Source organism: Gossypium arboreum, chromosome 6 (genome assembly GCF_025698485.1).
Source record: "Gossypium arboreum isolate Shixiya-1 chromosome 6, ASM2569848v2, whole genome shotgun sequence".
In the NCBI taxonomy this organism is placed as follows: Eukaryota; Viridiplantae; Streptophyta; class Magnoliopsida; order Malvales; family Malvaceae; genus Gossypium; species Gossypium arboreum.
In genome coordinates, this window is record NC_069075.1 from 133,613,200 (window position 1) to 133,684,616 (window position 71,417).

At 34.1% G+C, this 71,417-nt stretch overlaps 6 protein-coding genes and 3 long non-coding RNA genes across 19 annotated transcripts in view; 6 read left to right on the forward strand and 3 right to left on the reverse strand.

The window, feature by feature from the left end:
* The window catches only part of LOC108454759 (uncharacterized), a 6,808-nt gene extending 2,288 nt beyond the window's left edge, over positions 1-4,520 (forward strand). For 2 of the 3 annotated variants that reach the window (XM_017753329.2, XM_053029772.1), the window contains 5 exons: positions 186-272; positions 871-1,053; positions 1,150-1,236; positions 1,317-1,388; positions 2,118-4,520. In XM_017753329.2, coding sequence (XP_017608818.1) covers positions 186-272; positions 871-1,053; positions 1,150-1,236; positions 1,317-1,388; positions 2,118-4,067 — 2,379 coding nt within the window. In that variant the 3' untranslated portion in view covers positions 4,068-4,520. The remainder of the gene's footprint in view (positions 1-185; positions 273-870; positions 1,054-1,149; positions 1,237-1,316; positions 1,389-2,117) is intronic. The other variant, XM_017753336.2, reaches the window with a different exon arrangement.
* A 22,614-nt stretch (positions 4,521-27,134) lies between these two features.
* LOC108482641 (vesicle-associated membrane protein 711-like) lies at positions 27,135-28,577 on the forward strand. 4 transcript variants are annotated; one of them, XM_017785767.2, is made up of 4 exons: positions 27,135-27,648; positions 27,735-27,925; positions 28,024-28,205; positions 28,344-28,577. In XM_017785767.2, exons 1-4 carry the CDS (start codon positions 27,423-27,425, stop codon positions 28,477-28,479), a joined length of 735 nt encoding a protein of 244 aa, XP_017641256.1. In that variant the 5' UTR covers positions 27,135-27,422; the 3' UTR covers positions 28,480-28,577. The 4 variants fall into 4 exon arrangements, 3 of the variants coding, with proteins under 3 accessions (XP_017641256.1, XP_017641264.1, XP_017641273.1); XM_017785775.2 differs by having other exon boundaries at positions 27,762-27,925; XR_001870915.2 differs by having other exon boundaries at positions 27,136-27,648; positions 28,024-28,259; positions 28,344-28,529.
* A 2,636-nt stretch (positions 28,578-31,213) lies between these two features.
* On the reverse strand, positions 31,214-32,964 carry LOC128294000 (uncharacterized). The gene is made up of 2 exons (XR_008284167.1): positions 32,856-32,964; positions 31,214-31,467 (listed from the first exon to the last, which is right to left on the reverse strand). It is a non-coding gene; the product is annotated as an uncharacterized LOC128294000 (long non-coding RNA).
* Positions 32,965-35,471: 2,507 nt separating this feature from the next.
* On the forward strand, positions 35,472-40,193 carry LOC108455712 (uncharacterized). 6 transcript variants are annotated; one of them, XM_053029850.1, is made up of 6 exons: positions 35,472-36,053; positions 37,337-37,457; positions 37,860-37,919; positions 38,026-38,500; positions 38,597-39,184; positions 39,281-39,729. In XM_053029850.1, exons 1-6 carry the CDS (start codon positions 35,923-35,925, stop codon positions 39,406-39,408), a joined length of 1,503 nt encoding a protein of 500 aa, XP_052885810.1. In that variant the 5' UTR covers positions 35,472-35,922; the 3' UTR covers positions 39,409-39,729. The 6 variants fall into 6 exon arrangements, 5 of the variants coding, with proteins under 5 accessions (XP_052885810.1, XP_017609762.2, XP_017609754.2 ...); XR_008284279.1 differs by adding an exon at positions 39,767-40,193 and having other exon boundaries at positions 38,026-39,502; XM_017754273.2 differs by having other exon boundaries at positions 38,026-39,184.
* Positions 40,194-59,981: 19,788 nt separating this feature from the next.
* Positions 59,982-64,483, forward strand: LOC108474991 (uncharacterized). Its single transcript, XM_017777014.2, has 7 exons — positions 59,982-61,149; positions 61,374-61,826; positions 61,912-62,201; positions 62,311-63,144; positions 63,228-63,389; positions 63,469-64,266; positions 64,346-64,483. The coding sequence occupies exons 1-7, from the start codon at positions 59,982-59,984 to the stop codon at positions 64,481-64,483; spliced, it is 3,843 nt and encodes a 1,280-aa protein (XP_017632503.2).
* Positions 64,470-65,450, forward strand: LOC128293836 (uncharacterized). Its single transcript, XM_053029385.1, has 2 exons — positions 64,470-64,813; positions 65,040-65,450. The coding sequence occupies exons 1-2, from the start codon at positions 64,553-64,555 to the stop codon at positions 65,448-65,450; spliced, it is 672 nt and encodes a 223-aa protein (XP_052885345.1). The 5' UTR covers positions 64,470-64,552.
* Positions 65,451-65,528: 78 nt separating this feature from the next.
* Positions 65,529-67,007, forward strand: LOC128294120 (uncharacterized). Its single transcript, XR_008284383.1, has 2 exons — positions 65,529-65,753; positions 66,283-67,007. It is a non-coding gene; the product is annotated as an uncharacterized LOC128294120 (long non-coding RNA).
* On the reverse strand, positions 65,720-66,214 carry LOC128294119 (uncharacterized). The gene is made up of 2 exons (XR_008284382.1): positions 66,184-66,214; positions 65,720-66,080 (listed from the first exon to the last, which is right to left on the reverse strand). It is a non-coding gene; the product is annotated as an uncharacterized LOC128294119 (long non-coding RNA).
* LOC108449899 (uncharacterized) lies at positions 66,628-70,057 on the reverse strand. Its single transcript, XM_017767875.2, has 3 exons — positions 69,189-70,057; positions 68,365-68,549; positions 66,628-67,329 (listed from the first exon to the last, which is right to left on the reverse strand). The coding sequence occupies exons 1-3, from the start codon at positions 69,709-69,711 to the stop codon at positions 66,796-66,798; spliced, it is 1,242 nt and encodes a 413-aa protein (XP_017623364.1). The 5' UTR covers positions 69,712-70,057; the 3' UTR covers positions 66,628-66,795.
* Between the last annotated feature and the right edge of the window lie 1,360 nt (positions 70,058-71,417).

The following is a 71,417-nucleotide window of genomic DNA, read 5'->3' on the forward strand; positions in this document are numbered from 1 at the left end:
ATTTAATCAGAATGGGTTTTTATTTTATCAATTTTGTCAGCATGAATAAGTTCAGCTGCGGAAGGATTTGTAAGCATGAATACATTAATCAATAACTTCACTTGAATAGCTTTTTACTTCTTTTATAAGTTTGCCCTCTCTGTGGGTGCCGTTAAAATATTTTGATCCAATTGATTGTTCAACAGGTTCTTCATAATATTGCAATTGCGGAATTTTTTCGGGATGGTTGCTCAGATCCAAAGAAGTTGCTTGAAGTCCTTAACAATGTCAAGGTACACATGATTTTTTACCTCCTGGTTTCCTTGGCTGTGCTCTCCCACGAATTTTCTCATTATTAAACAAGTTATGTACCTTCTGTAAAGAATGATTTATGTTTTCCCCAGTTGAAATGGAAGGTGAGTGGAAATCTACTGCTACAGATACTATAGCAAAATTTTAAACAAATACGAAAAACTTATTTTCATCTTCTACTTGATTGAAATATTTTTTGTGAAGCAATTTTCCTCTGTTTAAATGAAAGTTGTTTGTAGGTTGTTTTTCAATTGCTATCACAATTGGGTTAGACTTTCACCAATATGAACTGTGATTACCATTATGAAATCACCACTAGTTAGTATTTACTCTAGGAGATTTGCTATGACATTTATGTATTTGATCACATTTGGTTTGGGCTTGAGGCTCCTGTAGTTGAGTCTTGTGATGAATTCATTTTATTTCTCCCAGTCGCTCTAAATAGGAAAAAAACAATTTTGAGTAGGAGATTTATTGCTAGTTGGATAGAGACTTGCATTGCTATGTCCATGATTTATTTTAATTTAATCTATTCCTGCAATATTTTTTTGCATCTTTCTCTCATTTCTGCTGATTCAGAAGAGAAGTGAGGAGCTTGTTCATGCATCTGGGGAACAGGCAGAGTCTGGTAGCAACGATGGTAATAAATTTACTTCAGGCTCAAAAGGAAGTGGTACAACTATTCAGCAGTTTTCTTCTTCAGATAGCGCCAGTGTTATCTACACAGTTGAATCTGATGCCTCTGTGGCTGCACTAAACATAGTATGCCCTCTTTTTGTACTTTCAAGAGCTCAGGAACAATTATCTTTTCATCAATGGCTTGCAGTAACATGTTTGTTGTGAATTGATTTAATATAGGCAGTCATTTGGTTCCACCTTCATGAATACTCAAAGGCATTATCAGTTCTTGAACCTCTGTATCAAAACATTGAACCAATAGATGAGGTATTTATTTTTATTTATTGTCATTTTGTTTAAACATTTGTTGGTTTGTTTTAATTGCTTCCCTTTTTCTTTATATGCAGACAACAGCCCTTCATATCTGCTTATTGCTGCTGGATGTTGTGTTAGCTTGCCGTGATGCTTCGAAAGCTGCTGTAAGTTCTAAATATTTGTAGTGTTATTGCTTGGAATTCCTTCCAAATTGAAAATTCCTTGCTAATATCTATTGGACCAATTTAGATACGACTGTAAGATAGCTATGACTAACTGTTAGCCTTGTAATTGGGGGTTGAGGAAAGTAAAAGATGATAAAAGACTAGCTTGTGTATAGTGATGTGCAAATTTGTCTACTTAAATGTCCCTAGAGAAATGGAGTGATTTAGCTTAAACTTCCTTGTCCCATGAAAAATGCTTAGTCTTTTCTGGTTGTGAATTTAGGATTCTATAGCTGTACTGCTTTTCATTGGTTATTTAGATAATTTGGGGCTAAATTTTTAGTATATGGTATTGGCTTTTGGATTTCTTTCATATTTTAGGTTTCCATTTCAGCATAGCTATCTGACTCTGTTCAGAGTTCAGATTATTATAAACCCGGTTTGTACTCTGTTCAGTTCTTATGTGATACACCTTATGTTGCTTATTGTTTGAAAGTACTTTGTAATAAATTGGTGACAAGATGTTTTAACATCTTGTAGGTCATACTTGGTTTGAAGATGTAAATAGGAGATAATTTCTAGCATCTTTGCTGATCTTTTGAAAACTATCATTTACGGCATCCACTGTTGGTCTAGATGTTATGGGAGGTTTTACCATGTTAATGTTTTGTTTAAAATTAATGTTTGTATCTTATACACTTGACACTAAGCAGCTTTAGTTATGTGCAGGATGTTTTAAATTATTTGGAAAAAGCATTTGGTGTTGGCAATGTGAACCAAGGGGAAAATGGTAACATGACCACCACCCTGCAATCCACGAATCTAGTTGGAAAATCTTCCTCTGTTCCTAGCAGCTCTTTCGTCTCAGATGCATCTAGTTCAGACTTAGCTGCTAGTGTAAATGCCTCTGAGAATCCTCTATCTAGAACTTTATCAGAAGACCGACTGGATGAAATGTTTTCAACCCTGGATATTGGTGGACAGAACTTACCACGGCCTACTGATCTTACATCTGCAAATGATCATGCCCGGATCACGGTTGATAGATCAATCTCTGGTGTTGATTTAAAGCTGATGTTGCAACTTTACAAGGTTCGGTTTTTGCTGCTCACTAGAAATGTAAAGCTAGCAAAACGCGAAGTGAAGCATGCTATGAACATTGCTCGAGGGAGAGATTCATCTATGGCTCTCCTTTTGAAGGCCCAGCTTGAGTATGCTCGTGGAAACCATCGAAAAGCCATCAAGTTGTTGATGGCATCAAGTAATCGGACAGATGCAGCAACTTCAAGCATGTTCAATAACAATCTAGGCTGCATTTACTATAAGCTTGGGAAGTATCATACATCTGCAGTTTTCTTTTCCAAGGCACTCAGTGTTTGTTCATCTCTTCGTAAGGAGAAGCCTCTAAAGCTATTAACATTCTCACAGGACAAATCTCTGTTCATAACATATAACTGTGGGTTGCAGTACTTGGCATGTGGGAAACCGATACTTGCTGCTCGCTGTTTCCAGAAAGCAAGTTCAATTTTCTACAAAAGACCCCACTTGTGGCTTCGGCTTGCTGAATGTTGTCTAATGGCTGTAGAAAAAGGACTTGTAAAAGGAAGTCAAACTCCATCAGACAAATCAGAAATTAGAGCCAATGTTATTGGCAAGGGTAGGTGGAGGAAACTTCTAATAGAATATGGGGTTTCAAGAAATGGACATGTAGATTCTGTTGAAAAGAATGGTTGGGCTTTAGGTGGTGATGTGCAGCCTAAACTTTCATTATCCCTTGCTAGGCAGTGTCTCTATAATGCATTGCACTTGCTGAACCGTTCAGAATGGAGTAATTCTAAATCTATTTTACCCTCCAATTCATCCGTGGAGAAGAGTGAATCAAGAGATGGTGCATCTTCCAAGAACCTAATCCATAAGAAGTTACCTGTCATCGAATCCAGGGCTTCAACCATGTTAGTTGGTCTAGTTAACTCAAATGGAGATTTGAAAGAGTCAAAGGGGGGAGCTAATCAGGAGATTGTTCAGAACTCCATCTCCTATTATGAAGATATTCACAGAAGAGAAAATCAGATGATTAAGCAAGCTCTTCTTGCTAATCTGGCATATGTAGAGTTAGAACTAGATAATCCTTTGAAGGCCCTCTCTGCTGCACTATTGCTGTTAGAACTACCAGGTTGTTCAAGAATTTATATCTTTCTTGGTCACGTCTATGCCGCAGAGGCTCTTTGCTTACTGAACAAACCTAAGGAAGCTGCGGAGCATTTGGCCATTTATTTGTCTGGGGGCAATAACATTGAATTGCCGTTTAGTCAAGATGACTGTGAGCAGTGGCGAGTAGAAAAACCTGTTGATTGCGAAGAACCAATTGGAGGAGCGGCAGCTGCCAAGAATCCTTCTCATGAGGGCTTGCAGGAATTCATGTTTCTGAAGCCAGAAGAGGCACGTGGAGCGCTTTATACTAATCTTGCCGCTATGTCTGCAATACAAGGTGAACTTGAGCGGGCCCACCATTTTGTGACACAAGCGTTGTCCCTGGTACCAAACAGCAGCAAAGCCACTATGACTGCAATTTACGTCGATCTCATGCTCGGTAAGTCACAAGAAGCTCTGCCCAAGTTAAAACATGGTAGTCACGTCAGATTCCTTCCCAGCAGTCTACAGTTGAATAAATCCTCTTAATTGTTGTGTGGGTGGTTACAAATTCGACCGGGAGTGGACCACCACACAGTTGGTAGTTTAGCCAGATAGATCATCAATCCTTTTAGAGGATTTGTATCATATATAATATAGTTCAAATTCAGATAATAAGTTTTTTGGCTTTTTCTTCTCCCTTTTAATTTTTCCACATCTAGGGTTCATTTTTCAGTGGTGGGGCTGATTTTCCACCTGTGAATTTGAGATTATGTAGTAGTTCCAATTCAGGCTTATATTGTGTTCTAGTGGCTAATCCCCTCTGGTATTGGAAGAAAAGAGAGATTTAAACGGCATAGATTTTTGTTCATTTTGGATTTGAAATCCTGAGTCATTCATTCAAAACGGGTTATTGCTTTGGCTTCCAATTTTCTTAATTCTTAATTTATGTAATACCCTGTAATCATTTTAGAATTCAAAAACTCATTTTCCATGTCTAAACACTCTCGATATTGGATTAATTTCTGGACTTGACAAATAATTCAATCTTTCGGCTCTGCGATACGACTCATATATATATCTTCCAAATTCCAACTATAATCCTTCGCAGTAACCATTTATTATATTATGAAAGGGGGATATAATTAAGTTGGGTTTGGTTACAAGACAATGTGAGATTTTGCATAAGACAAATATTATTTTGAATCGGTACTTTTATCTTGCTAACTATGTCAAAGATTTTGGAATATAGGGGTAATTTCGACACTATTTATTTCGACAGTCTTACATTTCCCTGGTAATGTTTCTTTTTTTTTTTTTTATGATGATATGATAAAATAATTTTTGATCCCTGAACTTGAACAATCTAAAAGTTTGATGATATAGCACTCTGAGTTTGAAAAATAATTTTTTTATGATGATATGATACAATCTCAGAGAGTAACACCCTCACCCGACTCGATCGCCGAATTTGGGTATGGAGTGTCGCAATTGAACTGGACTGCTCCTAACCACAAATTTCCTACTCAACTATTTTTGGAGAACAAATTTCATTACTCATCAATAATTATTCTTATAACTGAAGCCTTAAATGAAAATATAACTTACTATCTCTAATTTCAAACTCTAAGGGAACTACTTGATTACATTATATCTGTCCCCATGGCGAAGTTCCTAAAGGTGCCCCACTTTCTTGATTCCACATGATCTGGATTAGTCCCTTCTTGAGTTCCTTATCCAGCGAATCCTGCAATCACAAGTCAACCATTGTAAGTTCAAATGAACTTAGTAAGTTTCTTCATTGCGCAAAATGTTCCCTACCTTGTCGGGGTTCAATTAAATAATAATACATCAACTCCCTACTCGTTTGAGATATTTCTTTTAAACCGTCGTAGTGAACTTTTTACTATTCCCAATCCCATCCTCTTGCGGATAGATTGTTGAGTGATTTCCTTCCGACCATTCTACCAGCCTTTGATCAACCTTTATAGATCTTCTGAATGTATTGTCATCTTTGCGGACTCTATCCTTTCTTTTACTTAAATTAGTTCCTCACTTATTCCTATTGTGGGTTCTTCCTTTCACCGTATTCTTATAAGGTTGTTTTTTGGCCTTTCTACTAATCCTTAAATATCCCCCTTGGACAACCATTTCAATCTTGCTTATCTTAAGGTGACTCCTCTTCTTACCTTAATTCAAAGGACTTATTGGCATTCTAACTGGTGAGATAACTTATTGTAATCCCTCGCCACTTGGCGAATCAAGGTTAGCTTAGTTTCCAATTTGGTCAGACTAGTTTTTTGTAATTCACTTTAATTGTATAAATTACCCTGAAATGTAACACGCCCTCATGTTATGAGTTGCTATGACCTATCGTACTTAACCAACTATCATGGAGTGGCCATCTGGTTTCACGATTCTTTTTTCATATTGCATTCCTAAGTCTTTAACGGTTCCCCCTTAAAGAGGAATAGTCTTGACAGTCATACCTGTCATTGGTGTTGTCCCTCATAGTACTCTTCTATCTTGGGTCTCCAACCAAGCCCTCTTGTTCTATGACCCTTTTATCCGGGGTGCTTATGATCTTGACTCTAACCCACAAGTTTCACTAAGCATCTCTCAGCGGTTCTTAACGGCGGATCCTTACTGCAATCCTCTATTTACTCTATCTTTCACATACTTATACACCAAGCACTACGGGCGCAAAAATTCATACGTTTGGTTCCCATCGGTTACCCCCTTATGCCTTTCCAGCTTCTATGACTACTGTTTTAGCGGATTGTTTCCCTTTCTACTTATCTATTTCCTTATTCAACTGATTCCCCCATAGTCTACTAGCTCACTATCGTCGTCATTACTTACCTTTTTTCTTACCCTTTTTTCTTTAGTAGTGGAATTTTCCCACAATTTTTGTCTTGATTTTCCACCCATGTTTATTGTCCTAGTGGACTATCTATACTGCCATAGTCGAGCCATGGTCTTACACAGTACACCCCCATGTTTAATGTCCTGGCGGACTTCATTGGTTGCTATAGTCTAACTATGATCTTACACATTGGGATCCTCGTGTTTAGAGTCTCGGCGAACTATCATGTTTTTATTGTCACAGTGGACTATAATGTGTTTATTGTCCCGATGGACTATCAAAGGATGTCATAGTGTCTTTTAGCTATGGTCTTACTAACTTCTATCATGATGTCATAACATCTTTTAGCTATGGTCTTACTCATCTTTATCATAATTTCATAAACATCTTTCAGTTATGGTCTTACTTATTTTGGCGTATAGCCTCCGATGAAACCCATGGCTTATCCATGATCTTTTTTATATACCCATTCCATTGCATTCCTTCCATTCTTCTATTTCACTGTTCCTAACTTTGATGATCGAACATTGTAGTTTCCCCTCCGCAAGGCCTGGAGCTTCGTTCATCACGGGTGCACTCAACAACTATGTATGGCGGTATCTAACAAAATTACCTTTTTTCCCATTCTTAACTTCGTCTAACCCGTCAATAATTCTCATTCATATGATGCTATGATATTCATGCAATATATGTATTTCTTAGATGAACTAACATGAAATAATGTTAATTCATGCTTACTGAACTAGCATGATGAATACTCATAGACCCATGAAGATTTTCAACATACTTAGCATTTCAGGGTTGGAGTACAGAAACTCATCTGAGACTTCCTCGTCTCATCAGCTTAGTTTTTCCGAATGTTGGAGCTTCCATCCTCCTAATAGCTAAGTATGACAACCAAGGTCATGAATAAAAATCAATATTCACAGCTTAAAAACTCGATTTTCCAAAATCATGCAAAATCCCTTTAAAGGTTTTTTAGAAATCCTTATCTTCGTTTTCTTAATCTAATTGCTTCAGAGAGACTAAAAACCTTACCAGTTTACTAGATTTTCTACTTTTTTTATTTAAACCTTATGATTACCGCTTCATACAGAGCTTCCTTTAACCGTCTCTTCTTCTAAGTAACCAAGTATGAAGATGAAAAAAAAAAAGAGAAAATGAAACAGAACAGAGAAGAACCAACCTGAGGATTCACCTATCAACCCTTATATAGCCCATCACGCACGGTCTTCAGCCGTTTAGAAACCTTCCATTTGAAATCATTTTGTCCCCCACTAAGGGACCGACTAGTTCTAATCCAACCAAACTAGACTTGGATCTCAACCTTGTCCAATTTCAGTTACTAACTTTTCTTGATTTTCTAATTGAAGCCACCAACTCACTGTTTCTTTCAATTTAACCCTTAAATTGTCCCTAATTTCCAAGTTTAAAGGAAATCCAGGCGTGACACAGAGTGTCATATTTAGTGTTCTAATAACCGAACCCATGGTTGAACAAGTTAGACCACCAATCCTCGATTCAACCAGTTTGACCGTCAGACCAACAATAATTAAAAATTTATAAAAATTTAAAAATCAAACAAAACTGGTTTTATATTTAATTTTGATTTATTTATTATTGGTTTGACGGTTGAACTAATTGAACTAGTGGTCTAACTTGTCCACCTGTGTGTTGAATTATTAAAACACTGAATATGACACTCTGAGATTGCACCACATCATCATTTAAAAAAAATTATTTGTCAAACTCAGAGTTTCATTCACCAAAATTTTATATTTTTCAAGTTTAGGGATAGACCTAGTTGTCAAGTTCAAAATGGGCCAAAAAAAGGTATAGGTATCAAAGTGAACCTAGTTGTCAAGTTCATGGGTCAAAAGTTACATTATCCCCTTTTTTTCACGATCATTAATTGAATAGGCTTAAATGAATAACGATTTTCAAGTTCAGAGGTCTAAGTGGATAAAAAAAAAGTTTAAGGACCAATGTAGACCTACTTGCCAAGTTCAAGGGCCAACAGTTACATTATCCCTAATGAAAACTAATAAAATAAGTTATCAAATTCTTTGATATATTCCTCAAGTAACATTTCAACTATATATTATCTTTGGCATATTACTTTCATAACAATTTTACCATTCTTTCTTCTTATCATTTTGGTCAAATTTACCCTTATACTATAACAAATAACATGTTTTAACCAAAAAAAAAGAATCTTCTTTCTTTCGCATCACTTTAATTAAAAGAGAAGTTCTAGTTGTTTTTTTTCCCAACTTCAATTTATTTATTTGAGAAATGATATGAAATAATTCCTTAAAGAGACATGTAAATAAAATATTGTAAGTCTCAACCTTTGTGTAGAAATTAATAAATGGAAAAAAAAAAACTTAAAGGATAAAAAAATGGCCTCGGTAATAAAAAAATTCAATTGATCTCTTTTGTAAATGAAAATTATTTTCGATTGATTTGACCGTTAACAACTATTGACATTGTTGACAAAATTCACTAGAAGCTTACACGTGACATGACACGTAAAAATATGATGATGTGGGAAATAAAATATAAATAAAATGCACATTTGAAATGATAAAAACAAAATGATTGTCCAGATTCATTTTAGATGAGTGAAAAACTATAAAACATTTTAGATTTTACAAAAAATATTAATCTAAAAATATAATAAAAATTTAAAATGTACATTTGGAATGAGTTTGGACGAGTGTCAATCTGTAAAAATTCTTAAAATTATAAAATTATTAATGTAATATCTTATCATTAAATGAATGTCCATCAAAATCAAGTTTAACGTATTTTAGAACTCTAATAGTCATTAAAAGTAGAGTTTTATTTATTCATGCTTTTTATGTCTATAATTACTTATTCTCTTTTTATTCTTTATTTCATAAACCCACTTTTTGAAGATCTCTTCCCTCTTTTCAGGATCGAATATCAATTACAACGATTCGATAAATAGCTCATTGGGATAATTGTAATTAAATAATACTCCCTAGAAATGTATAAGAAGTTTTCTCCTCGTATGGCTCCCAAAAAAAAGAATTATTGATTAAAAGTTATGTCTATGTATGGAATTATAATGCATGAAATTAAAATGTCAAAAAGATCCATAAACCAACAAATCAATTAGATATTTAACCCTATCTTTTTTTGAAATAAAAAGAAGAAAAAAATACTCTTATAACTGAAGTGAAATAACTCTCAAAATGCTAAAAAAAAAAATCCTTCTTATTCTCTTTCCATTTTTTTTCACGATTGTTCTTCCACGAAAAAAATTCTCTTATTTTTTACTTTTGTCAAGTCATAAACCTACACACCCCTCGGAATCTCTAGTTTCTAACCTTAGCCATTTGTCCAACATAATTCAAATTCTCTTAGGAAATTTATAAAACCCATTATTGTTGAAGAAGAAAAGAACGACAAAAATTCAACAAAATAAATATTTGAACCCACTCATTTTCTTAGCTTTTGTTGCCTTCTTACCACTTGGCTACTTAAGAATTCTTAAGTAAATATGCCAAAAAATATATAACTAGTTTTTCGTATTTGGTATGTATTGTCACCTGTCTTTTTAAGGTTTCTTTTAACTTTCTATTATCAAATATATTGGTTCATTGCTATCATTTTTTTTTATCTTACAAAAATTCTTTTAATTTTTGTTTTGTTTTGTTTTGTTTTAGTAACAGTTATGTGAAATGTTGCAAAACTCGAGTTTGTGGTTCTTGATATAACTAGAAAAAACTATTTGTCATGGATATTTGATGCTGAAATCAATCTACTAGCTAAAGGTCTTGAAAATACAATTATGCAAGGAAATAAGAAATTTAAACAAGACAAAGTCAAAGCTACAATTTTCCTCCGTCATTATTTTCATGAATGGTTGAAAGAAGGATATTTGACCATAAATGATCCGCTTGAATCGTGGAATAATCTGAAAAAAATATTTGAGCATAAAAAAAGGTAATCCTTCCTAAAGCTAGTTATGATTAGATGCACCTCAGGTTGTAAGGTTTCAAATCAGTGAGTGAGTATAACTCTACATTATTCAAGATAAACTCTCAACTAAAGTTGTGTGGAGAGAAAATTACTAATGCACACTTATTAGAGAAAACTTTTTCAATCTTTCACATATCTAATATACTCCTGTAGTAGTAATATTTTAAAAAGGGCTTTAAAAATTACTCTGACTTAATCTCATGCCTTTAGGTGGCAGAGAAAAATAATGAACTGTTAATTAAAAACCATGAAAGTCGTCCAACTAGTTTTGCTCCACCCTAGATGTAAATGTGACATTACACAGTAATTCTAAAAGTGAAAGAAATTATGATCGTGGTCGCGGTTGTGGCCATAATTATGGAGGTGGTCAATGCATAATAATTATCGTTATCATGATGGTAATATTGACCATCAAAAGAAGAATAATATTGAAAAGAAAGAAAAAGGTGGTCTAATCAGTCCTTCAAAAAGTACAAAAATTTTGTGTTATTAATGTGGTATAAAGGACATTGGTTGCATACTTGTCGTACACATGAACATCTTACAAATTTATATCAAGCCTCTCCAAAAAAGAAGGAAAAGAATATTGAAACAAGTTTGACAAATCAAACTGATGATTTAGAGGCCCATTTTACACACAAAGATGATAATCTCGATTATAATACTAAAGCAAAATATGCTTATAATGATGATGATTTCAAAGGCCTTGTCGATTTTATCCACTTGGATAGGGAAGATTTTTTGAGAATGACGGTGAAAAAGTTTGGGATGAAAAGAACATTTGAATTATTATTTTCTATTTAAACATTTGATATATTATTTTTTAGGAAAATTTATATTTCCATGTTATTCAATTCTAGAACATTTGATTTATTGTTTTTAGGAAAAAATATTTTTCATTTTATTCCATTTTAATATTTTCTTTTGAATAAATATTGTTTTTTCTTGAACATCACTTATGGTGTATTTTCTATGAAGAAAATGAATTTTCCCATATCTTTGGTTGGTCCCAAGATAAAAAAAAAATGAAAATATGTCTTACAGACTCTACTACAATGCATACAAGACTTAAAAATAGGACATATTTTTCTCAATTAATAGAAAGTGACGCAAATGTTAATATCATACCTAGCAGTGCAAATCTAATTGAAGGCGTCAAAAGAGCTACAATATTATTACCTCGAGGGACAATTTATACATGATGCACTATTTTCATCTAAGTTTCAAAGAAATTTATTAAGCTTTAAAGATATTTGACGAAATGGATATCATATTAAGACTACAAGGGAGAAAAATATTAAGTATTTGCAAATCATTATAGTTGTATTTGGAAAGAAATATATATTGGAAAAATTGCATGCCTTGTCTTCTGGTTTGTATTACAAAACTATTAGGACAATTGAAACACATGTTACAACAAACCAAAAGTTTATAGATCCAAATTTATTTACTATTTGGCATGATCGATTAGGTCATCCTAGATCATTGATGATACAAAAAATCATTGAGAACTGACATGGTCATCCATTGAAAAGCCAAAAGATTCCCTAACCTAAAGAATTCTCATGTGTTGCTTGTTTTCAAGGTAAATTAATTACTAGACCATCACCGGTTAAAATTGGGTTAGAATCACCTACATTTCTAGAATGCATTCAAGGTGATATATGTGGACCTATTCACCCACCATATGAACCTGTGAAAATAAAATAAAATAAAATAAAATAATAAAAACATACAAATTTTTACGTGGAAACCCTTTCGAGAAAAAAACCAAAGGCAGAGGAGAAGAAAATTCACTATGTTGAATTCGATTTTTTTACAAGAGGAAAGACTATGTCTATTTATAGGCTTGTAAAGCCATATTCTAGTAAGACTGAAACTCCTTATTCTAATCAATATAAAATAGACGGAGTTTATTAAGGTTTAAAAAACCTTATTCTAAAATAAAATAAAAGAAGTGTAATTCTATATGGATTCTTCTTTTATTTTATTTTACCACGGTATTTTATTTAAATAAGGATTCGGGTCACTTAATTCTAACAATCTCCACATTGACACCAATTCTCAATGAACAAGTTCTTCATCGTGAACTCTTAACGAACAAGTTCTCCACCTCTTCCATAAAATCCCTTAAGGGTTTAACTTCAACAATGAACACCAACCAAGTCTAAGCAATGCTCAAACTTGGTTATAGGAAGTGACTTAGTCATCATATCTGCAGGATTTTCATGAGTACTAATTTTGCTCACAACTATATCACCACGAGCAATAATATCACAAACAAAATGATATCGAACATCAATGTGTTTTGTTCTCTCATGAAACATTTGATCTTTGGTAAGAAAGATGGCACTCTGACTGTCACAAAATACTGTACTGATTTGAAGGTCTTCATTGAGTTCACTAAAGAGTCCCCTCAACCAAATAGCTTCTTTACAAGTTTCAGTAATCGCCATGTACTCAGCTTCAGTGGTAGACAAAGCGACTGTAGTTTGCAAAGTGGCTTTCCAACTGATTGCACAACCTCCGATTGTAAAGACATAACCTATTAAAGATCTTCTTCTATCAAGGTCTCCAGCAAAATCAGCATCAACATACCCAATGACTCCATCTCTAGTTCTTCCAAACTGTAAGCCAACATCAGTAGTACCTCGTAAGTATCTTAAAATCCACTGAACTGCTTTCCAATGTTCTTTACTGGGATTCACCATATATCTACTAACTGCACTAACTACATATGATAATTCTGGACATGAACGAACCATAGCATACATGAGAGATCCCACTGCACTAGAGTATGGAACATGTGACATGTACTCAATCTCATCATCTGATTGTGGAGACAAAGTCGATCAAAGCCTGAAATGGGCTGCTAAAAGAGTACTAGCAGGCTTAGCACTCTACATATTGAACCTGCAAAGAACTTTCTCAATGTACCCCTTCTGACTTAGGTACAATTTACTTGCTTTTCTATCTCTGAGAATCTCCGTACCAAGTATCTTCTTTGCTGGTCCCAAATCTTTCATCTCAAATTCTTCACTTAGTTGGGCTTTGACCTTTCTTATCTCTCCTTTATCTTTTGCTACTATTAACATGTCATCAACATAAAGAAGTAGATACACAAAAGAACCATCACTGTTTTTCTTAAAGTAAACACAACTGTCAAAACTACTTCTTTTGAAATCATGAGAAGTCATAAAGGAATCAAACCTCTTGTTCCACTATCTTAGTGACTGTTTTAAACCGTAAAGGGACTTTTTCAGCAAGCAAACATAATCCTCTTTTTTTGAGACTGTAAAACCCTCTAGTTGTTGTATGTAAATATCCTTCTCAAGTTCTCCACGAAAAAACACAGTTTTTACATCTAACTGCTCAAGCTCCAAATCATACATGACCACAATACCAAGCAAAGCTCGAATCAAACTATGCTTAACAACTAGGGAGAACACATCTGTGAAGTCCACTCTTGGAATTTGACTGTAACCCTTTGCAACAAGCCTTGCCTTATATCTAGGTTCTTCAACTCCTGAAGTCCCTTCTTTCTTTTTAAACAGACATTTACAACGAACAGTCTTCTTACCTTTAGGAAGTTTCATAAGATCCCATGTTTTGTTTTTGTGGCGTGATTCCATCTACTATTAAATAGCAAACATCCGTTTTTCTAAGTTTTCACAACTAACCGCCTCAGAATAATTAGATGGCTCTTGATTCGCATTTATATCTTCAGCCACATTTAAAGCATGAGCAACTAGATCAGCCTCAGCATACTTCTTTGGAGGTTTAATTTCTCTCTAGTTCTGTTTTTGGCAATAGAGTATTGCGGTGAAGAAGCAACTCTATTCTCAATTTTTGTACTGGCTTGAGGAGTCGACTCTGTATTAATCTGATGCTCCACCTACTTTTGATTTTCTTTATTGGAAGAGTCTTTAAGAGATAAGTTAGGTAGCATAGCAGTTTCATCAAAAACAACATCTCTGCTAATCATAACTTTTCTATTTTCAGGACACCATAACTTATACCCTTTTACACCAGCTTTATAACCAAGAAAAATACATTTAATGGATCTCGGTTCCAATTTTCTATTATCAACATGAGCATACACAGGACACCCAAAAATCTTTAAAATAGAATAATTAGCAGGATTACCAGACCATACCTCTTGTGGAATCTTTTTCTCAATGGCAACGGATGAGGATTGATTGATCAAAAAACATGCAGTAGAGGCTGCTTCGGCCCAAAACGACTTTAGTAAGTTGGCATTTGACAACATTCATTGAACCTTCTCCATGATCGTTCTATTCATTCGTTCTGCAATGCCATTTTGCTGTGGAGTATGGCGAACTGTCAAGTGTCTCACGATCCCTTCTGACTTGCACAATCTATTAAACTCATCAGAACAGAACTCTAAGCCATTGTCTGTGCGAAGGTATTTTATTTGTTTTCCCGTCTGTTTTTCAATCATAATTTTCCAAGACTTAAATACAGAAAACACATCGCTTTTCTGCTTTAAGAAGAATGCCCAAACTTTTCTGGAAAAATCATCAATAAAGGTTAGCATATAATTAGCTCCACCTCTCGAAGGCACTCTAGATAGCCCCTACAGATCAGAATGAATATACTCCAACATTCCTTTTGTGTTATGGATTTCTTCGGTGAATCGAACTCTCTTTTACTTCCCAAAAACACAGTGTTCACAAAAATTCAGTTTGCAAATTCCTTGCCCATCAAGAAGTCCTCTTTTGCTACCCTAGGCGCATATGCCAAAGTTTAGTAATATCATCATCTGACAAGGAAGAGGAAGCGACATCTGCATTACCAGTAATAGTAGAACCCTGCAAAACATATAACTTGGCAATCTTTCTCTGCCCTTTCATCACAACAAGGGAACCTTTGGAAATCTTTAAAACCTCACATTCAGCTGTGTATATGTACCATTTTGAATCAAGAGTACTCAACGAAATTAAATTTCTTTTCAATTCTAGAACATGTCGTACGTCACTAAGTGTTCTAACAACTACATCAAACATCTTAACTTTAATTGTTCCAACACTTGTAATTTTACACAAAGCATTATTTCCCATCAAAATAACACCTTCAAACATTGTTTCGTAAGTTTTAAACCAATCTCGATTGGGACTCATGTGGAAGGTGTAGCTTGAATCAAGTATTCACTTCTCTCTTACTTTAGAATCATTGACAGAAGCAACTAGAAGTTCACCATCGTTGTAGTCTTCTACAATATCAGCTTCACCAGAATTTTCTGGTTGTTTTCCTTTTTGATTCGCAGCTTCCATTTTAATCTTATTCTGTAGCTTATAGCACTCAGATTTAATATGTCATTTCTTCTTACAGAAGTTGCAAGTTTTACCTCTATTTGACGACTTTGATCTACCTTTAGATTTATTGCGAGGATTCCGTTCCTGTGTCCTTCCACGATCATCATCAGCATCCCGATCTTGTCTTCCACGAACAATGAGACCTTCTCCCTGAGAGTCGGTTTTAACCACAAGATGCTTCATCTTATCATACAAGGTCAAAAAATCATAAACCTTATCAACTGTGAGAGACTTGCGGCTATATAAAATCGTGTCTCTAAAGGTTGAATAAGACGGGGGCAACGAACAAAGTAGAATCAACCCTAAATCTTCCTTATCATACTAAACCTCCATAGCCTCCAAGTTTGAGAGAATTTCTTTAAACACTGGTAAGTGTTCGTGTACAGACGCACCTTCCTCCAAACGATGAGTATAAATACGTTGCTTCATATGCAACTTGCTTGTTAGAGTTTTCGACATACATATTTGTTCTAGTCTCTTCCATAATGCAGCGGCGGTCTTTTCTTTCATCACATCTTGCAAAATTTCGTTGGACAAATGCAGATGTAATTGTGTTAACGCCTTTCGATCCTTACACTTCTTCTCTTCATCTGTTAATGTCGAAGGCATCTTATCTATCCCTAGCAGGGCATCCTCCAGATCCATCTGCGCAAGAACTACTTGCATCTTAATCTTCCACAATGCGAATCTGGTGTTGCGATCCAACAGCGGAATTTCATACTTCAAAGACGTCATTACCATGATCGAGATGAACAACCTGAAAGCTCGGATACCAATTTGTGAAAATAAAATAAAATAAAATAAAATAATAAAATTTTCACGTGGAAACCCTTTCGGGAAAAAAACTACGGGCAGAGGAGAAGAAAATTCAGTATGTCGAATTCAATTTTTTTACAAGAGGAATAGACTATGTCTATTTATAGGCTTGTAAAGCCATATTCTAGTAAGACTGAAACTCCTTATTCTAATCAATATAAAATAGATGGAGTTTAATAAGGTTTAAAAAACCTTATTCTAAAATAAAATAAAAGAAGTGTAATTTTATATGGATTCTTCTTTTATTTTATTTTACCACAGTATTTTATTTAAATAAGGATTCGGGTCACTTAATTCTAACAGAACCATTTAAGTATTTCATGGGTTTGATAGATGCATCTACAAGATGGTCACATGTGTGTTTATTATCAGCTCATAACCTGACGTTTGCGAGATCACTTGTGCAAGTAATTAAATTAAGAGCACAATTTCTAAATTATTCAATATAGACAATTCATCTTGATAATGCCGGTGAGTTTACATCTCAGGCTTTCAATGACTATTGTATGTCAATTGGAATAATAATTGAAAGTCCTGTTGCTCACGTTCATACATAAAATGGTTTAGTAGAATCATTTATTAAATGCCTCCAATTAATTTCTAGATCGTTACTTATGAGAACAAAATTTTTTGTTTCAGCATGTAGATATGTTGTTTTACATGCTACAACACTTGAACGCATCAAACCAATAAGTTATCATTCATTCTTCCTATTGCAATTGGTTTTTGGTCAGGAGCCAAACATTTCCCATATTAGAATATTTGGATGTGCTTTATGTATCTCAATTGCTCCACCACAAAGCACAAAGATGGGCCTTCAAGGAAGATTAAGAATATGTATTGGTTTTGAATCTCCTTCAATAATTAAATATCTTGAACAAATGGCAGGAAATCTATTTACGACACGATTTTTTGATTGTTAATTTGATGAAACAATGTTCCCAACATTAGGGGGAAAAAATAAAAAGCTGATAAATGAAATTAAATGGAATGCATCGTCATTATCTCGTATAGATCCTCAAACAAATCAATATGAACTAAAAGTTCTAAAGATAATACATTTGCAAAATATTGCAGATAAACTATCATATGCATCTACTGACTTAAAAAAGTTACTAAATCTCATATACGAGCTGAAAATACTCCAATAAGAACTGATATCTCTGTAGTACAATATTATAATAAAAATAAAAATAAGTCTCACTTGAAGCGTGGTAAGATAATCGTGTAACACGCCATACCCGATTGGGTCATCGAACCCGAGTTACGGGATGTTACCACAAAAAAATAGAGATCATCACATGCAATTTCGACTAAAAAATCAATTGATCATTTCATAATCTATGCTAAACATTATTAACAAACTAATTCGAGTCCTAATAGAGCTTACGAAAGCTTTTAAAATAAGTTCAGGATTAAATGAGGACTAAATTAAAACTTATGCAACAAAATATGGCAAACATAAAAATAGGGGTCACACGGTTGTGTGGCTAGGTCATGCCCATGTGTGCATATGTCAAATGACCATGTGTCTAGGTCGTGTAACTAACTGTGATTGTGTGATCCAAATATTACAAAACTTACAGTATCCATATGGGCGTGTGGCCAGCTCGTGTGAGGCACATGCCCAAGTGCTAGGCCATGTGGGACAAATATGTGTCATTTTAAGTGTTCAACATATATAAGCAAGCTTATGATTCATGTAATGCATAAATGGAAACAAAACCTGTACAAAAACTAACCAACCATCATATCAAACATGTAACTAACCATTCTTAAGGCCATTTATTCATAAAACATAAATCTTTCTTTTTAATAAGCTTAATGACCTAAGCAATCAACATTTAAACAACAAGTATTACTCATCCATGATATTATTTTCAGTTTAACTCAAAACATATCATAGATAAACTTTTCCTAGTCTTCTAACCAATATGCCTCAATGGAACCTTTTTACAACAAGATGTTATATATATACCATATTTCATCCAATCATATCATCACCAATATGCATACATTCCAAACATTCATTTCAACCTTGATGAAACTTACCAACTTCCAAAATCACATTTAACACAAGTGGTCAATAATTATTCTTCATCCAAACTTGTTTATACACACATAAAGCACACACATATATACATTCACAAACCATAGAAATAAAACAAATGTTCACATGTCTCACACCATTTCCTTCCAAAATAACACTTATACATTTAACCTGTATACATGCCACATAACTAATAAAGAACATTTCAAAAGAGTTACCGAGTTGATGCTAGATAGTGTGAGTTTTGAAGAGATCCGATAGCCGTGTTCCGTAAAATGTCAACCACAAGAAATAGGAAACAAACCGAGTAAGCTTTACAAAAGCTTTGTAAGTTCATATAAAAACATATACATTAACTTACCTTAACCACCAAAAATACAATTATATAACTAAGTATTCATGGCATATTCAATCCTGACATTTCATTTCACAATTAATAGGTGAGTCTTTCGTATATTCATGTAACAAGACAATCAATAATATATTTCAATCAATTCAATCCAAGTATTCCATGCTTATTCAAGTAAACAAGTCATTCAATTATCTTATTTAATCAAGACAACTCAATGAAAAATAGTAAAAGGGTTCAGATACATGGGTTACAATATTAGGGAGCACCAAGGTGCTAACAGGGGCACAAAAATGCATACAAAAGCATCGAAGTGGAAATAGGGCACTGGAGTGTAAACATGAGCACAAATGTGCTATCAAGAGCACCGTAGTACTAATAGGATTAGATGTGTGCTTATATTGTTTGCATTTTGGTACCCCTTTTTAGTACTACGGTGCTCCCTGATATATTTACCCGAGTATCTGAATTACTTTTGCTATAGTTCATTAGGCTAATCAGTTAATGAAATAGAGAAATGACAGAATGATTATACGTGTTTGACTAAAAATGTTATATGTTGTTAAAAAGATATAAATGAGATATAATTAATGATTCGAAATAAATGACAATGAATTGGATTGATATGCTATATGATGAGTGAATAATGTAATTGTAGTAGATAAGAATTTGATGATACTGATCAAATGACATTGAATTGAATTAAATGGATGTTATGATGGATTGGTATTAAATTGTATAGTATGAACTAAAATAAAGTATTTTATGATTGAATGTGGTATACCCACCTTGTATCTGTGAAATGTGGTGACAGAAAAGTTGTATAATTAGCTAATTCATTAAATTAATTGTGATTCAAGGTGAGTTTATTTCTTTAGTTTATATGGACTTACTAAGTATTCAAAATGCTTACTCGGTTATGTTTTTATTTTGTAGTTGTCTTTTGCAGATTGTGGCGGTCGGATTACACCAGAGCTCATAAAATCAAGCGTTCTATTTGGTAGTTTTTAATCGTACTAGACTCGATAATGTGGCATGTGTCTAAGTTTAAATGTGATTAAATGTTTAATTTGGATGTTGAAGAAATGATCTATGTATAAAATATTTATTTTGGTATGTGCATATACCCATGATGATGATGATATGCTTAAGTATAATGGTAATAGTGAATGTTGATAAATGTTTGAATAATTGATATTACTTTGGTAGATGCATATTAAGCTTGAAGGTATGTAACTTGGTAATATGGTAGTTTGGCGTATGCTTAGTCTTGAATCATGAAAGAGTTGAGATTTGATAATGCTTGGATGGATTATTGAGATATATGTGCTAAAAGATAGTTGTAATGTTTGAGGCCTAAAAAGTCAAGTTTGATTTGTGAAATGTTAATCTATGAAAATTTGTTTTTATGGAAAACGAAATTGTATTTTAAATATTATAACAATTTGTTTGTGATGGTGCCAAAATGGAATATTAGTTAGGCGCTATTAGAATGCTTTTGTGATATGTTTTGGTTATGGCATTTAGGTGTTCGAACAACATTTTAAGTTGATAATGTGTATATTTGTGGATGCCATGAATGGTAGGTTCTGAACTAAGCATATATAAGGTATGTCTTGGGTCACATGGTTGGCTACATGGCCATGTGTCATGCACAAGTTAATGGCACGACAGTGTGCCACTGGTATTTAGGAAGTATGAAAATAGCACAATTTTAAATTATCACACAAGCTGGCCACATGTAGACTTAGTATGCCAGATTGTTACACAGTCACAATTAGTTACACGAACCAATCACACGGCCATCTGAATTTTTTTTGAGTTTTTTCACTTTAATTCACATGGCCTTAGTGATTTACATGGTCATGTGACTCAATGCTACATGGTTTCAGCCTGTCACACGACCGTGTGACCCCTATTTTGTAATTTTGCTCATCTTTTGTGAAATTTTTCAATTCAGTCCTTGATTGATTTCGAGTTGATTTTAGAGCTTTCATAAGCTTGATTTAAGCCCGATATTATATGCAAAGCATGTTTTGTTTGAATAATTGAGATTTAATGGATGTTTTAAAAAAATTTCATTTAAAATTGCATATTCCTATTTTGTTAATTACTGTAGCATCCCGTAACCCAATTGCGGCAATGAAGACGGGTGAAGGGTGTTACAAACAAGACCATCTTTTTTGTTGATAGTGAAATGTGATTCAAAGTCATCATTAGATTTCCCTTCAACTGTTACATAATTTGGTATCCAAAGAGGTTGAGTGTGTTGCCTTCTTAGAAGTTATTGTTCTAGAGCTTATTCTTTCTGTGCAATGTCATCTTATTGTACAAGACCTTCATCAACATATTCTTCTATTTCCTCCTTCTGATCATCATTTACTTCGACATTAATTTTATTGTCATTCCAATCCAACTCTGGTTGAACTGAGCTTGTATATTCTTCACCTCAATTTTAGCATTTGTTATTTTCAAATACAATTTCCTGACTAACATTATCCTTTTATTTATGGGATTATAGAGTCAATATGCCTTTGATTCTTCATTGACTCCCAATAGGACAAAAGTTACTTTGTGTTGTTCTAATTTAATTCGAGTGTTAGCTCATACATGTACATAAGCTATACATCCAAAGACTCTAAAATATCTAACAAAAGTTTTTTTCCCATTCCAAGCTTCCTCTGGCGTCTTGTTCTGCACTGCTAGTGTCAGGCTTCTATTCAGAACATGTACTACCTAATTAATAGCTTTTAACCAGAAACTTTTCGAAATACCTTTTGCTATCATCATGCTTCAAACCATATTCATTATGGTACGATTCATTTGCTTAGGAATGCCATTTTATTATGGCAAATATGAAGTAGTAAGCTGTCTTTTTATCCCATTTTCAACACAAAAATTTAAGAATTCTAATAAAGTGAATTCACCTTTACGATCTGTTCGGAGACTTAATTTGTAGACTCACTTCCTGTTCAACCTTTCCTTTAAATTCCTTGAAAATTTTAAATGCTTATGATTTTTCATGTTGAAAATAGATCTATATCTTTCGACTACAATCATCTATGCAAGTGATAAAATATCTATTGTTGTTGTTGGAAATTGGTTAAATAAGGCCACATAAATCGGAATGAACCAATTCCAGCGGCCACTTAGCTCTCCACGAACTCTTTTTAGGGATCTCATTGTTTCTTCTCATTTAGACATTCCTTGTACACTATTAATGGTTTTATTAGTTGTGGCAACCCAAATACCATCCCCTTCTGTTATAGGATGTTGAGTCCCTTGAAACTCAAATGATCATAATGAAAATGCCATAATTGACCAATAATTGACCATTTGGTAGGGACACTGCTGCAATTTTGAACATGCGATTAGGGGAATCATAGATTTCATGATAACACCCCTCTCAAGATGATAAATCTTGCAATTTTTGTGTTCAATAAGCATAGCTAGACCCTTCTCTTGAAGCTGTCCAACACTTAATAATTTATTTTTCAAATCAGGCACATAAAATACTTTAGTTATTATCTGTATTTGATTGTTAATCTGCAGCCACACATTCCTTTTTCCTTTTACCACCAAGATTGCATTGTTTCTTTACTTCACATTATCTACAAATTGCTTATTGAAGTTTGCAAAATATTCTTTCCGATTACACTTGTGAGTGTTGCAATTAGATTCTAAGAACCAATCATCAATTTATGTGAGTCTCAAGGCCGAAAATAAGCCTCATGAATATTATGGGCTCAAATTTCCTCAAAGCCCAACAACGAGGTCGAAGGCTAAGCAAATCTGAGTAAGATTGAACAAGACCATCCAAGACTTCATTACCAAGGACCTAGATATGCACACAATCGAAAAAGAAAATCAAGATTCACTTTCTTGTTTTCAAGAAAATCAAGAAACCGAATCTTGGTCCCATTTTATTGTTTAGGATAATTTCAAGAATCAAGAAAATCAAGATTTTAAATTTTGGAAATCTTGGTCCAAGAAACCAAATCTTGCAGCCAAGACACATTGGATTTCATGTACGATCTTGAACGAGCCAATTTCGAGAGCAAATGGATCACAAGACCAAGTTTTTTAAAAAATGGCCTATTAAGATGTTTACAAGCCCATATTAAAGTTTGGAAAGTAATTTAATTGAATATCAGGCTAATTTATCAAAGTGGCCCAAATTTTAAAATATTTAAATTATAAGTCCAATTTTATTTTAATAGGTGGATCATCATGTAAGAATTCAGCCCAAAGAGCCATTTAATTCCTTTGGCTGAATTCCCATTAAAAGTCCACAATTAGAATTATTTTGTTTTTTTATTTAATGAGTTGTCATAATAGTTATTCCATTAGGGTTAGAAAAATTTATCTTGTGGTCTATAAGTAGCATGGACGTTCACCCTTATACACACACAATTGATTTATGTTTTTTTGAGTTAATAATAATTCTCTTTGAGTTTTTCTTCAAGAATTGCTCTTGAGTTTCTTTTGGAAGTTGTTTTAACAACCTTTCAAGTTTTGTGAATCACCTTCAAGCTTTTTCTTGCCAATATCTTTTTCTTGGAGGGGGAATGAGTTATGGATTCTTAATGTTTCCAAGGTTTCTTAGGACGTCATCTTCTCTTCTCTATCCATAATTTATCGTTTCTTGCTTATTTAAGTTAGTTCTTACTATTTTGGCTTGCTGATTTTATTGATTTTTGTTCTAGGTTAAAGTTACTTCAATAAAGATGTTCTCCTATCTTGTTCCATCAAGGAACACATCAAAATTAAGAGTTTTAATCTTTTCTTGTTGTTTCAAATATTCTTACACAAAATAGTTTGTTTTTGTTTTTGAAATCACTTTTAACAAATCCGTTTGTGTTTTGATTTTCTAGATCTGGTTGGGGCATTTCCTTGAGGTCCAAGGACGGTTTATACCCATCCAATAAACCCTAATTCATTCTCTTTTGAACTCTTTACCAGCCAGTTCATCTTTCTTTTGTTTTAATTTCGTTTGACTCTCCTTTGCGACAACTAATATGTTTTCATTGTTTCTCATTTCAGTTTATGCTTGTCTAGAGATCTAGGATAAATCCGCTACTTAGACAAACTTTACAATCCACTTCCGTATTCATCCACATCATTCTTTATCATTAGTCTTGAGCTGTTCATCCTCAACCCGAACTATGAGCAACATTTCTTTAGAAATATCTACATGGTTGTTTTTTTTGCTCTGATATTCCCACTAAAAGTGCCCTAGTTTATGGCAATTGAACCATTCAACAGTGGATTTGTCAATTTTTTTCCTTCCACGTCTTCAACCTCGTCCTCGGCAGCCATCACGACCTCATCCTCAATTAGAAAATACCCTATAAGTCACTTTCAAGGCTTATTCCTCTTCTAGGCTAGTCATCTTTTACTCATACACTAGCAAACTGCTTTGTAATTCATCTATGGACAAGTTGCTAGTGTCTTGTGCCTCATCAATAGAATAGACCACATAATTGAATTTTGAAGTCATAGATCGCAATATTTTTTCCACTACTTCTTTATCACTTTTGTGTTCACCATTAGCATTCATCTTGTTCACAACCGTAAGTGTACCGGCGAAATAATCATTCACCATCCCTCTAGTCTTCATGTGGAGTGTCTCAAACTCCTTATTCAAAACATGTAATTGTGCTCGCTTAAGTCGAATTGGAACCTTGGTATTTTTTCTTTACAGTCCCATATGTCATTGGATATTTCCTTATTAAGAATTGTCTCAAGAATAGATCGATCCAAAGCTTGGAATAAATAATCCTTCGTCTTCAAGTCATTAAGTTTCTATTCGTCAATATGACGTTGTTATGCCTCAATAAGTGTCATTCCAGCATGTGCTAAAGTGCTAGAAAAAAATTAGTTGCTAAAATATTTAACAGAATATCTGCACAATTTATTCATGTGCTTGACCAAATATATATAGTTGAGCTTACAAAATAAAATATCCAAAAGATAGTAAACTAAATCCAAAACTATTTGCTGATTTCCAACAATTGCCGAACTAGAAACAAAGAAATATAACTCTAATAAAATCAGGTGACTTATTCAAAGCTAACAACCACCAGTATTCTAGCAATAGCTGGAGACTTATTCAAACATATCTAACAAGGTACATATTAGGGTTAACATGCAGTAAACTCTTCACAATTTCCAGGTACCTTTTTTGTTGTTGCTAAGTGAAGTGGTGATTACTTTCAGGAATCGACTTCTTTGGCTACCTCAAGCTTTTGAGTGAGAACTTCATCAACGAATTGTAGATGGCCAAGCATGGAAAGTAACGTGCAAAGGTGTTTCAGGGCAACTATCAGTGATTAGTCTATCAACAATCAATGCACCCTCTTCTCTTGAACCAAATTAAGTAACTAAATCTTATTGCCTTTTACCGTTGCAACATATAATACTTTCTCTCCATTTTTTAATTTTCTATTCACTAAATGGAAAAGATGATCCTAAAGAAACTTGAATTAATAATTGATAATATTAGTTTATATTTGAGATAGTTGATAGACATGTGAATTCTGTGCGCCTTACAATATAAGATTTACAAAAATATATATAGTTACTATTGAAGTTTCATTCTTTTAATCAAAAGTTATTATTATTTTAAAGTTTGAATATTACAAATGTAATACATTTACAAACCCCAATCAATTATAATATAAAATTAAATTAATATAAAATACATCAAATGCAAAATTCATACAAAATTCACACGTAATGAGACGAAGATCTACGCATTATAATTACACATGATAAGACTCAAATTTAAGTACTCAAAACCCAAAATCTTTACCTTAACCAATAAACAAAGCTTCATACACTAACCTTACTAAAATTGATTCCAAATAAACTTGATACAATAATTGATGCTATTGGTTTATATTTTGAGAAAAGTAAATAGGTATTTGAAGTTTGTATCTCACAATTAAGGTAGTCAGTACTATATTGGTGAATGTATCATTTTTTTTTCTAGAATTGGTACACACTGGTATTAGTCTATTTCGATGTACTATTTAAGATTTATCGATTTTTAAAAAATTAACACATGCATATAAAAGTATTTACAAATATCAAATAAATGATACTGAATAAATTTTAAATATGAAATATCCATAAATTATATAAAATACTCATTAATAAACTCTACAAATTCAAATTTATCATTCAATAAATTCAAAATTAACAAGGAAAAAAGCCAAAGGGTGACAGAATTTTTAACAAAAGAAAATGAAAGATGAGTGAGTATTTTTTCTTTGATAATCGCGCCAGTGAATTTTTTATTATATTTTAATTTTTATATTTTAAATGTGAGAGTGTATTTTAAAAATTTAAAATATTAAACTTTATTTTTAGTGTAATATATTTTTTATTGTTCAATACATTCCAATTAAGTCATTAACATAACAATAAATAGTTAAAAAATTATATTTATTAATATTATTTATGCACCGATCAAAGCACTATATTTCAACTAATGCAACTAGAATTGACTGAAATAAGTTGGTGCAATCGATATGAATCAAAATTTTCATCAATATAGAAAAAAACATATTATTTATTCCGTGTTAACATTAAAACGATGCAACCAACCGATACTACTGAAACTGATGTAAAACCAACCACTAAACATATTATTTTTTAAAGCAAGTACCAAGATCAAATAATGATGATGTGAATGGCCTAATATATATATATATATATATATATATATATATATATATAGCAAAAATTTAGTAAAATTCGGTGATCATTCTTGACTTATTAACAATAATTCATTTTCATCCATGCCCTTTGAGATTTATATTTATCAACTAATGTTTCATTTTCATTTATTCCCCCCATGATTTGTATACCCAAATACACCTCAATGATACCAATGGACACCTACAATATGAGATGAAGACAAAAGAGACCACCTAAATTAGCAAAACAGAACATGGATTCACCACCACAGCCTTCATCCTAAAAATTGCATGGTTGTCTGAGACCACATCAAGCCGGACCAAACAACCCATAAAGATAATTAAATGTTATTAACTTAAAAAATTATAATATAAAATAGAGAAACTGTGTATTATATCAATTAAATTACGGGGAAAATATTAATGTTATGTTTAATTTTCCTTAAATTTTCACTTTTGATTAATGATAAGAACTAAAATGTTAAATGAGTGAATTAATGATAAGAAGGCGTGTTACAGCTGGTTTTGCACCCTTTCTCTTCTGTTCATAATTCCTCTAACTTCAAACCATGTCCCTTGTAAGTAAGTGAGTGCACATGTCGTTTTCTCCGCCAAACTCGGACAACATTATTTTTCGAATTCAAATTTCAAGCGCTTTACCCTTTTTTTTTTCCGCACTGTTTTAATAAAAATCCTCCTCAACTTCCCCAACTCCAACTCCATTACTTCAGATCTGAATTCCCAAATATATTTGCACAATCCAGAGCAGAGTAATGGGGATATTGTACGGGATGGTAGCAAGGGGGCAGGTGGTGTTGGCCGAGTTCAGCGCAACTCAGACTAATGCCATTGCCAGCGTTGTAGCCAGGCTGATACTGGAGAAGATGAAAGAAGTGAAGAATAATAGTATTTCATCGTTTTCACATCATCCTTATATTTTTCATGTCAAGGGAACCGATGGTCTCACCGTTCTTTGCATGGCCGATGATGCCTCCGGAAGTAAGTCTATAGCTTACAAAATTCTTACCTATTTCTCCGTTTATTGTCCTTTACATACAAATTAAGGTTTTTGATAATATCTGTAGGGATAATCCCTTTCGCTTTCCTTGAAGATATCCATAAAAAATTTGTAAAGACATTTGGTCGTGCTGTTCATTCGGCTTCAGCTTATGCTATGAATGATGAATTCTCCAGGGTTCTATGTCAACAAATAGATCATTTCTCAAGAAACCCAAATGTTGATAGATTAAACCGTTTAAAAGGGGAGATGAACCAGGTTCATTTTCAAATTTATTTGTGTTCATTTGGTTGATACTTGAAGTTTCAGGATTCAAGATTGATAAATTCCAATTTCATAAATTTGTACATATATAGGTACAGAGTGTATTGATTGACAATATTGAGAAAGCCTTGGAGAGAGGCGACCGCTTGGCGCTTCTTGTTGAAAAGGCTATAACAATGCAGCAGCCTATGCAGGGGAATAATAGTACAGTTGCGCTCAAAAGGAAAGCTCGTAGTTACAGAAATGCTATGTGGTGGAGAGATTGTAAGTTCACGTAAGTATGCTAAAAATATTCTATTCTGAAACGAAACGTGAAAGATTACTGGAGGTGGGTGGTGGATTGATTCCGTTTCAGTTCATGTAATTTCAAGAATGAGCTGTTGATGACGATGATGATGATGTTGTCTTGCAGGGCGACATTGATGCTGTTGTTTTTGCTGACCATCGTTTATGTTTCGCTAGCATTTGTTTGTAATGGCCTCTTTTTATCGTCCTGCTTCAATCATATGACAATGGCTTCCGTTGTTCCTCACATGTTTTATGAGTAGCTGTTAGCTGTAATCCCTAAATGCCTGTAATGATACAATTCGTTTAGAAATGTACGCATAAGCTGCAATTCAAAGAATATTACAAGAAGATATAAAAAGAGTGTCCTTTACATTTATGTCATTTGAGTTGAAAAAAAAGAGTATACACAACTTTTCCATTCATTAGCCCTGCCTTTAAGGCTTAAGCTTGGATTTTATAACCAAAGCTAGTTGAAGTTGTAATTTTTGCTAACTTGCCTTCTGGAATGAGCGAGTAAATTGCAGGGACTAAGCTCTAGCACTGGCATTTGTCAATCTTATCACTAATTTTCGAATATAATTAATGATCTTATTATCAGTCGAATTGTATTGCCAAACTACACTAGGAGGATTGACTTCCCCCTGGTATGCCATGGCAGCTAGCAGGGAAGCCACTAACATTAGGGTGTCGCATTTTCTTTCTAGCCAATCAGCATTGCTTTTAACCAACCTCTTGCCATCATTTCTTTTCTTAGGTTTCGGCATTGAATTTGATTGATCACATGTGGATAATAAGATCTTGGTCCTTATTGCCTTGAGTTGACCATTTGACAAAGGCCTATCTTTGGCATGTGTAGCTCCCATCCTTCCAAATAACTCCACAATCTCCTCCTTCACATCTCTTTGGATTTGTTATAAAAGATAAAGTGCTGTAAAGCCATCTTCCTTCTCACAACTCACGTCCACAGTTGAGCTAGAAATTAGAAAGTTTATGGCCTGCATATATGTTTTTATCAATATCATTTCCATTAATTTAGTACTTTTAAGATTCAATCTTCAACAATGAAAAAAGATTCCTGAGCTATAGTGTAGAACTGCACGAGGATCTAAACACACCTCTATTTGCTTAGCAGCTATTGCGATATGTAAGATGTTGTTACGGTCATAGTTCTGACAATTTACAAACTTATGATTTGAGATTTTTCCACCAAAAACTTCATTGTCTCCTACAGGTTACACCTTGCGCATCGGCAACCGTGCTGCCCAGGGTCTGGCATGAATAAACTCTTTCATGGCTACAATGTGAAGAGGGTTCGTGCTGACTAGGGTCTGGCTTGAATCAACTCTTTCATGGCTGCAATGTGAGGAGGGTTTCTTCCATCTAGGTCACAAACAAGGCACATATCAGGGTTGACTTCCAGTAACTTTTTCACAATTTCTAAGTATCCTTTCGCTGCTGCTATGTGAAGCGGTGATGACTTTCAAGAATCGAGTTCTTTAGCTTTTCAGTGAGAACTTCATCAACGAAGTAGAAATGACCAAGCATGACAGCTACTTGCAAAGGTGTTCCAGGGTAACAACTCGAGATGAATCTGTTGAGAAGCAATGCATCCTCCAGTAGCAAATTGAGCAACGAAACCTTATTGCCTTGAACAGCTTCATCATAAAGCTTTCTCCCCATTTTGTAATTTGCTATTCACAAAGACGAAGAGATGGTTCCAAAGAATCTTGACTCAATAATTGATGATATTCTTTCTATTTGACAAAAGTCAACAGATATTTGAAGTTCGTGCTTCAGAATACAAGATATAAGAAAATAATAGATTTTTAAGTTTATAGACATGATTTTTAAGAAAAACACTAAAATGACTTGTTTGAATAATAGTCGACTTGTCATTGGCTGGCGGGACTCGTCCTTTAAATTCTTTTTCAATTTCTTTCCGTATATTTGTAATACACTTACTCGTTTCTGTCACTGAAATCAGGTTACAAGATCCTACAGTAAATGATAGGATTACAACATTCAATTTAATTCAAGTATTTATTAAAATAATCTTAAATCATCATTCTTTCAGACAAAACATATTTTGCATACAATTTCGGACTTAAATTGAGTTTCGAAATCTCTAAAATCAATTCAAAAACAAATAGGAACTAATATAAAGCTTTACACAAAATAGAGGTAAAAATACAAAACAGGGTCAGGCTGAGGCCGTGTAATGCTAATTCACATGGCCGTGTAGTTAAACTATGTAACTTATTGAGATCGTGTATTATTGTGTCACACGGCCACGTATCCAGGCCGTGTAACTCACTGAAGCCATGTGGGTCAATGTGTAAAAATCCAACAAAAGCCATACGGTTGTGTGTCTATGCCGTGTAAATAACTGTGACCGTATGACAACCTGACTTACCAAATTTACAATACTCACACAGATGTATGGCTAGCTTGTGTGACAATCGAGAACCATGTGACCTAAATGCAACCTATTTCCCACAGAACATGATCGTGTCACACTCTCGTGTGTGATACATAACCATGTGACTAACCGTGTGCGCCACAATATACCATTTTAGGTAATTGCATCGAGCCAAACATTTAAGTAACTTCTAAATACCTATTGACAACATGAAACCTTACTCAAAACACTTCAAAATCATGTCAAAACATGTCACATAACATCCTATTAATACCTAGCCAATATGTCACATTGGCACAATCACAAACAAGTTAACCACATTACTAAAACATCCAACTAAATTGATACCAAGATGCTCTATTTATATTATTCAATCATGCTTATAAACTTACAATACAATTGTACATCCCTATCCCATTAAACCCCATTAAACATGCCAATGCTCACCCTTAATCATGTCAAAATTCACCTTTTAACACTTATCAATCATGACCAAATAGGTCTCAGACCAAACAAATATTATTTATCATACATGCCTTAACCATTCATTCAATCATCACTTATGACCAAACTCATTCTTGATTCCAAAACCAATAATACATAAACTAAACATACATATATTCCATTTATTCCATCAAACATACCGTATGACCTTTAAAAGCAACATTATATATAAGCTATTATAATCACATTACAACATTAACCTTTAAGATCAATCACATAATTCCAAAACAACCTAAATAAAAACAATATCAAGATCTATCTAGACTGAAGCTTGATAGTGTGAGTCTTGAAGATGATTCGACAACCTTATTTCGCAAAATGTCAACTACAAAAAACAAGAAATGAAACAGAGTAGACTTTTAATATCTTAATAAGTTCATGTGATTAAAATTTACTTTTAACTTACTTTAACTCACATGTATACAATAAATTAAATAATAGGATACTAAAACCTAACATATTAATTCACAAGAAAGCATATGAGTTCCTCCTATACAATTTCACTAAGTAATTCAATATCATTCATGTCATTCAAACTATTTCGATCATAAAACATCATCAAATATCAAAACATTATTACTCCATTTATTTACAGATTTGGATAGCCCGATGAACAATCAAAAAAACATCTCGAATACTCGGATAACTACACCACACCACGGAGTATCGTAGTGCTAAAAGGGGTACCGAAGTGCAAACATGAACACTGAAGTGTAAACAGGGGCACCAGAGTGCAATTAAGGACACCGAAATGTAAACAAGTGCACCGAAGTGCAAAAATATAGACACTAAAATTGCAAACCTGTACAAGCGCGCATTCTAACTGTATTGCCATGCCAATCGTGTTCTAATCGTTTACTATGTTCAAACGGGCATTTATATAGGATTCATAACATTTATAATACAAGGGCACTTCCATATTTTCAATAGACATGTCATAATCAAATCACGTTCATTCAGTGTCCATATGAATCTTGCTTCACAAGTATTCAAGACTTTCAATTTGATTCTTTCTCACGTTAGTATTAAATTATAACATTTTAAAGTTTCCATCCAACAATGTATACAAATATTTATATGTATAATCACAACTCAATCATAAGCAACACCAATAAATACATTTTTATGCTCTATAAACTTACCTAATACAACCAGCTAGTGTATTTGATCGTAGGAGTTATTCTGTAATTTTTCTTTTTCCCAATTTTTCTCCGTATGGTTTAATGCTTAATCTATATAATAATTAAGTTTAATTTATCAATTTCAAATATCTTATATCACTAAATTACATGCATAGGACATATTATTTTCATTTTACAAAATTTTCTTGAACTTTTACATTTTGTTCAATTTAATCCCTAAAACCAAAACTATTATAACTTTCACATTTAAGGCCTGTTTTATGATCCGTTTTCAAATACACCCTTCTATAGCCTTCTGCTACTCATATTTAAGAAAAATTCATGATAGTTTCATCAACTTTTTGTTTTAGTCCCCAAATACAAAATTAACAAAAATCACTTTACAAAATAATCTTTAAACATTTCTAAGCTTACAAATTTACCATTTACTATCAAGAATATCTAGAAATCATTAATCGTAGTTTTTAAAACCTTTAACAATTTTACGAAATAATCCCTGAATTAGCTAGATTAAGCTACAATGATCTCAAATATATAAAAAATTATCAAAAACAGACTTAAAAGGACTTACATACAAGAGGGCCGAAAGCTTCTAAGTAAAAACAATGGTTTCTTCTTTGTTTTGTTTTTTTCAGTATTCGGTGGAGACAATTGAATGAGAAGAAGATGACCAAGCTTATGTTTTACTATTATTATTATTTAACATTAAAACAACATAAAAAAATATAGCAAAATATGCATCCACCGTCCCACTAATATAGAATATATGGTATTATTTCTATTTTACACCTTAATCATTTACTAACTAAGCACTTTAGCTATTAAAACTATTAGTGATTAACATTTACATCTTTTACGATTTAATACTTATACATTAATTAACTATTCAATTACTAAAATCACTGAATCAGAACTTAATATAGCTCTATAATAAAGTTGTAAATATAATAAAATAATATTCTTGACTCGATTATTGAATACGAGATTTGAAACCACCATTTCTAGTATCACTAAAAAATAGGTTGTTACAATATTAAGTTATTATTATTTAAATTTAGGTGACTATTGATAAATATTTAAAAGAGAATGTACGAGAATCCACTAGCTTATTCTTTTTATAGAAATCTTTATAATTATATATACTAAAAGCCCTATAACATGCATATGCGTATCAAAATCACAAATTTAAAAATAGATAAATGTTTAAAAATAACAAACAATTATCAATGATGAAAGTAATAGAGTGTGCATAATAAAATTAAAATTAATAAGTAAATTAAAATAATGCATAAAGATAAATTTAGCCCTAACGTTCACTCGTTTTGTCATTTTGCTCTTTTTTTTTTACCCTCAACCTTTAAAATTTAGTTAAATTGATTGCTTTTTGACAAAAAAATTGACTAAACTATAAAACTTTTAATGACATTTATATGGCCACTAACGTGACAATCCACATATAATTCATAATAATTAAAAATTAATAAAAAATATTTTAAAAATCAAAAAAAAATTTAAAAAAAGTTTATAAAAACTTGTGGAAAATTTATTCATGTTAGCAATGAAGTATACGTAAAATGTCACATAAGCTGCCACGTCAATGCCAAATCAATTCGATCCTCAAACACATATAATTAAATATAATTATAATTATATTTAAGCACATATGATTAAATCTTGATAAACTTATTTGTAAATTAATGACTTTGATAAACCTAAAAACCCAGTAAATTTGAGATTTTTATAAACTTCATTCATAATCATGCTAACGGTATTCTCAACAAAGGAACTCAAATTTTCCTATATAGCCTAACCAATAATTAACAAATAAAAAACAAAAAAAACTTCCTTTAAACCTTTTTCAAATCATCATCTTTTGCATTCTTGTCAATTTGAAGAATAGTATAACAATATGCACTCATCTCATCTCTAAGCGTAAAATTTATCTTCATCTAATTTGTTTGCAATTTATTTAGAGTAAGATGTGAATTTTTGTGCTTTCAATTTTCTAACTTGAATTTTAGATTTATTTTTATTTTTAATATTTTTAATTTTTAGAGATATATTTTTATAATTTTATATTTTAAAAATTATATTATTTTATATAATTTCTTTTAAATTTTTAAATATTTTAAAAATAGATTATGACATCATCGATTGCCACGTGTCACAACTTAAGAGTGTCAAGTGTCCTATATTTAACACCGTTATAAACAAACTACCAAAACCCTTGATGGAAAGAAAATTCGAGTTCCAACTTGGGACCAAAAAAATCATAAGTACCAACTTGGGAGAAGGTGTCAAGTTCGAGGGCTAAATTCATATTAGTGCCTTATAATAGTAATTAAATATAAACGCATATGATATTATTTATATTTAATTATATGTGTTTGAGGATCAAATTGATAGAATGTGTAAGTATTGAAGACTAAATGTGTTGTTATACCAATTAGAAAAAAGAGTGACCAAAATAGAAATGACCTGAAATGTTAGTGACTAAATTGTAAAATTTTATAATTAGGTGGCTTAAATAGAAACACGCTAATAGTTGGTTGACTAATTCTATAGTTTACCCTAGAAATGGGTATTCATTTGTTTATAATTTTTTTTATAATTTTCCTAAAATGTTAGTGACTAAATTGTAAAATTTTATAATTAGGTGGCTTAAATAGAAACATGCTAATAGTTGGTTGGCTAATTCTATAGTTTACCCTAGAAATGGGTATTCATTTATTTATAATTTTTTTATAATTTTCCTAAAATGTTAGTGACTAAATTGTAAAATTTTATAATTAGGTGGCGTATGCATTTGTATAGTTTTTTTATAATTTTTCATGTAATTTTATAAAATATTGTATTTTTAAAATGAATATTTATATATATATTTAAAATTTTTAAGGTTATAATTTTAAATTTTGAATTTTGAATTTTATAATCAAGATTACATTGACAAATGTGTGAAGTTAATGGTTAAATTTGTTGAATTTTTAAAAGTAGGATCAAATTGATAGAATCTGTAAATTTTGAAGCACTAAATTTATTATTTATTCCAATAAAAAATGCATTTGTTAATGATTTAACTCAGGGTAACTGAAATAAAAGTTTTTGGATCTGAGTGACAAAAACAGAAACAAGTTAATAATTGGGTGATTATTTGTGAGTTTTCCCAATATAATAATGTATGATACGTGTTTGCGTTACGTTACTGCGCTTAGACATTTGGTGAGCATGGCGGTAACCTTAACATTCCTTTTTCAAACCCTAATCTTTAGGGATAAAAAATCATTGATCAAATCCAATTCAAACCACACTAAGCGCATTGTTCAACTTCACATGTTCCTCAGTTCCTTTTTTATTGAAAAATTGAACCATCCTCTTTCATTTTCTCGGTCATTTGTTTGGATAAAATCCGTTTCTTTCTCTTGTTTAAATTTGTTGTCACTGAACAGAAACAGTGTGTGAATATTGGAAATCTGGGAATCACTCCAAATTATGGATTAGGGGGTAAATCGGCTCAACGGGCTTCGAGAAGTATGGAAAATCAAGTGCAATTGCAGTCATAAGTTCCCGGTTTGAAACCAACCAGTCAGTCTACTTGAATTTTGTTTTCGACAGTAGATGTTATCTTCGTAGCAGTAGAAATGGGGGAAAAGGAAGGATCTGGTTCTGGGAATTTGAAGTTGTCTCGGCCTACAGTTGCTGAGAAATTCTGGGATGGCTCCCTTAAGCTTAATTCTTCTGTAACTGTGTCGGTCGTTGCCTTCTTCAAAAGGTTATTCAGCTATTTCTTTTTTATACTTGTCATTTTTCTCTTCCGAGAACAATTCTGTTTTAGTATCAGAGATATTCAGTCCGTTTGTTCATGATTTTTCATTCAATGAAGATGAAATTATATGGGTTTTGTTTTGCATGTAATTGCTCTTAAATAGTTAAAAGTTCTGGTTCAAGAATTATTTGGAAAAGATAATTTGAGTTTTATATTTGCAAAGCCATCAACTAAAAACTTTTATCATATTTTATTAGGGTGTAAGAAATCAAATATGTCACTGATAGAACAAGTCAGCTCAAGAAAAATGGCAACTTGGGACTAAATAATTGGTGTATCACCTGCTGATTTCTCTTTGTATAAAATGGCTTATAGTACAGTAGTCAAAGAGAACTTTGTTTCAAGAATTTCTGATTGACTACCTAAAGTAAAAACGGAACAACAATTAATCAAATTAATAAGAGATATGTTGATGCTTGCAATGCTAAATTTGGACAGGGGAATGAGACCATTTAACAATTTCAGTAGAATTTTCATTGGCAATCTCACATCATTACTGCTCACCTAGATATGGACATGAAACTGAAATGGATATTGGTCCAATAACCAACATAGACCTTTTTTTAAAGGCGGCAATAGACGATCATCAACTCTATTCAGTGCATATTGAAAACTTGAATGAGCAAATTAACTGACATACATTAAATTAAGTGACCCAGGAATTGTGGTCTAAACCTTGGCATGTGTGACTGATCAACGCCTCCCCATCTCCTGCAGCTACCTTCTGTAAAGAGAGAGTTAGCTGATAGTCCTTGTGGGAGCCTTGTTCCTAGCCATTCTGATTGACTGTACTTATTCCTATACCTTCTGGCTTTCTGCAATGCTGGGAATTTTTTAGTTTCTTCATATTAGTAACCTTATATTCCTCAATTCTTTCATACATCATGTAGCTTTTGCATATCTATAATCCCAAGTCTTTCAAAGTTTACAGTTTATTTTTGTTGCATTGACAGTTTTACCGTGATGCCTATAGTTAGTAAATTCAAATACGCGATTCTTTTTTCTTTTCCTTTTTTGACTATTTCAGGTGTAATATTCGCTTCCAAATTTAATGTGGTGTCCTAGTCGGGCACCTGGTTTACAGTCTCTTGGCATAGTAAGATTGTTGTTTCACTTAATACATCATTCACTGTTTTGGTATGATAAATTTCTGACTAGGTTCATGACATAAAGATTTGAGTAGTAAATCTTCCCCAGGTAACCTTATCTATGATGATTTTGTTGTGTAGTGGTGAGAAGATGCCTGATATCAAGTGGTCTGAACTTGTAGAAGTCAAAGGAAAAGTTAGATTAGAGGCTTTTGAGAAATATATTCAGGAGCTTGCTCGCTCACGCAATAGAGGGTTGATGGTAAGATATGGTTTCATGAGTTACTGTCATCAATTCGTATTATGTAGTGTGTGATTTACCTTGCCTTACATAACCAAGGTTTGAATTTGGTTAACAAGTAAATACTTGAGTTCCTTAGGAGAAAGAGATATTAATGACTGGAGGTAGCCCCTACAGATTCTTCTTTGAATGTTTATAATCTCAGGTCTCAACACTCAAGTATATAACTTTCTAATGAATAATGTGACCATGGTGATTTGGAAACAAATTCACTGGCCATTATCAATTCTTCTTGCATAAAAATGAAAACTGTAATGGTTTACATGCTACTTATTAGTCTTTTAGCTTAGAATTTGCACCCTGCTAATTAGAAATAGATTTTTCATTTCAAATTTTTGATGGATCAATGCACTTCATATTCAGGTAGTATCACTCTGCTGGAAAGAAGGGTCTTCTAGATCAGGACTGGTAGGTTTGAATGAGGTAGGTTGGTTGAAAAGGAACATGAAGATGGTCATATAGTGGCTGGGATGCATCTTGAGGATTTCTTATGTAAATTTTAATTCATACTTTCTTGTAATCTTAACAGATTGCCAAAGGGTACAAGAAAGGGGAAAGAGTGGGGTTTGCTCAACTCTCACCTGGTATTGATCTTTACATATGTCCTCGCAGTGATGCCATAATCACCATACTTGCAAAACATGGATTCTTCAAGGGCATGGCTGCTGTTGAAGACAAGAAAAATTCATTAATTGGTTGTGTTGTTTGGAGAAGAAACCATGGACTTTCAAGTTCTGTCACAAAGAAGCTTGAAAAAAAGCATTCTTCTTCGACAGAGCAGCCACTGAGTTCCCAATCTGATGAAAAGGTTTCTGCAAAGGACTTACCTTGCACTCAATCTGCTAAAGAATCGCCCCGAATAACATGCACAAGCATTGAGAGTGCTGTAATTAATAGAAATGAAGGTGACAATGTGGGGAGTAGTGACAGCCAACTGAAACTGCATACTTCTCCTGCCAGTGCTGATCTCCCGCTTAAGACTTCAGCATTGAGCCACTTATCAGGTATTTCACTAGGACTTCAAACATCATCCTATTCTGATTCTGTCCCTTCCTTAAGGCCCAAGGGGCAGTCTTCTCTAAATGAAATGCCTCATGTAGATACCTCAGGACCGGAGGAAACTAAATCTGTTTTGGGACATCAAAATCCTGTAATATCTCTGCCATCAGTTATTATAAAAGAGCTTCCTGCCATTGATGATGATGATCTTCCAGAATTTGATTTTGGGGCTGAGTGTGGCATATCTAGAACTCCAAGAAGCAAGGTTTTCGATACAGCAGTGTTTGACAAGAATGTTGTGGTTGAAGGATTAAAGAAAGTTGTTGCGTCAGTGCCATTGTCTTCACCAACTACACAGTCACTACCTGCTCAGTGTAAAAGGAGAGCAGAAGATATCCTTTCTCCTCAGTTTGCATTCAACAGTTGTCTCAACTTGCCTCCAGGAAATAAAGCTTCTAAACTTGCTCCAGTTCTACAAGCAAAACATACTGTCAAAAGCAGCTCAGTCTTCACACCTGTTATCACTAGTATGGTTGCACCACAAAAGAATATTTTCGATGATGATGATGATGACATGCCTGAATGGTGTCCGCCGAATGTAAAGCACACATTTCTTGAATCAGCAACGGTAGCAAGAACTTCTATCCATCCTACTTTATCAAACTCAAAGTTAGTATGTTCATTTCCAGGTCAGCCAAGTCTCACATTCTCTTCTTCAGCTTGTCAATTGCCTCCTCTCCAAAGATCCATTTATGCAAATCAGTCTCCAATGACTGCCTCTGCAGAACCACCACAACCAAGACAAACTGATAGATACCTACGAAGGGCTCCAAGTTCTTTGATGGGATCCAATTCCAGCCATCTTTTGAGGCCACCTATCCACCCTCCTCAATGGAAGGGCAAGGGGAGATGAAACCAGCAAACTGTTAAAATATGTGAGATAGTTAAAGCACTGTATAGAGCTTGCTCCAAAAGGGGATGGATGATGACTTCAAAGAAGCTATAAGGTAAAGAGTACTATGGATTTGGAAATAAACTATTTGGTTCATGGGGCTTCACTAAGCACAGTTTTCCAACTTCTGTTTGTCAGGTTTTCTCCATTAGATTTAAATGTGGTTTTTCAATATTTTTATCATAAATCTCTCTTCAGTTGAAGTAAAAACCTTCCTAATCTATGGTAGAACTGTCTAAGGTGACACTTTGACCCTTTATAAGATGCTGAAATTTACTTTAAGCTAATGCTTTTTTTTTTTTTCTAATATCTTTTTTAGGCCAGAAGAGTAGCAGCTATCAAGGGTTTAATTCTCCAAAATCATAAGCCTGTCTTATCTACTTGACTATTTAATTTTCTCGCATAAGCTTCTCTTTTCTTAAAGGTAAAGTCAAATATTCATTAATCGAAAGAGATGAGAAAACAAAGGAACGAATAGGAGTGAAGGACAACCATATTCAAGCTAATAGGCTTATCCTATACATTCGTTCATTGGTCACGTTATTAGAGCTATCTGACAATAAAATAGAGGTAAGACGATTAGGACAAAGCTCCCAAATGTGATGGTCTGCATAAAATAAAACCGCCCTAGTGGGAGTATGAGCTGCATTCGTGAGTCCAATGGAAGACCACATGTTAAAAGTGATCCTTTAAATGTAAACAATCCTAAATCGAAAGACCAAATCCTGAAAGATCCGAAGAAGAAACCAGAGCATTAATAATCTGACTCGAAGATACACTCAAACCTTTGAGCCAAGACAAAACTTCATCGAAATTACTAAGATGGGGCTCCAAACAAGAAATGAAGTGCCTTGACTAACACTAATCTGACTGACCATTTTTGTCTTGAACCACAACAGCATAACTCGTAACATTCTCCTTAAGGAATTGGGCAGCATCCACATTATACTTGAGCCAACCAGACTCGCGAGAGGCTTGATCCAAACAGAAGGACCAGTAGGACCGAAACCTGCGTAATCTGTTCGTACTACATAGCTCCATGTTGCTTGAGCGAACTGACACCAAATCCTGTATTTGCCTATATCTCGCGGAGTTGGGAATTAAAGTAATACCTTTCTCAAGAAGACGAGATTTGCAACGCATAAAATGTCTTAAACATATGCATATAAAGTCCTTGACTTTGGGAGGACTGACAAAGACCAAAGAAGGTACCAAGGACCATTGATAGCATTGTGAAGGACACAGGTTTGAAGCTTTAAGGCAAGCTAATTACTCCATTTAACATTGTAGGTACCATTGATAACATTGTGAAGAACAAGAAATTTTACATCGACCACTGCTACATGATTATTCTTTCGCATTACTATCAATCAAAATAGATAGGGATCAATTTCCATAAATTTGCTCTCATTTGTTCACTATAGAATAAATCTCTTTAAACTTTGGGTAAATTACACAAACGATCATTTAACTTCTATATACTTTTATCATATTATTCATTCGTTATTAATTTGTCATTACATACACTCATTATGATCATTCAACTTTAGTAAGTTTCCATTTTGGTCACTTATTTTATATTTTAATTTCCTTTAAGTTTTTTTAAGAATTAATTTTAGTTTTTTTTCAATAAAAGGAAACTTGAGTTTTACAAAGAAAAATTTAGGTTAGAAAAACCATTTTATCTATTTATTTCATTTATTTATTTTAGAATCAATTTCAGTTTTCTCAATAAAGAAAAGGAAATTTTGGGTTCTATAAGGAATTATTTTATAGGAAAAACTTGAGTTTTACAAGAAAAACTAATTTATCTTTCTCATTTCCTTTTTTAGAGTTAATTTTAGCTTTGAAAAAACCTAAGTTTTTATAGGGAAGAGCTGTGTTTTTACATAGAATTGAATTACAGATAAAAAACTTGAATTCTATCCTAGCAGTCTTAAAACTCAGTTTTAAAAAATAAAAATAAAAATATTTTTTTTAAAAATGAGTGGCCAAAAGAGAAATTACTAAAGTTGGGTACCTAAAATGAGCGTATGTAATGACAAACTAATGGCGGATGACTAAAATGATAAAATTATGAAATGATGGTTATTAAAATGATAAAATTATGAAACAAAAGTTACTAAAATGATAAAAGTATATAATAACAATAGCCATATTGCAAATTTTTATTTTCGTGACCAAAGTAAAAATTTGAAAATTAGGTGATTTACCTTTAAACTTTTCACCTAAATTAACAATTGGTTTGAGTGTTTAAAGTAAGGAGAAGATTCAAAATAATTTGCCTCACTGAAAATATTTATAAACTTTTGAAATACTTTATGTATTTTTTATTTTTTAAATCGAATTAAATTAGATAATTTATAAATGTTGAGGATTTTTTTAAATCATTACTAAATTGACACAATATATAAATGTCGAGGGTTAAATTTATTATTATATCAATTTTAAATTGCAATCTCATCTGTACAAAAATAGAATTATTTAAATAATTATTTTGTAATTTTCTATAGTTAAATAAAAAAATACAAAATACTTTACTCAATATATATATGTAAGGAAGTCAATTAAAAGGTCAAAAACAAATATAATTTATTATACAATATATTCAAAATTTTTATAATCAAGTAAAAATAATTTAAATACATAGCAAATTATGTTTAGGACAAAAAAATTAGCTTTAATATATATATGAGATTTTGAAATTGGTGTAAATTCATATTCGTGTACATCTTTCATTATTTACTTTACGTTTGAAATTTTTAAAAATAAAACAAAATTTCCTCTGATTTTTCAATATTAAGTCTTGTATTTTAAAATTTTAAATAAGTAAAATATTTAAGAATGTAAGTTTAACCCATGGCTTAATTTTTTTTCTAAAAGTAGTACCTAAATTATATTTTTCTTAAATTAGTACATCTGCTAGTTTAACCATTAATCAAACCGTTAAATTTATTTTTTTTTTATAAAAGGGCTTAACTTACAAATTGGTATCTAAAATATGCTATTTTTCCTATTTTGGTACAAACATTTTTTTGCCACAAGAAATACCTAAATTATTATTTTAATTCAATTGTTAGTCATACCGTTAAATTTATTTAAAAATGATAATCAATTAAAATTGTCATGTGTAAAAAAAAGAAGACAAAAAATCGTATTTTCTATATATTTTTTACTTAATCAAGGTTTTCAGAATTGGACTAATGATCAAATAGGTTATAACAATAGCTTTTGGTTTGACCAATTTGTTCTTTCTGATAAAATAAATTATTAAAAAATTTATAAAAATAAAAAATATATATTTAAAAATAGACAAAGTCTATTCAACAATCTTTTGTAGCTCAGATCATTCAGTTTGTATCAACTCGCAAGTTAATTGATTTCAACAACTATCTTTGGATAGACACCCGTTTCGCTTTCAGTCAAATCGACCCGACGGACCCATCCAGTTGTAAAAAAATTAATTTTGATTGATGAAAGAACTTTTTATTTTTTTATCTTGTTGGTTGAACAAGCAGATATAAAGTTTAAAAATATAATTAATTAGTAGCGTTTGAACCTCAAGAGGAAGGAGAATTTTAAATATTGCTAGCATTGTCAAACCCTATCAAGAAAAAGAAAGGAAAAATATAATTAAAAAAGTTTTATATGACGTAATTGTTTATTATTAGCTGGAATTTTTAAACCAATATAATATTTTAATATAAAATAGATAATGAAAGAATATTTTAAGTAGCATTTGTGATAAAAAATTAAATACACAATTAAATGAAGAGATATACGAAATTAAGTAAAAATAAAATTGTTAATACTATACCGATATACGCACTGTACTTCTAATTGAAATCAGTATGTATTAAATTTTAAATTTAAAGGATTTTCTTCACTGGGGGATAAATCAAATGGTCATGGAAACGGAAAATTCTAGCAATTGTACTTATCGTGAACCTTGCAATGGTGGGGATCGAAATGCTAAAAAAGTAAGGTTCAAGGAAGGGATTGATGGAGAAACCAGTAACATGGTCGTTAACTCTGGTCAGCAGCCAGTTTTGTCTTTTAAGGACAAACTTTTGGGGGGAAGAGTTGTCCCTCCTGATGAAAATCTTGAAGGAAACCTTGATAACAATAAGAGTGATTTTGAGCTAATGGATGGAGATATCAATACGTCCATGGTTAATGGGATTCCGGCAATCGCCTTCTCGAATTGAATCAAAGATCTACTCTTCAAGGAGATGGAGTTGACGATGATTCTCAAGCTATTAGGACGCAATATCGGATAAGACGTGTTGCATAATCGTATTCTTAATCTATGGAAGCCTACGAAAACTTTTCATTTAATGGATATTACTAATGGATATTTTTTGGTTAAATTTCAGGACATTGATGACTATAACAAAGTATTAGTATAGGGACCATGGATCATCTTCGGTTATTACCTCACGGTACAACCATGGACGAAATCATTCAATCCAGCACAACCTTACCATAGTGTGGTGATGGCCTGGATTCGATTGGCGGGGCTTCCGGGGTACCTATATAAAAGATAAATTATTGAGGTTATTGGAGGTTTAATAAAAAAAGTAGTCAAGTTAGACCTGCAAAACGACAACAGAACTAGAGGAAAGTTCGCCCGTTTGGCTGTTTTCATCAATCTTGATAAACCACTGATATCTCAGGTGTTGGTTGATGGCGCCATGCAAAGGGTTGAATACAAGGCCCTCCCGAAGGTGTGTTTCAGCTGCGGAAAATATGGGTATGTGAAGGAGTTGTGCCCATCGGTGGGGGTGAATCCGGCTCCGGGGAACTTGTAGCTGCAGAGACGACGCCTTCAGACGGTGATGTCAGTAAGGATGGTGAAGGAAAGAAAGCTGATTTTGGGCCGTGGATGCCGGTGGAGAGAAAATCCCAGCGTGGTCAATAAGACCCTCGAATCAATGGTGGAACAAATTTGGGAAAGGGAACGTTGGGCTCTAGGTTTTCGCCGTTGATTGTGGAGATTGACTCAGGTGGCAGATTTGGAGGCACAGTCGGGGGTTTTTTGGAGAACCATGGTGATGACCATACGGCTGGAAGTATTAGTAGTGGTAAAAATAGGGTTTCATCTAAGGAGGTTTTGGGTAGGGCTAATTCTAAGGGGTTAGTGGGTCAGGTTGGTGAAGTGGCCCATGGGACTAAAGTGGGCATTATGCCTTCGGTTGGGCCTGTCTTAGAGTCTAGTTCCAGCAGACTATGTTGAGATGGGTCAGATTAAGGGGGGCCTAGTTCTAAATCTTTGGAGAAAAAGTGTAACAGCCCGTTTTCGGGATTAATCGGAACAGTAGTTTCAGGACCATAATCAGAAGATAAAATATTTATTTTATTATTTCAATGAAGTCTACAGTATGATATTAGAGATGTGTGAAAGTTTAGTAAAGAAATTTTACCGTTTGAGTGGTTAATTTGGTAAAAAGGGCCTAATAGCGTAAAAAGAAAAAGTTGATAGTTAAATGTGAGAATGTTTAATTGAATTTGTCTTTATAATATAATGCATTTATAATGTAATTAGACCATTATAAGTAGGGGTGTTCAAGCGGTTAACCGACCTGTTAACCGACTCGAAATAACATTAACCGAATTAACCGACCCTTCAAAATTTTTAACCATTAACTGAACTGAAATTTTTTAGAAAAAATTAACCGAACCGAAATTTTTTTGTTAATTCGGTCGGTTAACCGAATTAACCGAAAATTATATTTTTTTAATTTTTTGTTAAAATAAGTATAAAATTAACCTAATTAATCGAATTAACCAAATTACCCAAATTAATCAATTAACCAAATTATTTGTATAAAATTATATGTTTTTTATTTTTATTTTTAGTTTTAGATTTTTATTTTATTTATTAAATTATTTGTAATTTTTATGATAGGGTTTGGTAATTAGGTTGGGTTGGGTACTTGGGTTAATATATATTAGATTGGGTATTTGGGTTTATGTTGGATTGGGTTTGAGTGAATAGTGAGCTATTTATATATTATAATTTTATTTATTATTTTTTTCGTTTAAACCGAAAAAATCCGGTTAACCGACCGGTTTCGAATCGAATTAACCGTTAACCGAAAACTCAAAAAATTATTAACCGACCCCCGACCGAATTAATTCGATTAATCGACCGATTAACCGAATTCGGTCTGTTAACCGAATTTTTTTGATTTTACCCTAATTTTGCACACCCCTAATTATAAAGGTTAGTGGAATTCATGGCTTGGCAAATTGGTAAATAGAATAAGTTTTAAAGGTTGGTTAGGTAAATTGAATAATAATAGATTAAATAAATAAAACAAATACAAAAGTATGGCCATATTTGCTTCATTATTGCCGAATATGCGAAGAAAGGAGAAGAGAAAAGAGTTTTAAGGGTTCGACACATTTGGGGCTTGATTTAGGTAAGTTTTAAGCTCGGTTTTCGATAATTTTTATGTTTTTGAGATCGTTGCTTCGTGTTTTACAAAACCCATGCTTAAATTTTAGAATTTGATGATGATTTCATGAGATGCCACTGTTGATTTTGTGAGCTTTGTGATCATAAATGGTGAAATATAAAAGCTTGATGATAGATAAATATATTTTGTACTAAGATTTTTGATGAATTTGAATATTTTGGTGTAATTTGTGAAAATGAGAAATTGAGGGACTAAAATGTGAAATAAATTGTATATATCAGCTTATAAGGACTAGAGGAAAATTCGGCCAAGCATGAGTGTGGTCAAATTTTGAATATTTTGTGTTTTGTGAAATTGGGACTAAATTGTGAAAAATGTGAAATGTTAGGGGCAAAAGTGTAATTAGCCCATTTATGTGTTTTTAGATGAATTTGATTGAGTATATGGTTAAATAAGTTGAATTTTCATTGAATTAGATCAAGAAATGAGAAAATCGAATTTAGATCGAGGAAAGTCAAAAATTATCGAAATAGTGGTTCCGGTCCGTTCGTATCCGTATGAGGTAAGTTCATAAGTATATAAATGTTGTTAAATTGAAATGTGTGTGCATTACATATGCTAAATTAAGTTGTAAAGAAATATGGTTGTGAGATTGAAATATGTAATATGTGAATTGGATTTGATGCACTAAGTGTGCGATAAAGGCAATAGCTACGGCTATTAAAATGGCACTGAGTGCGTGAGATTGTAATAGCATTGGCTGAGTAAATGGCACTATGAGGACGACACCGATATAAGTTCAGTTTAATGTAATGGCACTAAGTGTGCGATACAATTATAGTTTCGGCTACTAAGTTGGCACTAAGTGTGCGATATAATTATAGCTTCAGCTAATTAATTGGCACTAAGTGTGCAATACAATTATGGCTTGGCTAATTAATTGGCACTAAGTATGCGATACAATTATAGCTTGGTTAATTAATTAGCACTAAGTGTGCGAGTTAAATCGAATGTTCGAGCACAATCGAATCAATTAATGTTTGAGCATTGAAATGATAAGCATGATGAGATAAGAAGGTAATGGTACGGTATGTATGAAACATATGTGGTTGATGATGTTAAGTATGAAGTAGATGAAAAATTATGTAAATTAATAGTGAAATAAGTTGGATTGAATGAAATTATTAATGCTACTCATAAGATTAAAGATTTGAAATGTAAATAAGATATGACTTTGAATAAAGATAAGTAGTATGGTGTATTATATATACTGCTTATATGAAATTGTGGTGCTATGTTTGGATATGAGATTTCTGAAACATGAAACATGAAACATGAATTTGATGTATGATTTCTTGGTTCAAAAACTGGAACAGGTATTGAAATTTAAATGGTGAGTTGGTTATATGATTTATATATGCAATTTGGTTTAGGTGAATAAGGAAATTATAGATGTTCGAGTTTGGAAGTGTTTAAAAAGAAGTTGATATAACTTCATGTATGATTCGTAACAAATGACCATGGTTAGGTTGGCGATGAAATGAATATGTGTGAACTTGATTTATATGATGAGCTAACGGTTGTTATTCTATTTTGAAAGTATGGTTATATGTTCATTGATAAACAAGATAAGTGATGTTACTTAATGTGGTTCTATGAATTTACAAGTATAATGAATGTATATGTGATTGAGATTTGTTAAATTCGGTTTAATGATATTGATTTATAAATATCATTGAAATGAATTATTTGCTTATGACTTACTATGCTTTCAAAGCTTACTCTGTGTGTTTTTCCTGTGTTAATAGAGTTTCGGAGACTTGCTCGGGTTGAGAGTCGTTGGACATCTCATCACACTATCTGGTTATCGCTTCGGTAAATAAAAACTTTGAGTTTTTGGTTGCGTGGCATGTATAGACTAGAGAATTTTAGATATGTTTTGAGATGTGTATATCTAGCCATGTGATATGGCTTGGTTATGGATGAGATTAGGAATAAATTTTGGTATATGCTTTGTGTTCAAAAATAGTAGAATTTATTGTGCTCATGAATGGCCAAATAAAATAGTCAATTTTGGTAAGTTTTATGGTTGATTTGAAAAGTTGATATGATAGGAAATGCTATAAATTCAAATGGATTAATATGATGTATGAATCATATGTTTGGATATTAAGTCAGTATACCCTACAGACTTGGCACGGCCTAGACACACGGGTGTGCCTATTGACCGTGTGTAGCACACGGGTATATGTCTGGCCGTGTGACCTAAGTCAGTATGTATGCACTGTTTCCACACGGCCTGGACATGGGCGTGTACATGACACAAGGGCTAGACACACGGGCGTGTGGTCTGGCCGTGTGAGGTAAGTCAGAAAGTTACATGGGGTTGAGCACGGGCTAAGACACGGTCATGTGATCCCAATTCGATTGTCCACACGGTCTGAGACACAGGCGTCTCTCTCGACTGTGTTACTCACACGGCCGGGGCATACGAGCGTGTGATCCTTGCAGTGATGAAAAAATTTGTATGTCTCGTATAAGATTTCTAAGTTATCGGTTTAGTTCCAAGCCACGTCTAAGCATGGCTTAAGGCTGAGACGAGCCTAGTAAGGGACAATATGATTGTGATTGATAAAAGTTTTAATTTGTATGCAAGATTTATAATTCAGATATGTATGAATGTTGTGTTGTAATTTCGGTAATGCCTCGAACCTTGTTCCGGCGTTGGAGACGGGTAAAGGGTGTTACATTTAATGGTATTAGAGTTATGGTTTAGTCGGTTCTAGGACTACCATAGTGTATGTGAGTCTAGCTATGCATGTCACATTTAACCTGTGATAGTATGATATCTCTCGACTCTGACGAAAATTGTTTTGATGAGACAGAAAAGTTTTCCAACCGAGCTAATTCTGATAGTACAAAATGTGTACTCGAATGTTTGAATGGAAATGTGTTGATTATGAGTTGAAACTCATAAAGGTATAGATCAAAGAGTATGATCTTTTGTTATTGATAAAAGTTATAATTATATGAGCATATGAGTTATGATAATTGGGTTATGATTATTAAATGAAATACTTTGATAGGGAATTAGTGATTTGAGTTGGCATATGAACTATGTGTTAAGAACAAAAGTGTTTATAAACAAATGTTTATTAAATGATTTGAGAATGTGAAATCAGTGATGAACTGGCTAATTGTGAAAATATATGTTATGTGCATTTATGTGTGAATTGAATTTGAGGCTTTACCAACCTCAACCCCTTTATTAGTAAAATGTTATTATGAAATTTGTAAGTAAGAGTTGGGTTGAATAAGCTTATGAGTGTGAAGTTACAGAGATTTGTGTATGAAAGATTACTAATGTATTCAAAAAAGAGAGTGAGTCAGCAAATAAAGATAATATTAGAGGAGATATTGGATAGTTCTGAAGACTATGTAGATTATGTGACGTCACTGTTAAAGAAGAAGTTAACTCCGATCAAATGATTTATTCAGGTATGTTATCTAAAGAAAGTATTAACTGGAAGATTTTCTGAATTGATTTCTATCAGTGAAAGGATAACGTTTGAATGGTATTGAGGGCTGAGTGCAGTGGTTATAGTCAGGCAGTCACTATGACTTCTTTTGGAAATTTTATTTTATCTTCAGAAGTATATGTGACGGTTTAATTTTAGAAAGAATTTGTATCGTATGAGAACACTAACTAAACATACTAGTAGGCGAAAGTATCGTTGGTCTGATTGGGGTTACGTTCGACATTGCTATGTCTTTCTCTGGTATTTATTCCATTGTATGGATATGAAAGTCGACGGTAAAATCCGTATGAAGCTAATATTCTGTTTCTACTGGCTATTGCCATGTTGAATATACGTGAAGATTATATTGCTTCTGTTACTGTGGATTTCAGTATTTATGAGTGACATTGTTCTTTCTAGAAAATTTCTGGGATATCATAGGAATTGATATCATTCTATATGGGTTGTAATTTTTTGATATTCTGTGTAGCTTTAGATGTTGAATTTTTGCTATTCTGGTTATCTAATAATTCCAGGTGACTATCTGCAAGAGATATCTATTTGCCAGAGATGACTATGTCTATTACGAGTATAAGTTCTGGTTTGAAATGTGAAAGTATAGTGGTACTGTCACAAGATTTATAGAGGTTCTGTTTCTACATTGGTTGCTACTGGAATCATATACGAAATTTCTCTTGTGTTTGAAATGTATTATTGATAACCGGGACATTATATATCTATATAGTTGAGATGTCGGCCTTATTATGGCACTATGATTTTAATCTATCTGATGGTTGTGTCTTCAGCATGATTCAAAGCTTCGTTGATTAATAAGTGAAAAGTCATTGGTCGACAGTCGAGATTGATTCAGTTGTTTAAATTGATTGGATTAATTTCTTGGAGGATTAATCGAGTTAATTGTATCTGAATCTATCCAAAGGGTGGAAATGAACTTTGAATGTTCACGGGTAAGTAGATGGATAGTCTGAATGACGAACTCATATTTTAGAAGACTTGATACATAATTATATCTATTGCAACGGTTCTAATTGAGAAAGTTATCGCGATTGGGAAGTCTGAATGATATGATATTTATTAATAAAGTGGTAAACAGTTGAAGACATTGTTAACTGAAGCATCAGTTCTGGTTTAGCCTGCATCAAGTAAAGAGTTATTCGACACAAGTATTAAAGATGGTTTGAACTGTTGAAAGATTATGAGTCAGTGATTGATTATCACTATGGGCAAACGATTGTAGTCACGGATGTTCTGAACCAGAAATCCTTGTGTGTTTTACGACCGATAATCATGTGATTAATCTTATCAGACGATGAGTAGATATTGGCTGAGCTAGAAACTAAATTGATGTTTAATCAGCGAATTTGTGAGGCTAAGAGGTGTGTCAGTGAATCACAAGTTAAAAATGGTACAACATAAATTGATTTCTGATTCAAAATTTCAGATTGGAACTGACAATTATTTGTTGTGTCAAGATAGAGTTTGTGTACCGAGAAATCCAAAAATTTTACAACAATTGTTACATCTAGCACAGTGATAATTATCTGTCCATTCGGGGAGTACTAAGATGTACAATAATCTAAGACAGTTGTATTGGTAAATGAGTATGAAAAGTGATACTTCTAATTTTGTATTTAAATGTCTGATGGCTAAAACTGGTTATCGAGTGTTTTCGGAACTGTTATAGCATGTGTTGATGTTTGAGGAGAAATGAAAGAAATTCATGACAGTCTAAAAGCAGTTTCAGATTGGCAGGAAATATATGCGGGCTTGATACGTAAAAGCATTGAATTTCAGTTAGAAAACTAAGTATTTGTGAAAGTATTATAGTGAGAATAAAATTTCGCGATTTAGCTATAAAGAAAAGTTGAGTTCACGATTCATCTGACGGCATGAGATTATTATCAGAACTTGAGAAGAACCGTAATATGTATTCTTATATATATATATATATATCATGTGATGATACAGATCAGATCCTTTGTCTATAGTATCTCTTACAGAAGTAGAAACTCAGCTTGTTATGATGTATAGCAAAGAACAGATCATAATCTTAGCTCATGAGATTGAAAAGTTTGGAAATCTGAGGCTATGTGAGAAATTGATGAGGCTTGTGAAATTAAATCACTAATTTATTCTCTGGTAAGATTTTCGAAGACGAAAATCCCTAAAGGGGGGGAGAATAGTAATAACCCGTTTTCGGGGTTAATAAGAACAGTAGTTTTGGGACCATAATCCAAAGTTAAAATATTTATTTTATTATTTTAATGAAATCTACAGTATGATATTAGAGATTGTGAAAGTTTCGTAAAGAAATTTTACCGTTTGAGTGGTTAATTCGGTAAAAATGGCCTAATCGCGTAAAAAGAAGTTGATAGTTAAATGTGAGAATGTTTAATTGAATTTGCCTTTATAATATGATGCATTTATAATGTAATTAGACAATTATAACGGTTAGTGGAATTCATGGCTTGGCAAATTGGTAAATAGAATAAGTTTTAAAGGTTGGTTAGGTAAATTGAATAATAATAGATTAAATAAATAAAACAAATACAAAAGTATGGCCATATTTGCTTTATTATTGCCGAATATGCAAAGAAAGGAGAGGCGAAAAGAGTTTTAAGGGTTTGGCACATTTGGGGCTTGGTTTAGGTAAGTTTTAAACTCGGTTTTCGATAATTTTTACATTTTTGAGATCGTTGCTACGTGTTTTACAAAGCCCATGCTTAAATTTTAGAATTTGATGATGATTTCATGAGATACAATTGTTGATTTTGTATATATGAAAGCTTGATGATAGATAAATATATTTTGTATTGGAATTTTTAATGAATTTGAATATTTTGAGGTAATTTGTGAAATGAGAAATTAAGGGACTAAAATGTGAAATAAATTGTATATATGAGCTTAAAAGGACTAGAGAAAAATTCGGCCAAGAATGATTGTGGTCAAATTTTGAATATTTTGTGTTTTGTGAAATAGGGACTAAATTGTGAAAAATGTGAAATGTCAGGGGCAAAAGTGTAATTAGCCCATTTATGTGTTTTTACATGAATTTGATTGAGTATATGGTTAAATAAGTTGAATTTGCATTGAATTAGATCAAGAAATGAGAAAATCGAATTTAGATCGGGGAAAGTTGAAAATTATTGAATAGTCGTTCTGGTCCGTTCGTATCCGTATGAGGTAAGTTCATAAGTATATAAATATTGTTAAATTGAAATGTGTGTGGATTACATATGCTGAATTAAGGTGTAAAGAAATATGGTTGTGAGATTGAAATATGTAATATGTGAATTGGATTTGATGCACTAAGTGTGCGATAAAGGCAATAGCTACGGCTATTAAAATGGCACTGAGTGCGTGAGATTGTAATAGCATTGGCTGAGTAAATGGCACTATGAGGACGACACCGATATAAGTTCAGTTTAATGTAATGGCACTAAGTGTGCGATACAATTATAGTTTCGGCTACTAAGTTGGCACTAAGTGTGCAATATAATTATAGCTTCAGCTAATTAATTGGCACTAAGTGTGCAATACAATTATGGCTTCGGCTAATTAATTGGCACTAAGTGTGCGATACAATTATAGCTTGGTTAATTAATTAGCACTAAGTGTGCGAGTTCGTCGAATGTTCGAGCACAATCGAATCAATTAATGTTTCGAGCATTGAAATGATAAGCATGACAGATAAAAAGGTAATGGTACAGGTATGTATGAAACATATGTGGTTGATGATGTTAAGTATGAAGTAGATGAAAAATTATGTAAATTAATGGTGAAATAAGTTGGATTGAATGAAATTATTAATGCTACTCATAAGATTAAAGATTTGAAATGTAAATAAGATATGACTTTGAATAAAGATAAGTAGTATGGTGTATTATATATACTCGCTATATGAAATTGTGGTGCTATGTTTCGGATATGAGATTTACGAAACATGAAACATGAAACATGAATTTGATGTATGATTTCTTGGTTCAAAAACTGGAACAGGTATTGAAATTTAAATGGTGAGTTGGTTATATGATTTATATATGCAATTTGGTTTAGGTGAATAAGGAAATTATAGATGTTCGAGTTTGGAAGTGTTTAAAAAGAAGTTGATATAACTTCATGTATGATTCGTAACAAATGACCATGGTTAGGTTGGCGATGAAATGAATATGTGTGAACTTGATTTATATGATGAGCTAACGGTTGCTATTCTATTTTGAAAGTATGGTTATATGTTCATTGATAAACAAGATAAGTGATGTTACTTAATGTGGTTCTATGAATTTGCAAGTATAATGAATGTATATGTGATTGAGATTTGTTAAATTCGGTTTAATGATATTGATTTATAAATATCATTGAAATGAATTATTTGCTTATGACTTACTATGCTTTCAAAGCTTACTCTGCGTGTTTTTCCTGTGTTAATAGAGTTTCGGAGACTTGCTCGGGTTGGGAGTCGTTGGACATCTCATCATACTATCTGGTTATCGCTTCGATAAATAAAAGCTTTGAGTTTTTGGTTGCGTGGCATGTATAGGATAGAGAATTTTGGATATGTTTTGAAATGGATATATCTAGCCATGTGATATGGCTTGGTTATGGATGAGATTAGGAATGAATTTTGGTATATGCTTTGTGTTCAAAAATTGTAGGATTTAATGTGCTCATGAATGGCCAAATGAAATAGTCAATTTTGGTAAGTTTTATGGTTGATTTGAAAAGTTGATATGATAGGAAATGCTATAAATTCAAATGTATTAATATTATGTGTTAATCATATGTTTGGATATTAAGTCAGTATACCCTAAAGACTTCGCACGGACTAGACACATGGGTATGCCTATTGGCTGTGTGTAGCACACTGATGTATGTCCGGCTGTATGACCCAAGGTAGTATGTATGCACTGTTTCCACACGGCCTGGACACGGGCATGTACATGACACACGGGCTAGACACACAGGCATGTGGTCTGGTCGTGTGAGGTAAGTTAGAGAGTTACACGGGGTTGAGCACGGGCTAAGACACGGCCATGTGATCCCAATTCGAATGTCCACACGGTCTGAGACACGGGAGTATCTCTCGGCCGTGTGAGTGACACGGTCGGGGCACACGGGCGTGTGACCCTTGCAGTGATAAAAAAAATTGTATGTCTAGTATAAGATGTTTGAGTTATCAGTTTAGTCCCAAGCCACTTCTAAACATGGTTTAAGGCTGAAACGAGCCTAGTATGGGACAATATGATTGTGATTGGTAAAAGTTTTAATTTGCACGCAAGATTTATAATTCAGATATGTATGAATGTTGTGCTGTAAGTCCGGTAATGCCTCAAACCCTATTCCGACATCTGAGACGGGTAAGGGGTGTTACAAAAGGCCTGTGGAGTCTGATAGGCTTTTCCAAAAAGACAAGGACCTGGTTAATAATTTAGCATTTTCTCACTCTTTTTCCTTATTCCATCTGAAGGTGTAACGAAGCAACAAAATAAGAGGATTACATGACTTAATGGGCCGTTGATGGAGACGCGGGATAGGCTAAGTGGGGAAGGGCTTGGACAGGCTAGTCCTTTTGTGCCAAATGGTTTTCTTTCTAGTGGCCTGGACAACAATAATAATGGCCTTGGTGGAACGGCTTCTAATGAATTTTCAAAGCAGGAAGCTGTTAATGTGCATTCTACTCCTCCAAGAAATGAAAGGAATAATTTAGTTCGTACTAATCCCGTATTCGAAGGCCCTGGTGAATCTATTGTTCAATTAGATGCGAATCTTTTACACCCAAAATTCCATTTGGCTATTATCTTCTAGGATAATAATATGTCTAAATCGCTCAAAGGTAATAAGAGAAACATTTTAGTTAATACTAATAAATCCCTTTTTGTTTCTAGAGGGCGTGGTCCTGAGAACAAAACTGGCAATAATCGCGGCGGCCCTCCTCTCAATCGCACTTTCAAAGAAAATGGAGGAAAGTTAAAAAATGTTAGGATTTCTCGAATTCCTTTAACAGAAGCTATAAGTTCCATGGATAATCTCATCAATTCACTAGCTGGGCTTGGAGCTGACAAAACAGATGACAACATTGATGGACAGACTGGTGGTTTGGATTCCACATCTGTATAATATGGTGATATTTTTATTTTTTGGTTTTTTTAATTTTATTTTTATTATGAATTTTACTATTTTTTGTTGGAATTGTCAAGGATATGCTAGTTTGAAATTCCCTCGAGTTTTTTGGGAGTATAATAGAGAGCATAAGCCTGATTTGGTTGGCCTTTTAAAAACACGGGTAAGTGGTGTTAAAGCTGATTCTGTTATTGCAAAACTCGATTTTGATTTTTCACACCGAGTAGAGGCTGTGGGTTTTTCTAGTGGAATTTGGATAGGATGGAAAGATACTATTTCTGTGAATATTTTGGGTAATCATTTTCAATTTATTTTACTCAAGATTTCTGGAAATTCTTATCGGCAATCGATTTTGGTCGTTATTGTGTATGGTAGTCCTAATGGTCAAAAACAGAAGCAGTTATGGGAAGCTATTAAATATACTATTCTGATAGATGAGACTCCGTGGTTAATGATTGGTGATTTTAACGCTATCCTTGCTTCGTGTGAAAAAAGAAGTGGTCATGTTATCGGGAAAAAGGTGTACTTTATTTAGTGAGTTCATGGATACCATGGGCCTGCATGATTTGGGTTTTTGTGGTCTAATTTTTACTTGGAATAGAGGAGGAGTTTTTGAGAGATTAGATAGAACGATCTGTAATGATGCCTGAAACCTTAATTTTCCTTTGTCAAAGTCCTTTATTTATAAAGGCTCAAATCGGATCATAGACCCCTCAAATTATCTTTTTTACCTGATGTTCAGTCCTCGTCAAAGAGGTCTTTTCTTTTTTTGACAGGTTGAATTGAACATCCAAAATTTTCGGACTTTATTAAAAAGAATTGGAAGTTTTGGGGAGATATGTCGAATACTCATGTTTCTTTTATTGATCATGTAAAACTTTAGAATAAAGAGGTTTATAATCACCTTACGCATCAGAAGAATCTCTTGAAGAAAAAGCTGGATAATGTTCAAAAGGCGATCGATTGGAAAAGCTCGCCTTCTTTAAATCAGATTGAGTTAGAAATATAAGAAAAGCTGGAGTTTGTGTTACATCATGAGGAGCTTTTATGGAGGCAGAAGGCTAGGTGTGACTGGTTAGTTTTTGGGGACCGGAATACAAAATTCTTTTATAGGCGAGCTTTACAAAGACGGAAGCATAATCGTATTGTTGCCCTTAAAAATCAGGCAGGGGAGTAGGTTATGGATGAAGAAAACTTAAAGCAGGAAGCAGTCAACTTTTATAAGAGTCTTTATGGTGAGCAACCAAAAAGAATAGGTAGTCTTGGGTATAATGCCTTCCCGTCTCTCACACAGGAAGAGGTCCAGTTCCTTAGCAGGCCTGTTTCTAATGAAGAGATTAAGAAGGCCCTTTTTGATATGACGCCTTTAAAAGCACCAGGCAGTGATGGACTTCATGCTATTTTACCAGAGCTAGTGGGAGTTTATTGGTCCATCCATTTGTGAGTGGGTAAAAAGGGTTTTCTCTGGTGACCGTATTGATCCTGACCTCAACAATTCACTTATTGTCCTTATTCCCAAAGTGCAATATCCTAAATGTTTTTCGCAGTTTCGCCCTATCAGTCTTTGCTTGGTGCTTTATAAGCCGGTGATGAAGGTTATTCCCAATAGATTCAAAATGGTTTTCTCAAGGATCATTGCACCTGAACAAGCAGGTTTTGTCGCAGAAAGAAACGTTAATGATAACATCATCATCGCGCAAGAAGTCATTCACTTTATGAAGAGTAAACAAAGGAATAAAAGGTAGATGGCCATTAAAATCGATCTTGAAAAAGCTTATGATCGTATTCATTAGGGTTTTATAGACGCTTCACTACAGGCTACAGGTATTCCTAACTTTCTCCGTTCTATCATTATGTCTACTATTTCTGGTTCAACTATGCAAGTCCTTTGGAATGGAGTACCTTCTCAGAAATTCAAGGCGGCACGGGGAGTACTTCAAGGATGTCCACTTTCACCATACCTTTTCATTTTGTGTATGGAGTGGTTAGGGCATGGTATTCGTGTGGCTATGGCTGAAGGTAAATGGTCACCTATCCGACTATCTAGATCAGGTCCGTCTCTTTCCCATCTTTTTTTCGTAGATGATTTGATTCTTTTTTGCAAGGCAGAAGAGGACCAGGCACGGGTTATCAAGAATGTGTTAGATACCTTTTGCAGTGTCTTAGGACATAGTATTAATTTGTAAAAGTCAAATATGGTTTTCTCTAAATGAGTGAATGAAAATATCCAAAGGCATATTAGTGGATTTTTTGGATTCCAGGTGGTGCAGAATCTTAGTCCATATTTAGAAATTCCCCTCTTTCACGAAAAGGTTACAAATAATACTTTGTGTTTTGTCGTTGACAAGGTAAGAAGCAAACTTTTGTAGTTGGGATACTCGACAACTCTCTTTGGCAGGAAGAATTACTTTGGCTTAGTCGGTCTTATTCTCTATTCCAAGTTACTTTATGCAGTCGATGATGATCCCGAAAGGTTTGTGTGATAAGATCGAAGGCATGGTAAGATAATTCATTTGGGAATCCACTAATGGTAATAGAATGATTGTTCTGGTCAGTTGGGATTCGATATGCCAACCTAAATCAAATGGAGGTCTTGGCATAAGGTCTTTATGTGATCATAAAACTTCATTCACTATGAAGTTGGGTTTCAAATTATTGACGGATTGCTCTTCTTTATGGGTCAAGATGCTTCGGTCTAAGTATGGGGTTCAAGATGGTTTACCTAAATCTTTATCGAGAGGTCGGTGTTCTTTTTTGTGGAGATCTTTATTGAAGATTTGGCCACCCATACGTGAGAATATGCTTTGGTCTGTTGGGGATGGACATAGTATTAGCTATTGGAAAGATCCTTGGGTTCCTAATGTTGGGCCGCTGCACAAAAAGATAGCATGTAACTCTAGCATGGATATGTATTGTGTCCTTAGTAATATGGTCATGGAAAATGGAGATTGGAATTTAGAGTTCTTTCGCCTTTGGCTACCTGAAGACATCATTCAACTAATTGTATGAATTTCGCCACCTCAACCGAACTCCGGTATAGATAGAATTATTTGGGGGGGGGAGTGCTTCTGGTGTTTTCTCGGTTAAAAGTGCTTACAAGAAGTTTCAGGAAGACTCATGGGATGCGAAAATGATATTTAGAGTTTACCTTGGAAATATAAGGAACCATAAAGGGTTAGAGTGTTCATTTGGCTCACTATCAAACACCGTTTACTTACTAATGTGGAAAGAACAAGAAGAGGATTAGGTTTGGATTCTACTTGTGGGGCTTGTGGACACAACAATGGGGGTATCCTTCATGTTTTTAGGGATTGTACGACTGCAAGGGATATTTGGACGCAACTTATTCCTCCAGGTAAACAATCTGTCCTTTTTGCAGGATCTTTATACAAATGGATAGAGCTTAACTTACGGAATAAGCATGAAGTAAACCTTATGGGTGGAGTTACTTGGGCTTGCCTGTTTGGAATGATCATTTGGCGTCTGTGGAAGAACAGAAACTTACGCATATTTCAAGGTCTTGTATGGAATACGGACGAAGTTATCAAAGCCTCTCTATGTTGGGCAAAGCAGTATGGTTTGGTGACTAATTCGCAAGGCACTAGAAATTCAGGATCAGATTTCCTTCCTCTTCTTTCGGATGGATGGGTCTACTTAAACACGGATGGTTCGGTTAAACATGTCGATAGATTTATCGCAGCCGGAGGACTATTGCGATATCATGACAGGTCTTAGATTGTTGGCTTCACAAGATATTTGGGCAACTGCGAGGTCATTGATTCAGAACTATAGGGCATCCTTGATGGGTTGCAAATTGCTATTGATCGTGGCTTCCGAAAAGTCATCATTCGAACAAATAATCTTGAAGCTGTTAACCTCATTCATGAAGGAGTTCGTGGTAATTCTAACTCTGCTCTAGTTACAAGAATTATTTTGCTTTTGAAGCTTCTGAGTCACTGGAACCTTCAGCATATTTCCAGAATAGTATGGCTAGAAAAGATAGGGAAACAGGGTTACGATTGATAGATAAAGATTATGTGTTAAGTTATATTACTGTTTGAAAATTGAGTTGTAATTTCTCTTTCCACCAAAAAAAAATCAGTATGTATTATTTTGAATTTCCCACTATTTTTAAAAGTATTTAATATACTAAATAAATTTCAAATATAAGTTTTAAGATTAGATTTAAAACCGAAGCTTTCCCTCCTATTTTCTCACCAAACAAACAGATTCTGAAAGGAAACGGATAGCTACAACCAATTAAAAGAACCCCAAAAAGAAAAACCCTGCACGAACCCCATTTTCTTGTCAAGTTAAAGCTTCTTTTTTCTTTCCATATCCCAAGAAACAGTCCTTCTACAAATGTTAACTTAAATATGTCAACGTAAAACCCCGCCAAAATCCAAAACGAAGGAACAAGAACCCACACGTCATCATCTTCTTCAACCCATCGATGGCGGAACCTGGGATCAACCTAGTGCACCGCGGTAAACATTCATGTCTTGCTAAATGGACAGTCCCTTACAACCCAGAACTTCAGCCCAATAAAATGATTTGCAGTCCTTGGTTTGAAGTGGGTGACTTTGAATTCCGCTCCGTGATAGTCCCAGGAAGCGATGCCCTTGCCCTTGCCCTTGCCCTTGGCCCTGACGCTTTCCTTTCTCTCCAAGTTAAAATCAACTCTCCACGTTACTCTTTCAGATTCGGTCCCTTGGCGTCTTATAAACTAAGCATTTTTAACCATGAAGATGAGTCGAAGTCTTTGACCAAAGCGTTTAAGCTTACATTTTTTACCAGGAATACAAATATTCCTACTGGCGGTAGCTTACAACTTGCTAGTTCTGTTTTTGGTCCAAGATCAGGGTTTTCCAAGAACGGTTCTTTGCATTGTTCTATTGAAATTTCCATTTTGGATGAATCATTTTCATTTTCAAGGGACGGTAACAATGACACTGAGATGGTCGACTATTCAGCGCATTCTTTAGGTTGTGACACTATTGTTTTGGGCGGGAAATTTAAATGGAAGATTAAAACTTTTAGTTTCTTTAAGGAAATGATCGAGAGCCGCCAGCAGATGAGTAGCGCTGTTTTTCTTCTTGGGCGAGGTTTTGCTCATATTAGTGCCTCTACAACCAAGGTTAATGGAGTTGAGTGTCTGTCTTTGTTTTTGGAAGCTCATCAGATGCACACATGTCCTAAATGCATGGGTCATAATAAGCCTTCTTGGTGCTTGTTTCGTATATCTGTTTTGAGTCAAAAGGCATGGCGGAGTCATATGCATAAGGACTCGTATGGGAGATTAAATAAAACAACTCCAGCTCTAGGTTGGACTGATTATATGAAGATATCCGATTTGATTGGACCCAATAATGGATTTGTTATGAACAGTACGGTGGAGTTCACGGTATCTTTCAAAGCAATCAAAGATTCTGCTGCTGTCCTTACATCTGGTTTTAAAGAATTTGGTGCCTTAAACAAAAGTGGCAGTTGTACCTGGAAGATTGAAAATTTTACAAGGTTGAAGGATATTCTGAAGAATGAAAAGATGATAGGAGTGTCTGTTGAGAGCAGTAAGTTTCAGATTGAGGATCACGAATTTCGCTTGATTGTTTTTCCCAGAGGTAACCAATGTGAAGCATTACTTTGAATTTTTCTTTCTTACATTCATGGCTAAATTTTTGCTTTCTGAGTTGTTAATAGAAAAAGATGATGGTCATGCAAGTTTGAAGAATGAACGAGAAAGTAGCTAAACAACGCTTAATCCATATACATGTACAGTTGTACTATTCATACTTACACCTGTTGGAGAATGAAGGACAGAACTGATAAAATTGTTTGACAACAGGGCGATATCAAAAATCGATCTACCTTTCGATGATTATTGAAGCTTCGGGTCCTCAAGATGCCACCCAGGATTGGAGTTGTTTTGCCCGTTGTCGGCTATCCGTTGTGAATAAGAAGAATAAAGACAATTCTATTTTTAAGGAAACACAGGGGCGTTTCTCTGAAGCTACAAAAAGGTGGTGGTGTCCTGAATTTTTGACTCTTGCAACTCTCTTTAATAAGGGTTCAGGGTATTTGGTTGAGGATACTGTTATGTTTAATGCAGATATTCTTATATTGAAGGAGAGTTTAGAAATTCAGGATGTCCTAGAGTCGAGCAATAAAGATGGAGAAAAGGGAAGGTGCACAATCACTTGGGAAATGAAAAATTTCGTAGCCTTCCAGCGAACATCATCGATGATCAACGATATATGCAGCAAATATTTCCAGGTTGATAAACTAAAGCTCCGAATCGGTAAGACAGTATGTAACTTTTTGTTGTTTTTCTGTTCCTTTTGCCAGTAGATAGTTTGGTAATTTTCTAATATTATAATATGCAGGGGTATGTGTATTATCTGACAACCTATGTGCATACCTGGAGTGTGATCCATCAAATTTGGTTGAGGATCTTTATGTTAGATACGAGATGACTGTGGTTAATAAAAAGCACCCTGCCAAAAGTATCTCCAAGGGGTCCTGTCTACGTACAGACACTAGTGATAGTCATGGGCGACTGCTGTTCATGGAACTATCTGATATGCTGAAAGCCAGTGCTGGGTTTGTTACCGGTGAGATGGCTACTTTTGTTTGCGAGATCCTTGATTACTGGCCGTTGTTGGATCTTTCAAAAGTAAGGGTTAGCATGCTTTTGATTTGAGTTTGTTTGGATCTTCGTTCTGTAACTTTTACCTGTTATTTGATGCTATGTTCGTCCAATTATAGCCGAATGTTTCATGCAGGTTCCAAGTGATGTTAAATCACATGAGCTTCAAGAAAATGGAGATAATGAGGACAACACCGGGAAGCTTCTTGCAATGGAAGGAGATCACTTTATTATTCTGAAAAAAGAATTTAGAAACGATCTTTTCATAATGGCTGGAATTTTGATTGGAATGCGGCTTTACCACAACACTGTAAAACCAAATAACATTTTTCGCAGAATATTTGGATGCATTGATACAGGGCAGATAGATGTTAGTCCAGATAAATTCATGTCCAATTTAGTTGCTTCAACCACCGGTGTCGAGTCCCTACATCAGCAAATTGAGAATGCACTTTTAAATGTGATGGTTGACTGTTGCCAGCGATTACAAGGAACATCCGGTGAGGATGCACCTGATACAAATGCGGAATCATGTCAAGATATCAATGAAGTTAGCTCTCAAACTAAATTAAATAGGCAAAGTAGTTTAGCAAATATTGTTCGATCATTAATACGTGAGACATTCTTTGGTACTGGAAAGTGTATGGACAATTGTAGTAATACTTTGGGGGAAGCTATTCTTGGACAGCATGATTCTACTTCTGAGTCATCTGAGGAGACCTTAAGGCTTATTGTAAAGTCATTGAAGGCTCTAAATGATGAAGTTACACAAGTTACCTTAGAGCAAAGCCAAGAGTGTCACTTTGTGCAGAAGGTTTTAGCAGTACTACGGGAAGCTCCCAAGCATCTGCTACCAGATCTCGTTTCTTTATTGCCAAAGTTAGCATGTCAGTTTGATCATAATGTTGTTGGTTCTGCTATTTTATGTCAGCTAAAAGAGACAGATGCAGACTCTTCAATGCGACTACCTGTGAGACCTCTTCATCTGTTTTCACTGATGATCTTATAATACTTAGTTTGCCGGAGTTTAGAATCAAACATTTTGTTTTTCAGGTTCTTGAGGCCACGTGTCAATTGAAGTTGGCTATTGATGTTTGGAAAAGTGTATTTCTTCAAGCCTCTAATGTTGTGGATGATTTAAACGGTGAAGCACTTGGAGCTGCAATCGCCTTATTATTTAAAGCTGCATCTCAGTGTCAGGATATCCCTCTAGCAGTGAGCATTAGAACATAGTTTTTATTTATTTCCCCTTGAAACCCCTCTTTGAATATGTTTACCTTTTCTTTATTTGTAGGTAAGTATTGTCCGTCAAAAGTTACAGCGTTTAGGAGCTGATGTTTCACCTTGTGTGCTGGATCGTCTTGCAAAAACTTTGAATAGTTCTGATGACCTTGCAGTAACCATGTTACAAAAAATTGATTCCATCTTTTCAGTCGACCAAGAACGCCTTTCATCTGGTGAACATGGGCTGGCAACCGAGAGTTTGCATGCAGGAGGTCACCATTTTTCTGATATCTTTATGTTGTTAAAGATGCTGGCCATACCCTCTATTACTAATCAAACTACGCGGGCTTTTGAGAAAGGTATTGCAAATGGATTCACCACACATCATTTGGCGGGGATAGAAAAATGGGGTTCTTCATATACTGAAAGAGCTTTTATTTTGGTTTTTGGTATTGCTGATAAGTTGCTCCAATCTAGACGTCCTCCAGTGCTTGAGTTTCTGAGAAAGTTTTATTCAATGTTGTTTAAACTGTTTAATGATGAGAATTATCAGAAGAAGATGCTGAGAAAATTGGTTTACCATGCAATGAGTGCTGCTAATAATTGCTCCGAAACTAGTCTGGATATGTTGGTTTTCTTGGTTCACAAGGAATGTAAAGTTGCTGAACTAGTTTTAAGCATGGCCAGACATGATTTTCAACTAGCTAATTTTGATCTCTCTACCCTTCAGAACAAGTTAGATACTAGAAATGATGAATATAGGCGTGTTGAGGAAGACCTCAAGACTAACCTTGAAAGAAGGAAGATAGAGGAATCAATTTTGTTACAATGTCTTCGTGAGGCTGAAGTTACTTCTTTTCACCATATGGTACTTAAATATAATTTCTTACCAATTAGAATGGAGAAAAACAAACTTGCTTTTTAACTACTTTTTTCTTTGACGACAGACTCAAATGAGCCTTGAAATGGATAGATCTACTCTGAAAAACAAGGAACTTTCTGAAAAGCTTCAAGTAATTCAAGATACTTTGTCTAAACAGAAAGATAAATTAGTGAAGCTCTCCAATGAGAAAAAGGTTTTTTGAACAAAGCCTCTAATTTCTGTAAAAATGTTAGCATTAGCCCTTTGTTTATCGTACTGAGGTAAAACTTAAATGATGCAGGAAGTAGCTCAAGAGAAGAATTATCTTGCTAAAAAGCTGAGGATCACCGAAGCTGATAAGAACAGCCTCGTTGAAGAATTGAGAACAGAAGTTGAAGCTCAAAAAGCAGAACAACAGTCACTTTCAAATGAAGTCCAGATGTTGAAGCAAGAACTTAAGCAGATCAAAAGAGAGAAACAGGACAAGGAAGAGGAAATTGGACGCTGTAAGAACTATAATGATGAGCTGGAAGTGAAGTTGAATAGTTTGCAGGTTTGTTTCTTCTTACTTTCTCTGGATCCAAGTTATGTTAATGGTTCTTTCTACCGTAAATCTAAAACTTCAAATTCAGTTCAATTTTTGTTTTGCATCTGACCTGGTTGTCCTTGCTAGATTATCCTCGCAGAAGGACAGAGGCCTCTATAGGCTGTAAAATGTTTCCAAGTGCCCTTTGCCTTTGAGGAGTCATCTTACTGAGGTGAAAACTTAAATGATGCAGGCAGTAGCTCAAGAGAAGAATGATCTTGCTAAAAAGCTGAGGAAGACTGAAGCTGATAAGAACAGATTCGTCGAAGAATTGAGAACAGAAGTTGAAGCTCAAAAAGCAGAACAACAGTCACTTTCAAATGAAGTGCAGACGTTGAAGCAAGAACTTAGGCAGATCAAAAGAGAGAAACAGGAGAAGGAAGAGGAGCTTGGACGCTGTAAGAACTATAATGATGAGCTGGAAGTGAAATTGAATAGTTTGCAGGTCTGTTTCTTCTTACTTTCTCTGGGTCTTAGTTATGATAATGGTTCTTTCTACCATAAATCTAAAACTTCACATTCAGTTCAATTTTGTTTTGCATCTGACCTGGTTGTCCTTGCTAAAGTATCTTCGCAGAAGGACAAAAGCCTCTATTGGCTGTAAAATGTTTCCAACTGCCCTTTGCCTTTGAGGAGTCATCTTACTGAGGTGAAAACTTAAATGATGCAGGCAGTAGCTCAAGAGAAGAATGATCTTGCTGAAAAGCTGAGGACTGCAGAAGCTGAGAAGAAAAACTTGGCCGAAAAATCGAGAAGATTGACTTCACAGAATGAAGCTAAAGAAGCAGCACGATGGTCACTTTTAGATGAAGTCCATAGGTTGAGACAGGAGAAACAAAAGGAAGAAGAAATTGAATACTACAAGACACATAATTATGCGATGAAACAGCGGTTGGATATATCAATGGTTTGTTTCTTCTTACTTTCTCTTCATGAAACCTTTCTGGTTTGAATAATCTATATGTAAACTGGTTTATAAGCTCTTCCTTCTTCCCCAGTCACAACCTATGTTGTCCCACTACAACCTATGTTGCTCCGACCTTTTATTTTTTTGAAGCACCTATGCCCGACACCTATGTTTTAACACATTCCTGGGCATGGTTAGAGGGATATAATCCGCATGTACTCGTGTTAGATACATCCGTATCTACCAATCAAAGATTACAATGGTGCCAAATTCATGCCAATGTGATGCAATGTCTCTTCCTCTACGACATTCGCACTTGTTTTTGCCCTACATTCCAGTACACGTGCTTTAGGACCCACAAATTCTTGATTAGGTTCCATGCTTAAATTTAATGATGACTTAAGGGTACATTGGAAAGTAACAGACTAACCTCTCCAACATGGTGATTGAGTTGTATGCCTTGCTGTATTTTAAATTTCTTTATATGGAGATCAAATCCTAAAAATTGGTGTCTAAAAATTTTGTGCAGGGGAAGATCCAATCCCTTGAGAATTCACTGCATGAAGGCAGGCAAAAAATTACCAGCCTCATGGGATTTGTCCAGGAAAATCTGCCAATGGAGCAACTGCAAGCACTGCTAAACATTCATGAAAATTGCCTGCAAATATTCGAAGCTATCCAACAACTTAGGAGAAACTTTCTGTGCTGAAACCGCAATGAGATTACTCAGTCATGTACACCTGTCTTCCTAATGTAAAGCTGTAACTGAAACAATCACTTCTAAGAAAATTATACATAATCAACCATCACAATAAGGGAAAAACAATATGGACCAATAAATAAAACAACCAACGCAATGAGTTGGCAGCTGCAATTTACAAACCAATGTATCAAATATTATGTACAAATTTTATCAATAACAGGATTAAAGTTGACCGCTTTTACTTTATTAAAACACAATTATGTGATGGTCTGATTCCCACAAGTACAGAAGTTCAACAGGTGGAAAAGGGTTTGTGAAACTTTACAGTGAATCAGAAATTCATTTCCCTCTTACCACGTCGACGAAATCATCATCAGTGAGCCAGTCATTTGACTCCTCACCTTCAGAATCTTTATCTCGACAACTTGTTTGGCCTGCTTTCTGCAAAGCACCACGAGTTTCTGGTCTCTTGTCCAGCTGAACCCAGTCATTGGATCCACTGGATGAAAGAGCTTTGTTATGCTGTGTTGACTTACGCACTGATGCTCTATTAGAAGTATCGGTATCATCGTCTTCCAGATCACTGAACAAAACATCATCTTCATGTTCCAGGTTTTTCTTGATGCTCAGGGAACTTCCACAGGAAAATTCTGCTTCTTCTAACCATTGCTCAGTGTTGTCCTCGCTGGAGGTAATCTCTAATCCTTCTGCTGCATTTACGATTTCACTGACCTTTTCCTTAGATACAAAAGTTTCTCGTTTTGTCTCACTAAAATTGCCACTCTGTCGAGATGCATCAGGACTACTGTTTTCAACCTGTACATTCTTATTCTTTTGCAACTTCTGCAAAAGTGCGTCTCTAGTTTCAATAACCTGCAACGTAAGTACAACCTTCATTAAAATGGTTTTGATTGCTTAAAACATCCACATAAAGTAGTTAAAATGGAGTGGACAAGAAAAAACACACGCACATCATTGGAGATAAAAGAGAATATACTGAAGGAAAAAATATTAATTATATATTTTCCAAACGCCCATAGTGGATTTGATTAAATTCCTTTATCTAGGTTTTGGTGGATTTGCTACTGATAAGTCTACCAACTTGGTGAAGACCAACTTAGTCATTGCTTTGCAGATTAAATACAGTAAACATGTTCTCGGAATTCACAACATTTCTGTACCAGAAAAGAAGGGAACTCCACACAAAATTTAAAATCCTAACCTCAATGCTCTCCCCCATTTGAAAATATTCAATATGTCTAGACCATTGCTTGTTTCACCACTAAGGTCCAGCCAAGAATGCTTATTCCTTTGTTTGCAATCTTTCAACCAAATCCGAAATCAGCTCCAATAGCTGATGCCTCAAATATTATAGATTTTCCACTCCAAAATGGAGAGCAACATAAAGGAGAAGCATTTCTTAGGGAAATGAAGAATAGAATGAAGTTGAGGAGGGTGTGATTTTTTTGCTCCATAAGTTGCAGATCATGGATTCAGAAGATAGTGGGCCCATTTCATGGAGTTTTCAGCAGGGCACTCTAGTAGTTGCAAAGATGACCACAAAACTTTCAAAGTAGTAGCAAGTATATGTATACTATAGACATTATTTACATAAATACAAATTGAGCATAATTACTACACAACGACTGCAGTGTTCATGCACCGACAATGTATACAGGAATATGTAATTGAGCAAACAGCATCAGGCTATTAGCTCTTCCAGATACAAGAACATGTTTCTCAAATAAAGCATAATGTTGGATGAACTAAGTTGAAAAGCAATATAACATGCATCTATATTAGTCCTACATCTCCCATACCAAAGGCGTGTGTTTTGTGGCAGAAAGGAAGATAAATGGAAAACAAGTACCATTGAACAAAACAATATAAATATATTAGATCTCTTACCTCAGGGCTTGAAAGAACCTCAAAATCATGCTCATTCAGTCTTGGAAGCAACAATATGAAATATATCATCCAAAACCTTTCATCTCCCAAGTTATTCTGAAGGCCAACTCTAAGAGCTTCAAAACTCGGGACGAGGTGTTCAATATTTTCAGCATGTTCTATCTGATCCTCAGACATTTTGAAATCTGCAGTAATAAGCCAATACCTTGTTACCCATAAATTTCCATTAGCTTTGTGGAAGAACTGGAAAAGAGAAGAAGCTAAAGGGTAAGTTCTCCCCAAATACCCTTCTATAATATGCTCCTATGACGCTAAGACTATGGTCCAAAGTAGTGGAGCCTTAATCTCCTCACAGCGCACAAATCAGAACTTCCCACTTGAATGCCAGCCATAAGCAAGCTAATTCAACCAAACAACACTAAAACGTCCCCTTGATAATATTGCATTCAATGCATAAGTCACGCTGGCCTTATGCACATTTTACTATAATGGCGAATTAAGCAACACCAGAAACAGTGCATAGTAAATCCCTTCTAATAATGAAAATAACTAATCTAATGTTCCACAATTGTAGAAAAGGTCAAGTACTGCAAATAATGGAGGAAGCTGCCTCAAATAACAAAACAAATAAGCCTAGTCTATTCTGCATTTGACCTTCCTTGCTACTACAACAGATTATAGATGTGATTAACTTAATACTTTGGAGAACTAATTAAAATCCCTAGCTTAAAACCTAACTAGGTGTTAACAATAATTAAGTAAAACAAATGCAATATACAGAAAATTTAGTTTTGAAGAGATTAAAAGGTTTTAAAAGAAAATACCGTTATGTAAAGAGAGAGGAAAATCAGTCCAGAGCTCTGGTCGGTTGGAAATTTCTTTAACAAATTTAATCACCTCATCGGTAATTCCCGGCACTCCGTCATCGTAATCTTCATCGTCATCATCCTCATCATGACCACCATGATCATCTTGATCCGGGAACTGTAATAAACTCGAAGCGAATCTAGAGATCTCCGTCACCGCTCTGTTACTTGATAATAACGAAAGCCCGCTCTTGAAGCTGCCACCGATCTCCGCCAAATCGTTGCGGATCCCCAGGAGCTTAGCTGACTGCGGCTCTTGTACTTGTTCCTGTTCTAGCCCTCGCTCGGAGGCATTGATGGAAGGCGGCGAAGGAGGCGGTGCTAAGAACGCAGCGACTCCACGTAGTTGGCGGCCTATAGTCTCCCCGATGAGAGAAAGATCGTCCTTGACGCCGCCGTTTAGGTTGGTGGGACTGTGATCTGGTGAAGGCGTGGGCGAACGAGGAACTTCGGATTGGAGAGACTTCAACAGCCAAGACATTACGGAATATTAGTATTATAATTATTACTTTTTTACAGTTAGCTGAAATTTGAGAGAGAAAAAGAGCATAAAGTTCAGCTTTGCTCCCTCTTTATAGAAATTTATTTTTCCTTTTGTTTATAATAAATAAAATTGATTTAAAAAAGAAAAAGAGTTGAAGTTGAAGAAGTGAGGGCAGTGGCGGTGGCGGTGGCTGTGGCGGTGTTTTAGCGTTAGTTGGCGGAGAGGATAGGCTTTAATTTATCTATCCATTGCTTTGTTTGTTAGTTTTTTGCCTTTTTCTGGACACTCGTCTATTTAATTTTCCCTTCATCGCTTTCCCTATTTTCTTTTATATTTATTGGATTTAACATAAAATTACCATATCTCCACACGTCACTGTTTCTTGCCGTTTTTGCTCTTCTCCCATCAAGTTAATCAAAATCGTATTGGTATACATGTACTTTCTTTTACTAAAATAGGTATTTTCCATTTTAATGCATGTCTTTTCATTTTCAAATATATAATTCGTCAATAAACTTTTATCACAATAGTAAAAATATTATGTTGTAGGTATAAATGCTTGAGTAAAACTTATTTAAAAGACTTTAAAGAAGTTTGAATAGAGCTGCTAGGAGGTTTTCATGTGCTTGGTAAGATACACTTAGAGTTCTTGATAATAATAAAGTTGTGGCCTTCGTTGGTGGAGAGGAGAGAGTTTGAGGCTTATTGTGGGTTTTATTGAACAAATGCCCTATCACTTAGGTCCTATTGATAGGGTGGTGGTTGATCAGATTAAAGGAATGTTCAAATTAAATTAATGTGACCCCATTAAGATCAGAGTTTTGTTTTTTAGTGTTGCCATCGAAAAGTGATGGAGGGACTAGTGTTGGTCTTCCTAATAGATTTTTTAAGATTCGATAGGTTCTTTCTCATTGAAACATTTCATTTTGGCAAAGTGGGAATGCAAATGAAGGTCACTTAGTAAGGTTTTCGAGTTTTAATGTCCAATAGGGAGAACTAAATAGAAATCTTCTTCTAATTAAGAGAACTAAAGAGATTGCTATTGGTTGTTTGCTCTTCAACTTATGACAAATTTACCTAGTGCAAAAGTTTTCACGTGGTAAAAAAATGTGAGGGAACCTCAATAGGGAGAACTAATGGAGTTGAGCAAGATCAAAGAGATCATTTTCCTTTTCTGCCCTTAGCTTTTCATCCTTTATTAGACTTTTCTATTTCTCACTAGGATAGTTTTTTCACTTTATTTGCAATGCCATCAGCCATAATGATGTGGAGGAACATATTAACTCGCTATTCTTGAGGATGATCTCTATATGAATCCCATCTTCTCTCCTAAATGGAACATTCAAATTTACTTAGTGTCCATAAACTTAGTGTCCATGAAGTGTTTCTTAAGAGATTCGTTGTCGTTCATCAATAATTCAATACTTCAAACCTTTTAGGCTTTTATCCAATGGTCTTCATGCCATTGTCTTCCCAATGACTAGTGGATTGCTTTATGAAACTTCTCTAATGTCATTTTTCAAATGACCATTTCAATAGCATTTTGAGATGAAAGCAATTTTCATGCCTTGCTCTTTATCTTTGTGAAATAGGCTCTTCGCCTTAGTCTCCCCCTTTTCCATGGATTTAGTAGCATAGGATCCCTTCCTTTTTAATTTTTCGTAAGATTTTTTTAGTGATGTATTGAGTGGGGTGTAGCTAAA

Bases quoted from the DNA above. Each gene is read 5' to 3' on its own strand.
- LOC108474991 (XM_017777014.2), top strand. From the start codon at position 59,982: ATGGCGGAACCTGGGATCAACCTAGTGCACCGCGGTAAACATTCATGT. The intron at 61,827-61,911 runs GTAAGACAGTAT...TATAATATGCAG, and splicing joins TAAACTAAAGCTCCGAATCG to GGGTATGTGTATTATCTGAC. The intron at 64,267-64,345 runs GTACTTAAATAT...CTTTGACGACAG, and splicing joins TTACTTCTTTTCACCATATG to ACTCAAATGAGCCTTGAAAT.
- LOC108455712 (XM_017754252.2), top strand. From the start codon at position 35,923: ATGGGGGAAAAGGAAGGATCTGGTTCTGGGAATTTGAAGTTGTCTCGG. The intron at 37,458-37,859 runs GTAAGATATGGT...CTTCATATTCAG, and splicing joins CACGCAATAGAGGGTTGATG to GTAGTATCACTCTGCTGGAA. The intron at 37,920-38,025 runs GTAGGTTGGTTG...TAATCTTAACAG, and splicing joins GACTGGTAGGTTTGAATGAG to ATTGCCAAAGGGTACAAGAA.
- LOC108482641 (XM_017785767.2), top strand. From the start codon at position 27,423: ATGGGGATATTGTACGGGATGGTAGCAAGGGGGCAGGTGGTGTTGGCC. The intron at 27,649-27,734 runs GTAAGTCTATAG...TAATATCTGTAG, and splicing joins GGCCGATGATGCCTCCGGAA to GGATAATCCCTTTCGCTTTC. The intron at 28,206-28,343 runs GTAAGTATGCTA...GTTGTCTTGCAG, and splicing joins TGGAGAGATTGTAAGTTCAC to GGCGACATTGATGCTGTTGT.
- LOC128293836 (XM_053029385.1), top strand. From the start codon at position 64,553: ATGATGCAGGAAGTAGCTCAAGAGAAGAATTATCTTGCTAAAAAGCTG. The intron at 64,814-65,039 runs GTTTGTTTCTTC...TAAATGATGCAG, and splicing joins TGAAGTTGAATAGTTTGCAG to GCAGTAGCTCAAGAGAAGAA.
- LOC108449899 (XM_017767875.2), bottom strand. From the start codon at position 69,711: ATGTCTTGGCTGTTGAAGTCTCTCCAATCCGAAGTTCCTCGTTCGCCC. The intron at 68,550-69,188 runs GTATTTTCTTTT...TTATTACTGCAG, and splicing joins TCCTCTCTCTTTACATAACG to ATTTCAAAATGTCTGAGGAT. The intron at 67,330-68,364 runs GTAAGAGATCTA...CTTACGTTGCAG, and splicing joins AGGTTCTTTCAAGCCCTGAG to GTTATTGAAACTAGAGACGC.